At 38.5% G+C, this 72,089-nt stretch overlaps 1 protein-coding gene across 6 annotated transcripts; it reads left to right on the forward strand.

The window, feature by feature from the left end:
- Nucleotides 1-343: 343 nt before the first annotated feature.
- On the forward strand, nt 344-52,309 carry LOC133298421 (ubiquitin C-terminal hydrolase 12-like). Of its 6 annotated transcripts, none has more exons than XM_061497696.1 (32): nt 344-464; nt 704-776; nt 1,519-1,660; nt 1,771-1,928; nt 8,225-8,490; nt 8,569-8,787; nt 9,289-9,397; nt 9,490-9,605; nt 9,856-9,954; nt 13,348-13,457; nt 15,914-15,988; nt 23,406-23,484; nt 23,618-23,764; nt 23,853-23,933; nt 24,060-24,179; nt 30,811-30,933; nt 31,563-31,655; nt 31,772-31,860; nt 31,938-32,046; nt 32,133-32,201; nt 38,227-38,337; nt 41,300-41,355; nt 41,491-41,668; nt 41,821-41,922; nt 42,009-42,080; nt 42,443-42,508; nt 44,081-44,146; nt 49,386-49,472; nt 49,644-49,760; nt 50,804-50,878; nt 51,045-51,131; nt 51,768-52,309. In XM_061497696.1, the coding sequence occupies exons 1-32, from the start codon at nt 435-437 to the stop codon at nt 51,807-51,809; spliced, it is 3,366 nt and encodes a 1,121-aa protein (XP_061353680.1). In that variant the 5' UTR covers nt 344-434; the 3' UTR covers nt 51,810-52,309. The 6 variants fall into 6 exon arrangements, with proteins under 6 accessions (XP_061353680.1, XP_061353679.1, XP_061353682.1 ...); XM_061497695.1 differs by having other exon boundaries at nt 704-770; nt 31,563-31,640; XM_061497698.1 differs by having other exon boundaries at nt 352-370; nt 701-770; nt 31,563-31,640.
- Nucleotides 52,310-72,089: the final 19,780 nt, after the last annotated feature.

Consider the following 72,089-nt stretch of genomic DNA (forward strand, 5'->3'; position numbering starts at 1 on the left):
GAGGGTAACTGATAAAATTTTTTAGGGAGGGGATAAATGATTACGAAAAAAATGACAAGAGTTTTTTTTTTTTTTTTTTTGAAGTTTTCCAAAAAAAAAAAAATGGAGACAAGAATAATCATAGAAGGTAAGTAAAATTAGTCTATATTTAATAAAGAATGCACTAGTCTTTAATATTCGTATTAGTGAAAAATTAGCATGTACTCCCTTCTATTAAAACGTAAGTATTAGGCCAATCTTTTAACCAAATTCCCGAAACGTCCCTCTTCGGCACCCAAACAAATACTCTCACTGTTAACATCATCGGTTTCACTTCTTCACATGCCTCCTCACTCTCTCTCACTCTGAATTCGCTATCTTGTGCATTCGTGTAAGCTTGCTTTATCGCTGCTTCACCTTTTCTTCCTTCGATTCTTCAATTGGAACCTTCAACCATGACTCTCATGACTCCTCCGCCATTAAATGTAATCGCCAATTCTCTCTCTCTCTCTCTCTCTCTCTCTCTCTCTCTCTCTCTCTCTCTTCCTTTTCGTTCTGCTTCAATCCAATTCAATTCAACTTAATTGGAACCGCCAATACGATTTTTGGTTTTATTTCCCCGTTTTTGCAGTTGTTTTTTGCCTTTTTTTTTATTGGACGGTGACTAGGGTTTTTGATTTTCGGATCCATGTTTTCTGATGTTTGCTTTTTGTTTGTGCAGCAGCATCAGGAGGACGATGAGATGCTGGTTCCCAACTCCGACTTCCCTGAAGGCCCTAAACCCATGGAAGGTAATTGCTTTCAGTTTTTTTATTTTTATTTTGTTTTGTGTTTCTATACTGCCTGTTGTTCGAGAGCTCAGTGGATGGGTGTGTGGAATGGCATCGTAACACTAGTGTGTGTGTGTGTATATATATATATATATATATATATATATATATTATGCGGATGTAGTTTTTGTTTTGTTTTGTTTTTGTTTTCCGTTACATTGGTTTTAGCAGGTGTTGGGTAGGTTAGCGGGATAGGTGGAGGATTGAACCCTAATTTTAGAGACTAGGGTTAGTGCCGCTTGAGGTACAAGCTTGTTGTGTGAGGGAAAGTGTTTATGTTGACAAAGGTTAGTATGGGTATATAGGGCTGGGTTGAATGAATGCAATAGAAATTCAAGCCAGTGAATGGTGACATTCTTGTCGTTTTTGTTTTTTGCTTTTTATTTTTTGGTGGTCTTAATGCTGCATGTTGTCAAGAAGCATCAAAGTTGCTATGCTATTGGCGCTTAATGCTGCATGTACGTTCTTTTTTTTTGGTAAATTTTGATTGGGGAAGATGGGTAATTTGAATTTTGAGATTCTTTATTGCCGTGTCGAGTTGTTGTGGATTTTCCCGGGTTGGGGTGCAGGGTTGTTTTGAGTTTTTTTTTTTTGTTTTTTTTTGAAATTTATCATATTTAACTATGTTTCCATTTTTGATAACTGGCACAACTGAGTAATGGTTATACTTATTTTTATTGTTTTATTTCCTTTTCCTTTTTGTTGGTAGCCGAAGCAGAGAACATGAGTACAGTGGATGCTATGGCAGTGGATGATCCACCAACTGCAAGGTTCACATGGACCATAGACAATTTTTCAAGTCTTACAAAAAAAATCTATTCCGACACTTTCAGTGTTGGTGGCTACAAATGGTATGACCATTTTTGCTGCTGTACTTTAGTGTCTAGTTATTACTTGTATATATGGGTGCTAAAATATGTTTTGACTCTTGGTGCTGACTGAAATTAATTGAAATGAGCAGGCGGATACTTCTTTTTCCAAAGGGGAACAATGCCGACCATATGTCGATGTATGTAGATGTTGCAGATTCGGCAACCTTGCCTTATGGTTGGAGTAGATATGCCCAGTTCAGCTTGACTGTTGTTAATCAAATTCATTGTAAATATTCAATCAGAAAAGGTAATCTCTCTGCAACTGGTGTTCATTGGAAGATATTCTCTATATCACGTGGAATAAGTTACAGAGGAATAAATTTCTCTCTCTTTTGTTTGTGTAAATTCCATTATTCTCCTCTCTCTCTCTCTCTCTCGCATTCAAATGAACTCCCAACTAACAAGATGATCACTTTTCTAATCTTCAACCCCTAACCAAAGGAGGTCCCTCATGGTTAGGGGTTGAAGATTTGAAAAGAGATCATCTTGTTAGTTGGGAGTTGTGTGTAGACCTAACAATGAAAGGGGATTAGGTCTTGGCTATTTGACGTCTAAAAATATTGCTTTGGTGGATGCTTCATTTTGGCACCAGCTTATTTGGGGTTAAGTATTTTAGATTGGAATAGATGGGATGTCAATCCGGAGATGTTTTCTATTCATTGTGGCTTGTTCTGTTATAAATCACTCTTTTGGTCTCTCAAGTTCTCAAGTCCTTAATGGACAAAGGTTGCTTCTTGGCAAATTCCTTCCTGTAAGATTAAATCCTTTGTTTGGACATCAGTTCTGCTGCAGATTTTAGACCTCATGTCAAGGTTGTCAAGATCGAGATATTACTTAAGATTGAGAGGGGATAAAAAATCGTAAATCATAAGATCGACACGGATTGTAAGATCTTACCTTTTTAATTTTAATTATAAAAAATAATATATATATATTTATATATATATACACATATATAAAGTAAGTTTTAAGCAAAATTGGCCTAAAAAACAATGAGATTATTTCAATTTCAATGTAATCATATTAAAAATAAGAAAATATAGGAGCAATATGTAAATATATTATTTAATACAGTGGCACCATTTATTTTGTTTCTCTGCAAACATAGAAATATGTGTATTTTGTAAATATATTATTTAAAAAAATTAAGCAAACAAGACCATGAGGTCCATGACAGTTGACAGAAACGTGCAGAATAATAATCTAATATTCAAGCAAACTAAAAGATAGAAAGTGCACAGTGCAGACAACATTTTGAAGACTAAGAAATGTGTAAAGAACCTTGGGATACACCACCCCAAAAGCTAGCTTGAAGGGTGGGAGTGCCCAGGACCTTATAAACTCCACATTAGTTGCACATACAACCAATGTGGGACTATATATCTCAACATGCCCCCTCACACGAGAGCCCATTGGGCTTGAAGAGTGGACAATGCATCAGGCCCAATATACCTGTGCTAAGAAACGCCACAAGAGAAAGTGGGGGGCGGCGAGACTCTGATACCATGTAAAGAATCTTGGGATACACCACCCCAAAAGCTAGCTCAAAGGGTGGGAGTGCCCAAGGCCTTATAAAGGCTACATTAGTTGCACATACAACCAATGTGGGACTATATATTTCAACAAAATGCAATCATAGAAGCTAAATGCATAAGAGGACAAGGTGAGTCCCAAACCCAAACCTGTTGCAGTCAGAGAAGGAGATCAAGAGGTGAAGCCTTAAAGGCCGATTTGTGAGAGAGATTGTGGAGAAGGCAGTCGTGGGTTAGATTGATGTGAAAAATGGAGTTAGGGTTCATGAATTAGGATGCTTTGTGATTTAGGTCGTTGGTAATTTTTAGGATCTTGGGTTTCATTTCTGGATCTGGGCTTTTTTCATAATCGTTAGAACGGTGGGATCGAATCCTAAATCCTAAACCCTAAATGATCTCACCGATTTTTTTTTTTTTTATTGTTGATCTTGTACGATCTGAAAGCATTGCGATCTCATTTACGATCTGGCGCGTTGCGCGATCTTGATAACATTGCTCATATCACCCTTTCCCCTAAAATGTGTGTTATCTGCAAGCGAAGTTCAGAAATGACACAAAAATACAACTTTTTTTTGTGCTTTGCTAGGAGGCACCTTTTTCTTTGGAGTAACCTTTTTGTCATTTTCAAAGATAGGTAAATGTGACCATCTAAGTATAGTTATCAAATGCAAGTAGCGGCCTATAGTGGCCTACCAAAATGCTATAGCGGGTAGTGGTATAGCGCAACTGGGAAGTCTTATGCATGAACCTATTATGTACATATACTGCACTTATAAATGCTCAAAAATGAAGACATTCATTCATAAATATATTTTAACTATCAACATCAACATCAACAACACCTTTATTCCAAATTAATTGGGGTCGGTGGTAGATGAACCCACATGAAAGATACAAAACGGTTGAAAAAAAATAAAAATAAAAAATAAAAAATCCTGTCAATTAAAGTTAAAGGAACATAAAGGTAGCAAGAAAACTTTATTGAAGTCTTCTAAATACGGTCATTGTAAGGATCTAAATACTGTCAATTACAACATTCCATATTCAAATTCAAATTCTGAAAAGAAACTAATCAGAATCTTCACTTCCACCATCTCCAAAATCCTCTTCACCATTGCTTTCACTAGTAGAAACATTGTAGAGCTGTTCTAGGGTTATGTTTTGAGCTACTCTTTGGTGTTTTGTCTTTTGCTGTTTCAAGGGTGTAGCCATCCCCCTAGGGATTGGAAAGCCTGCTGTATTCCTAGTTTCCTCTTTAACTTTTGTTTTGTTCTAGTTTTTCCTTTCAGCACTTGAGGATATCTGATTGTCTCACTTATTGTCATCATGTAATATAATATCATTATCTTAAATGAATTTTACTAATTAAAATAACATTTATATTCTGAGACTTCGTTCTTCTTAGAACTACTCATTCAATAATCAATCCATCAAATTGGTGGCTTACAATTTCATTTTGAAAGCTTTTGGAAAGTGTCTTTTGTTTCGGGAATACTTCGTATGCCTCCTATTTAGGGACTATATATGTACTTCTAATATGATTAGAATTTGATTTGTATTTTCATTAATTTCTTAGTTTCCTTATTTTCTAATTTTGCTAATATTATAGATTGTAAATTCCTAGTTTCCTATTATTAGAGATTGTAAATCATGCATAAATAAAAGGTGCTATTGAGCATTTCCAAAAACTACTCGCAAATCCCTTTTGTACAAAAAGCAAACTGATGGACCAAGGGATTGTAAACAGGCAATCGGAATCATTTTTCTTTTATTTGTTACCGTAACATGAAGGTAAATTAATCTTTATTACACATTATAATTTATTTGCTTCACAGTTTGGTAGCTTTAGGGATGGTTTAACCATTCAATTATTGATACATGAAGTCAATGTTGAGTGGAATCAAATTTATTTTGTTCTTGGTGTATCTAGTATAATGCCGAAGCAGTAACCTATTGGCTAAACAGAAATAAGAACGAACATAAGGATTGCGAGAAAACACTTTTCTCTTTTCTCAATTTAGCCTCCTAACAATAGGGTTCTCCAAGTCTTAAATAGGAAAAATAGAAATAACAAAAAGTAAATAACTATAATCATGCGCAATCAAAGGAGATAAAGCACAATCAACGCACACTCTAACGTAATCTAAAATAACAAAAAGGGAAATAATTAACAATTATTGAAAAACCCTAAACTATTGAATAAATTATAGAAAAGCCCAATCCAAGTCAGCTCGGGTGCATCATTCTCTCCCACTTGGAAAAGATTCGCCCTCGAATTTGCTTCGTCTTCATTGATATGAACTTCTTCAGATGGTAACCCAGGTGACAACTCTTCTGGTACAATATCACCAAATTTCCTAATTAAGATTAGGACTTGTGAATGCAATTCTTTGATATGCTTGGTATATTCATTTTCTGTTGTGATCAATGATCGCATCTGTGATCCGTCATAGGAAAATTTCGTCTGATGTAACAACAATTCCCATTGCCCCTGACCTTGACGATCTCCAATTAAAATTTTACCAAAAGTTAAATCTTTATCTCGATGGAGCATGAGGTTGTTATGCCCGCTGTCCCCAAATTCATAATACTGCTTGCAAACTAAAGACTTCTCGAATGAAGGATCATTCCACATGATATCTTTGGGTAGAACTTCATCTTTGTCAGAGATATTAGAATTTCTAATAGCTGACTTTCCACCGAAATCACTATAAGAGATATCTTCCACCTCTGGATTCTCATCGTCTTGCTCCCAATCATACTTATCATAGATAGGGAACTCGTCATAAATTGGAGTATCCATAACAGGATTCTCATCATCTTGCTCTTCATCACATTCATCATAGATCTGGACCTTCTGGTCTTCTGTCAAGTCTCTGATGTCAAAGACCCTTTCGACGGTGTTGACCCGTCGATAAACTCATCTGGATGAGTGGTGCCCTCGAATTCTGGGATCTCAATCTTCACCCCAATATTAGCAAAAAAGGATTGACTTCGAGGTTGACTTTGTCCTCGTCGCTCCTGGTACCAGTTCCAGAATGGGTTTTCGCTCCTTTCCTCCTCATGAGATGATCTTTCAGATTCCCTTCCTTTATCTGACTCGTCCAACTGTGATTGGGCAAATAGTTGTTCGAGCTCCTGAATTCGCCTACTGTTCTGCCATTGTAGCAGCCATTGCTACAATTATGGTGTGTCGCATGTCAATGTGTGGTTGTTTGCCGTCGCCGTTAAGGGTGTTACAATGCCCTCTACCGCCGCCGTCGCCTCGACCCTGTCGTCCACGACCGCCATTGTTCTGTTCAGCCATTTATGTGACAACCAGAGCTCTGATACCAAATAATGTCGAAGCAGTAACCTATTGGCTAAACAGAAATAAGAACGAACACAAGGATTGCGAGAAAACACTTTTCTCTTTTCTTAATTTTATTTAACCAAAAACAACCTCCTAACAATAGGGTTCTCCAAGTCTTGAATAGGCAAAATAAAAATAACAAAAAGTAAATAACTATAATCATGTGCAATCAAAGGAGATAACGCACAATCAACGCACACTCAAACGTAATCTAAAATAACAAAAAGGGAAATAATTAACAAATATTGAAAAGCCCTAAACTATTGAATAAATTATAGAAAAGCTCAATCCAAGTCAGCTCGGGTGCATCATAGTATTAACATCAATATGTATCCATCGGCATCAATAAAGGAAAACCATAGTTTTCAATCTTGGATAGCGGAGCAGAGTGGTCGATTCCAAAAACATTATAGTGGGATAGTGGATCACATGGTGTCTGCTATACCAGAAGTAGCAATACCAGATAAATAATTTACACTACACATATTTTAATGCTCCAAACTAAAAAGATTACCCAAAATTGAAGACATTCATAATTAATAATAAAAAAATCATAGCCTAAACACACATTCATCATCAATCTAAGGCACAATTAACAAGTTAATAATATGAAAAGTCAGGCCGAATAAGAAAAAAAAGGAAGATGATGAAATTGATTGTAAAAAGCTAAACTCATTAGATCAAAATTAGAGGTTTGTGAAATGTGAAGTCTATAACACAAAAAACAAGAACAAATACCTGCGGCAGAGGGTGTGAATCAGAAGTCAGAACAATGTAGAACAGATCATAGGATCCTGCGATTTTTTTCACCATGGATGCGCTAACTAGGTTGCAGAATTGTGAATGAATAAGATCTCATAGGATTGTCGAGCAAAATAGTAAAAACAGTGGGATTGTGTGATCTTTTTGTTCCAGACGATTTTTGAAAATGTCCATCCGTCTGATAAAAGAGTGAATGTGAGCCAGAGAAAAGGAGGAGCTGAATGGAACCTGCTGTCAGAGGGGGAGCTCTGGCCTAATCGGAATGGCGCTGGTCATTGTCAAGAGTGGTGCCATTCTCACTTGTGATGCATCATGAGTTGACAGGGATGAAACAGTCATTGTCATTGACCAAATCGGCAGTGAAGAGGACAATCACTCATGATTGTTGCAAGATGTCGTATTCCTTTGGCTGCAAGTGAAGTTTGACCATTAAAGAAGAGAGAGAAAAAGAGAGAGAATAGTTTTTTTTTACTTCCAAATAACTCAGCATATTAATTTTTCTCGATTACTTCGAGTATCCTCTGCACATGTTTCTACTTCACTAATTTCTTTTTCTTTTTTCCGATTATTTAAATTTGTAGTTTTTGTTTTCAACTATTTTCATTTTTTCTATTATTTATATTTTCTGTTTAAAACTTGGTAAATTATCATTTATAATTTGAAGTTCGTAGTTAAATTTTAATAATGATTTAAATGTTAGTTTTTTGTTTATGTTAATTTCTATAGGTATATATATATATATATATATATGTATATTGTAAGTATAATTTTATATTTTAAGTAATATCTCTACTTTCTTTTGTACTCTTGTTTCTGTGTTTTGGACCTCCTCTTTCGGTTCTTTTCTTCTCTTTTCTTTTATTGAGAAAAGTAATTTGATTGCTTTTTCTTATGTAGAAACACAGCACCACTTCAATGCTCGTGAGAGTGATTGGGGTTTCACTAATTTCATGCCGCTTGCTGAATTGTATGATCCTAGTAGAGGTTATCTTGTGAACGGTACATGCATAGTTGAGGCTGATGTTGCTGTACGAAAAGTTCTTGATTACTGGTCACTTGACTCAAAAAAGGAAACTGGTTATGTCGGACTAAAAAACCAAGGAGCTACTTGTTACATGAATTCTCTTCTTCAGACATTGTACCACATTCCTTATTTCAGAAAGGTTAGCGAGTATCATATAACTTTTAAGCTCTTAGTTTTTCAAGAAGGAAGTGCCTCATGTATAATATTGTTTGTTCAGGCTGTGTACCATATGCCTACGACTGAAAATGATATGCCATCAGGGAGCATCCCTCTGGCATTACAGAGTTTGTTTTACAAGTTGCAGTATAGTGACACTAGTGTAGCAACGAAAGAGTTAACCAAGTCTTTTGGATGGGATACATATGATTCATTCATGCAGCATGATGTCCAAGAACTGAATAGAGTTCTTTGTGAAAAGCTAGAAGACAAAATGAAGGTATCAAATTTTTCATGGTAGCTTCTTATAGTTATTTTGTCTAAATAAAGTAGCTTCTAAACTAGATACTTGTGTATTTATGTGTTGAGATATATAGTCCCACATTGGTTGTATGTGCAACTAATGTGGAGTTTATAAGGCCTTGGACACTCCTACCCTTTGAGCTAGCTTTTGGGGTGGTGTATCCCAAGGTTCTTTACATGGTATCAGAGCCTCGCCGTCCTCCACTTTCTCTTGTGGCATTTCTTAGCACAGGTAGGCTGGGCCTGTTGCATTGTCCACTCTTCAAGCCCAATGGGCTCTCGTGTGAGGGGGCATGTTGAGATATATAGTCCCACATTGGTTGTATGTGCAACTAATGTAGAGTTTATAAGGCCTTGGACACTCCCACCCTTTGAGCTAGCTTTTGGGGTGGTGTATCCCAAGGTTCTTTACAATATGTATGTCTTGGAGATAATTTATTTGTATGTCATATGTCTTGGATTCTTGATGTTTCGCCAGGGAACTGTTGTGGAAGGCACTATACAGAAGTTGTTTGAAGGCCACGATATGAACTATATTGAATGCATCAACGTGGATTATAAATCTAGAAGAAAAGAATCATTTTATGGTATGCATTTTAGCCTTTAGGATGATGCCTTTGTTTACTATATCTTTGCATGTATACTTGGACCTTATGGAATTTCGGATGTTTGATTATAGATCTTCAGCTCGATGTCAAAGGCTGTAGGGATGTGTATGCTTCTTTCGATAAGTATGTGGAAGTGGAACGGCTTGAGGGTGATAACAAGTATCATGCAGAGCAGTATGGTTTACAGGTGAAACCTGGAACCATGTGTTTTGGTTTGGTTGTCAGGCCAAACTTCATTACTTGCATTATTTTATCTGTAGATACCCATTTATATTAATCTTCCTATATTTGTTTTTGTTTTTACTTGAATAATTACTAAATACTGTTTGATTTGTTTTTTACATTTTCCTTTTGTTATGGCTATTTTTTTTTTTTTTTCCTATTTTAGAATGATTATTTTCCTACATCATGATTGCGATTACTGATTACACTTTCAGGATGCTAAAAAGGGTGTATTGTTCATTGATTTTCCGCCTGTTCTTCAGCTTCAGTTAAAACGGTTTGAGTATGATTTTATGCGAGACACTATGGTAAAGGTTAGTATTATATAAAAAATAAATAAAAATTCCTTTGGTTTTTGTTATTCTTTTATTTGTTTTCCGCATGATTCACATTTCGTTGAGATAGGAAAGGGAGGTTTTGTTTACAAATTCTGTTTGGTCCTCCTGCTTTGCTAGATGAAGTTATTCTTTTTCTTCTCCTTCTGGTAAATGATGCAGTTAATATCATTTTGCATATTATTCAACATACATGGACTGCATTTAGTGTCCATTCTTTAAAATTCCAGGAGTAAATGCATAGTTATCAAACGTGGGCAGCGGCTTGTAATGGCTGACCCTCGAAAATGCTTTAGGGCTATAGCAGGTAGCAGTATAGCACAACAACAAAGTCTTATGCATGAACCTACTATATATATAGACTACACATATTAATACTAAAAAATAAAGTCATTAATTCATAAATATATTTTCACTATCTGATGGAACCTAATATTATTCATAAGAAATTGCAGAAATATAAATGGAGACAAGCTCCTTACAAGGATAAATTGCAGAAAATATAAAGGAAATACAGAAAATAAACACAAGACCTCACTCACTCAAAAGCCAAATACCTAGGCCAAAGAGATCCCAAGAGATCCTTTCCCAAAACCCCTCTCCAAATATTCTGAATACATGAATAATAGAAACATCACCCTAAACTTCTATATATACTACTTCTAAGATACTAATGGGCTTGGATCAGTTATTATAGGCCTATCAATACTCCCCTTTTAAAATCCACCTTGTCCTCAAGGTGAGGAAGAGAATAGGGGATGTAATTGAACATCCACCAGGATCCCATTGCTTGAAGCATATTGACCCAATTAGCAACTGCAACATTATCTGTTCTTGAATCATATTATCCAAAATCCACCCAGCTACAGCAAACATATATTCGAGACTTGCATCCTCCTCTGTCTCTTGGGAGAATAAACGAACACCAGCTGGGTACAAAATGCTCATTGTATGTAGCTGTACAAACAAATCTGATTTGGCCCTAATCTGAAGTATAATAGGTTGGGAAATACTAGTTTCGGGTCGTGGGTTATTTTGACCAATTGGGCTACTAACAAATCTGGCCACATAAGACAATTCTCCTTTAATTGGGCCTGTAATTCCAATCAGCCCAATTGACCACCATTTCATTCCATTTCCTCCTAACCCATTCATGTTGCGGTGGCCCATTTTGCTTGGCCCATTGCATTCTGAATTATAACCTAGAGTGGGTTGTGTCTGAAAGTGGGTGCTGGCCCCATTTGACCAAGCCACTAGCACGTGACCATCAACTTCAGTCCCATATTCATACTTGGCCCATATCTTCACCTTCTCTCTTTCTTCAACCTCTGTTCTTCTTTCTTCATCTCCATTTATATCTTTTTTTTTCTTCTTTTTCTGTTTCCTTGGCTTTCGATTTCTCTATTTCTGTTTTTGTTGTTTCTTCTATAATGTCATCTTCTTCAGAGCTCCGATCTGTCTCTCCTTCGATCTCTTCTCCTTCTTCTATATCTGGTCCAATTTCAGTAAACCCACTTCGGCCCACCGTGTTCATCGTCTTCCCCACGACAATCTGCTCTTCATCAGTTCTCTGCGTACGCGACATCTTCTCTTCCCTGCTTTCCACGCGATTTGCCCGGATCTCAACTCGTTCTTCTTTATTATTCTTCCCTTCTCGTTGTTTTGGATATGCTAAATGTGTAGTTTTCCTACTTGTTCCAGATCCGTTCGCGCGTCTTCTCTCTGTTCCAGATCAGACTTGTTCTTCTTCCTCTTGATCTCCTTCATCTTCTTCCTTTCTTTTTGCCACCTTCGTTGCTTTTTCTTTTTCTGTTGCGCTTTCCCTTTTTTGGACTTCTGTTTCTCTGATTCTTGCTTTTTGTTCTTCTGCAAAACACGGATCCATGCGCTCTATTAATGTCCACATTGTTTTCTTAAGTTGATGAATAGCATCTTCAACTCGATCCATGCCTTCTTCCACTCGATCCATGCTTGCTTCTAATCGATCCAAGCTCCTCTCCATTCTGTTGTTTTCCATTTTTTATTTTTTTTTGTAGATCTGGACCAGAAACACTCCCTAGATCGGAAATGCTCTGATACCAAATTGATGGAACCTAATATTATTCATAAGAAATTGCAGAAATATAAATGGAGACAAGCTCCTTACAAGGATAAATTGCAGAAAATATAAAGGAAATACAGAAAATAAACACAAGACCTCACTCACTCAAAAGCCAAATACCTAGGCCAAAGAGATCCCAAGAGATCCTTTCCCAAAACCCCTCTCCAAATATTCTGAATACATGAATAATAGAAACATCACCCTAAACTTCTATATATACTACTTCTAAGATACTAATGGGCTTGGATCAGTTATTATAGGCCCATCACTATCATTCAAGGAATATAAAGGAAACAACAAACTTCATTGAAGTCTTATAAATACTGTAATTGAAAGGTTCTAAATATTTGTCAATCACAATATTCCATATTTAAATTCAATTTCTCAAAAGGAACTAATCTGATTACCACAAGATTTTGGGGTTGTCTCTTACTTTGATCCAGATTCTTTGGCTCTCACAAGATTTCTATTCTTATTTTGGGGGTTGTCTCTCATATTGGTATCAGAATGTTTGTTTGAAACAAGATTTCTTCTCTTATTTTGGATATTGTCTCTCACTTTAATCCAGGAGTCTTTTTCTTGTATCCTGTTGTACTCTTTTGTTAGAATCTCAATTGACGTGATTTCAAATATCAATTACTTGAAATAAAACAATATGGTCATTTTTTGTCATGGCTATTGTCATGAAGCAATTATCTTAAAAGCTTAAGTTTTATGATCGGAAAGTCACGAGTTCGAGTTTGGAAAACAATCTCTTTGCATGTTAAGGCTGCGTACAATTAACCCTCATCCCTAACCTCACAATCTGGGAGCCTTGTGCATTGGGTTTTGACCATCTCTAACATATTTATATTATATCTACACACACCTCCAACGCCGTAGCTCTTTTTTGAATTGGGCTTGAATTGTGGATAATGCACCCGTCTTCTTCCTTGTGTTGGAATTCAACTTTTTTTTTTATGCAAAAAATGGGGACTACAAGGATCGAGCTCTAGACCACTTGGTTATAAGGCTCTAATACCATATCACAAATCAATTCTTCAAAAAGTTTAAGTTGTTGGGTGAACAAAAATGAAGGGTTTTATTATATCTCTAACATAGTAACATATTTATATTACATCAAACAAGTGTATATTAAATGGTGTCTTGCTTTGATTATTTTTTTGCTATTAGATATAATCTTTTTTTGGGTTTATCATCTCACTCTTAAAATTTTCTTTTACTTTTTGACACATGTAACTGGAATGACCCATTTACTTGATTGCCAACAGATCAATGACCGCTATGAGTTCCCTATGCAACTAGATCTTGATAGGGACAATGGCAAGTATCTATCTCCTGATGCAGACAGAAGTATTCGCAACCTATATACACTTCATGGGTATTGAAAATTTCACTTAATTGATCTTAAATAATGGAATCTTTTGTTTTGTTTGATGAAAACTTTCATGTATCTGCTGCTTCAACATTTTTCTATGCAATGCTTCGTGATTTGTTGCTTCATGAAATTAGTGTTATGATTGTCTGAATTGATGAAAAATGGGAAGATAGAATATTTGGAATGAAAAACCACTGCATACTCACTTACCACTTCCCATTAAACTCGACTAGCAAGGGTGGGGTGAGGGCAATCCTTGTACCCTTGCACAATTGCAAAAAGGCTATTTCTTAGATTCGAACTCATGACCTATCAGTCACAAAGGAGCAGTTTTACCACTGCTCCAAGCTTGCCCTCTTTCACGTCAAAAGGTTTTACCACTAGCACAACAAAAATGTGGAAGGTTGAAAGTCGAGTGCAACTCACTTACACTGTACCCGATATGGTTTTACCGTTAGTAGAATAGGAAAGTGTGCTGCAAGTGATTGTCCATACACTGTCAAGTAACAAACTATTCACCCTCTACCGAGAAACAGTGAAAATCAAAACTTTTCTTTCCTACATCTTCATTGCTTCCCTTCTTATTTTTTTACCGATTCAAACAAGTATAGCCTAAATCAAATTATTAGTAAGTAGTAGAGCTCACTTTCAGGCTTGAAAAGATTGTAGCTGGACTTCAACGTTCTGCATGAACATGGCGTCTCTTGAGAGTCTACTGAAGATTACAGAAAAAATGGTTATGAAAGCTACATCTAAAGATGCATGAAATGCCTGTGTTGATTAGTGAGGTTTCCTGTGTTTTTCCTGCTGTAAAGACATCTGCAGTGGCTGTTTTTTCCTCGTTTGCAGCACATGTTGGATGAGGTGAGGCCAGATCTAGGTAGAGAAGAGAAGGTCAAGTATTGCGCAGCAAGTGACGGTCTGAGATTTGCTGGACATACCTTTGTGCACAATGCAAGTGGTTGCCTGTGGATCTGACATGCAGAGAAGGGGAACCCGTGTGAGTGTGTTTGGGATGGTTGACGATGGTGGGACTCCAGGATTTTGATGGCCTAGATGATGGGCTTCAGATCTGGTTGGAAATTTTTTTGTTTGCCAGAAAACTTGACACATCGGTTGCCTCTGGTACATTGACGGCCTGGATGAGGAGCTTCAGATTTGGGGGTTTCACCTGGTCAGAAAAATTTCTAGTTGCTGTAAGGAGGCGTGATTGGACTGGCTTGCCGGTATTGAGGCACTCAGGCACATGAGAAACTAATGCTGTGCATAGGTGGCCTTAAGGATGACACGTGATAGAAACCAAAAACCAGAGTGGAATTCGGTTTTCGGAATAATTTTGTCACTGGTGGGCAGTATCAACTTGGCTCTGATACAATGTTGAATTTAATAGAAAGTCTGTCCGTGTGTCTTAACTTCACAAAGAAGAGGAGTTTATGAAACCAAGGAAGTAAAGAGGTGCAATGAACCTAGACACTATTATGAAACCAAACAAGTTTATACAATGAACCTTCAACAGCTTAGAGACCTTTACAAGTATACGCTAGGCATACTGGTATAGTAGTCAAGATACTAGAGTTCCTTCTTGTTCACCTTCATCTTCTTTAAATTCTTTACCTGAGGTCTTGCTACACTTTGTTGATCCTTCTCTTGATCTACCTATTGACTTAAGGATTGATAAGTGTACTTGTACTCAACAAAAGCATCCCATTCTAAATGATCTTACCTTTTTTTTTTTTTTGTTCATTTGTCTCCTTCATTTTGAGCTTTTGTCACATTGTTTTCTTTTATTACCCTGCCATCCTCTTATAATCTGACATTATCCTTTTGATTGGAAGAGTGCAATGGATCAGGAAATGAATGCATTTCTTAGTACCTGCATTTAGGATCTTGTGTGTCTTCCTTATGTAGTCCTGCGTAGATAGGGTTTTACTTTCAATTACAATCTTGATGGAGGTGTTGAAATACTAAAAGCTTGATGGGTTGCAAAGGGCTACATCCAAAACTTTGAAGTTGACTAAGGCAATAGTTATGCCGTCATGAAGGAAGTAATGGAAAGGTAGAAGGGGGAGTAAATATTAGGATAAAATAAATTAGTTGTTGGTGACGTGCCAATAAGCATCTTAACAGTGATGGTATGAACAAAATCTTGGATGTGGAAAGATGATATGCATTTGGTTGATGAAATATGGAGTTTGCTTCTAGTACCTGTTGAGCTTTGCTGACCTAATTGAAGCTTGAGGTGGGGTAGCCATGAACTGGGTAGAATTTGTTTAGGACAATCTATAATTGGCCTATATGTTGAAGACCATTATTGAATTTTACTTGTTAAAGAATATGAGTCGTGCAATATTTTACAAAATAAAATAAAATTGTGCAATTGCTTGCTGTGACTGTGACTAATAGTTTTGCTTCAAATTGCTAATCTGCATGTGTACCTTATCTGCATTATTTGTTTGCAGTGTTTTGGTTCACAGTGGTGGGGTTCATGGTGGACACTACTATGCTTACATTAGGCCAACTCTATCAAATCAGTGGTATGCGCCAGTTTCAGCAATCTTTTGAATCTTCATTATTTATTTATGTATTACTCTATTCATTTCACTGTATTCATTGTGCACTTGTTTATTTGTCATGAAACATGTAAAGTGACATAATTGATTATTCAGGACAATATTGATCACTATGGAAGAGGAAAAAATCTGGTGTCATATATTGTGCTACAGTGCTAATGGTGCTAGAACATCATGACTAGTTAATCACTCTGACTAACTCGTACAATTTTATTGTTATAAAATTTATTTATGATGATTTTATCATCTTTATTACATCAAACTGAAGAAGATTTAAAGGTACAGAGCATAAGGTTTTGACATTGATAAAATATCTATTGGATATTAATTGAGAAATTGTAATTGCGATTCCTATTTTATGGGAGCAGCCGTGATTGACTGATCCTGTTGATAGGTCCTTTTAGCTATACAGCTGTATTATTATGTTCCCTTTCTTGAAGGGATTAATTATATATCATATCCCTGATTAGTTGTAATCATTTAGGATGTTTCCTTTATTAGGGAGAGGACTTTAGTCCTTTCCATTTTAGGGTCCTAAACTAGTATACCAGTTTTCCTATTTATTTCAGCTTCTGTAATAATTTTAGAATTAAGGTGGAATGAAACACAATTTTCTTTCAAATTCTACATAGTTTGAGAGCACTATTCGAACCATGTTTAAATTGAAATAAAACCTTTGTTCCTCCATGGCCAGCACAAGAGAAAGCCGTCTCAGAGATAACATCCAGGTCGGGCTGTTATGTCCAACATCACCAGCTTGACCAAAGGAACTATTCTTCCTGTCACTGGCCACAAACTAAATGGCCAGAACTTAATCCATTGGGTCTGATCTGTAGGATTTTCCTCTAAGGAAAGGGAAAAGAGGAAGGATGGGAACCCAGCTAGAACTGAAATACGAATGGAATATAAAAGTTTATATTGAACTGTAATTCTGATATCAAATGGATTTTCATTTAATGTTTGTAGTTACAGAGATAAAAAAATGAAACATGGTCTAGAACATTGGAGAGGCCCTAGTGCCTCCCAAATCTTTTCTCCTTAATCTTCTGATCTCGTAGGCCCCCCCTCCTGTCTTAAAGCTAAACTATTGTAAATAACAACTTTTCTCTCTAAAATCTAGTCACACTTTTGTCAGCCTAAGATTCTAATCCTCTACCCGGTTTCCTACAATACACCCTAGTAATGGGTGGTTTCCCAAAAACCCTTACCCCAAAAGATTCACCTTGTCCTTAAGGTGAGGAGTAGCCTTTGAAAACCCTCCTTCGGGTTTCCACTGCTTGAAATATAGGGATCCACTTATGCAAGAAGCATGAGAACTTCCACCAGTATCCCATTGCACTTCTGCAACTCCCCCTTGCCGTCCATCTTCAAGTGCTACACCATGGAAGGAACCAATGGCCAGCACATCCTTAATATAAGTAGGAGGTGGAGGATATGAGCCAAAAAGTGTTGAAAGAATGTCTATCATAGACAGGCTATGTTATCTATTAGTACATCATCAATTGTTGCACGGAAGTCAGAGAACTCTTATCTCCTCTTAGAAAGAAGAGAAAAGTGGGGAGCCCATAGGTAAGTTCTAACAGTGCAAAAGTTGCCACTTCTCTGGAATTTTCTGGTCTGATTTAATGATTATTTCAAAAGTAGAAAACTATTTTGTACCTCTTTTGGGCTTCTTCTAGAATTGCAGCCTGCAATGTCTCTAATGAGATTAATCCACCTCTTATTATTAGATAGTTTCCTATCTCACAGTTACCAACACAATCACATAATGGCTCAATTGAATCACCTTTTATAGGCAAGCAATTTAGCCTAGCGCGGACATCTTGTGTTGCATTTATGCCATTGCAACTGAACTTGCTTATTTTTGCAGCAGCAAAACAACATTGTCTTATGGTGTTACAATATATGAAAGTAATGCATTTGGATGCCTAATTTTAGCCTCTAACCTTGAAAGTGCCTCCCATCCAAGGGGTTTCAGAAAGATCCTCCAAACTCAGCGTAAGCATCCTCCACTTCTCCTTTCAGTTGCTCTTGCTCTTGGGTCTTTGCCTATCCTTGAGAAACAATATACAACTTTTTTATCACCTAGAAAAATGGTTCTGATAGAGTTATATAAAAACATTAATGTAGCCTCACCCAAAAACTTAAGCTTTTGGGTTGAATTTGGTTCTTCACATGGTATTAGAGCCTCAGTGTCACAGGTTCGATTCTCATTGCCTTCCACTTTCTCTTGTGGAATTTCTTAGTACAGGTAGGTGCGCCTGTGCATTGTTCACCCTTCAAGCCCAATGGGCTCTCGTGTGAGGGGTTGTGTTAGAGTTATATAAAACCATTAATGAAGCCTCCATAGTTATCAAATGCGGATTGCGGCATGTCGCGGCCAACCCCGAAAAACACTATAGCGGGTTGCGGTTGCAGAAATAGCGGAATAGATATATGACAGAAATAATGATAAAAAGAAACATTTTTTAAAGGCAGAGATAGCAGAAGTGACAGAGAGACGCGGATAGACTAAAAAATCCTTAAATTTTTTCTGTTACACATTTAAATTTAGGAAAAATTTAGATTTTGCCTTATGACAGCAATATGACCGCAATTTGGCTGCAAATGCGATCGCAATGGCCACTATTGTGTTTCGGTGTGGCGCGACGCGGTTTCTTGCGGAGAGGCACCACAACGCCCATACGGCTCGGCTTGCGACGCTATTACGGCACAATTAACTACTATGGAAGCCTCACCCAAAAGTTTAAGCTTTTGGGTTGAATTGGTTCTTTACAGGTTCCAAAGTTTCATTTTATGGACAACACTTTGTAATTTACTTTGAATGTGACCTCTTTCTCGATGCAAAGAGACACTGGACTAGGATTGGCCAAAGCCTTGATGAGATTCACTATTTCTTTCCCAACAATAAATGAGGATTTCTCTTGCCATTGACACAGAGTACCCCGATGTGATGGTGTCTTGGTCAACTTGGTTTTGTGTGCCCTCAAAAGGAATTACGTTATCTTAGTTTGATGAATTGGAGCTAAGTGTCTTGGGTCTAATTAAGTTTAACCCAATCATGGGCTTACTAGCCTAAACATCACATTTAATAGAAAGGAAAGGGCCCATAAAGAGTGCTTTGGGCTTTGGTTCATTATGCTAGCGTCTTGGCCAAATTTTGTTAAGCTCCCCTATTACCTAGTTCGGTTTCTTCTCTTAAGAGGCGTTCGTAGCCGCCCTCCATGGTTGCGTAATGGAGACTTAACCTGGAATTAATTTGCTTTTTTTCCCATTTTTCCTTTTGTTCTCTATGTGTTCGTACATCGTAGCCACCTTCATCGTTCTTGGCTGTGCTATGAAGATTTTTCTTCTCTTGTATGAAGTTTGGTGGTTCCTGTAACGGAGGGGGGTCGTCCACCACCACTGAATCCAGTGCTACTGGTACTTGCGCACAGTGGGAAAATCCCTCAATCTCAGACTCCCCTTGTTTTCATTTGCAATTTCTTGTTGGCCTGAGTCTAGGAGCACTTTGCTTCGTAGTATGAACTTTGATTACGTGGGAACTTTACAAAATTTTTACCCTCTTTGTTTCATCTTCCTCTTTGTTACCTCTGTGCTTATTCTCACATGTTTCTAGGTGATCCCCAGTGATATTCGTTGCTTCCCCCCCTCTGTGGTCTCTTTCTTCTCTTACGATAAAGTTTATTTGCATCACCAGTTTTGAATTCGGCTGTCCAGACTCAAGCTGTTTATCCCCAAGATATAGATCTAGATCGTATTCTGATTGAAAGAGCTTGAGCAATGCCTTGGAGAAGTCCCACCATGTTGCATACTTGCATTTGGGTAGAAACAAATCCACCAATAATACCAAATTTGAGCGCGTCCTGTGACTACCTTTGCAGCTTCGGAAACCTTCTTTGTTGCACGTATTCCTTTATCTTTGACATGTTGCTTGATAAGACTGGATAAAAAATAGAGGAAATTAAAGAACACAAGCAAGTTTTTGGCCTTGATTAATATCTGGATTTTTTGTATATTGATGAATCAAATGGCTACAGTAATGGAAATTTGCAAAATAGGAAACTACTACAAAACAATGCTATCATAGAAAGAAATCTCTAATGACAGAAACTACATATCATCAGATTAGAGACTTGAAAGTAAGAATGAATAAAATTGTATTCAATTGTGTATTAACCTAATACAAGGAGTTACAATATATAGAGACCCTAATGGGCGTAAGTGAGAAGCCCAAAATATTAACAGATAGGAAGTAATCTATTTAAATCTAATCCAATCTAATCATATCCTATTCTAATATTTCTAACACTCCCCCTCAAGCTGGTGCGTATATATCATAAGCTCCCAGCTTGTTACATATATGATCTATTCGGGGACCTCTAAGAGCCTTGGTGAAAATATCTGCAAGTTGATCACTGGAATTAACAAATGCTGTCTCGATCTCTCCTGATTGAATCTTCTCTCTAACAAAGTGACAATCAATTTCTATATGTTTGGTCCTCTCATGAAAGACTGGGTTAGAGGATATATGCAATGCTGCTTGATTGTCACAGATGAGCTTCATGGGCTGCTGTTCACAGAGATGTAGCTCCTTAAGCAATTGTTTTAGCCAGATGAGCTCACAGGTTGCATTTTCCATTGCCCGATATTCTGCCTCTGCACTTGACCTTGCGACAACAGTTTGTTTCTTACTCTTCCAAGAGATCAAGTTTCATCCAAGGAGAACACAATACCCCGAGGTGGATCGTCTGTCTGAAGGAGAACCTGCCCAGTTAGCATCTGAATAGCTAGATACCTTAGCATTCCCTTTATTTGTGTATAATAAACCTCTTCCTGGTGCTCTTTTGATATATCGAAGAATCCTGACAACTGCATCCCAATGGGAGTCACAAGGAGAGTCAAGGAATTGACTTGCCACACTAACTGCAAAAGAGATGTCTGGTCTTGTCACAGTAAGATAGTTCAACTTTCCAACTAACCGGCGATAACGACCAGGGTCTATCAATGGCTCCCCCTTTCCGGGTAACAGCTTAACATTAGGATCCATAGGTGTATCAATAGGTTTACATCCCAAATACCAGTCTCATCTAGGATATATATAGTCCCACATTGGTTGTATGTGCAACTAATGTGGAGTTTATAAGGTCTTGGGCACTCCCACCCTTTGAGCTAGCTTTTGGGGTGGTGTATCCCAAGGTTCTTTACATGGTATTAGAGCCTCGCCGCCCCACACTTTCTCTTGTGGCGTTTCTTAGCACAGGTAGGCTGGGCCTGTTGCATTGTCCACTCTTCAAGCCCAATGGGCTCTCGTGTGAGGGGGCGTGTTGAGATATATAGTCCCAAATTGGTTGTATGTGCAACTAATGTGGAGTTTATAAGGTCTTGGGCACTCCCATCCTTTGAGCTAGCTTTTGGGGTGGTGTATCCCAAGGTTCTTTACATAGAGAGATGTTGAGCTCTCCAAGTCCCAAATCCTTATTCCAATTCCCAACTTACTTCCCTTTGCATGCCCAACTCACCATATAATCAACCTTCCTAACCAACTTAGCCAGCTCAGCACCTACTTAATAAAATTGCACACACTTAATTACATGTGCTATCATCCAGAATATTCCCATGGTTAATTATTCTCCTATGACGCCTCCTACCATACACCTTAACGTGTTGTATCATTCCTCCACTCCATAATCAAGTTGTCTAGAGTTTGATCCTTGCCATAGGCATTCATCCAATAGAATGTTGAATTTCAACATGAGGACTTTTGAGATTGTCAACCATTCCATTACTACTCTCGCCCAAGCACTCTTAGTTGTGGAACTCACCCCTAAAGGTCTTTGGACTTGCAGCCTTTCTTATTACTAGCAGCCTCGTTGCAACAAATTGGACATGAAATCCATGAAATGCATATTCATGTTACTTTCCAAACCAAGAGGGATCCTTTGTCGTGACCACCAGGCTTATCACAACCAATTGGACCTAGAATACATGAAATATGTTTTTAGGTTACTCTCCAAATCAAAAGGGCTACAAAAGCTACTCACCATAGTTGTTAATAATGCACGATACACGATACGTATCATGTGATACGGTACGATACAGAAGCTGAGTTATATGTGTCGGTTGCCTGTATCAAAATATTAGTCTTGTATCGGACCACAAATCGTTGTATTGTATGATTCAGTATCTAATCGGGTATCATATCACAATTTACGTACGATTCTAAAATCGTACCAATATTTGCAATTTTTAATTGAATTTTTTTTAAAAAAGTCATTAATTAGGGAAAGGAAATGGAGATATGATTTGTGATTCAAATTCAAAATTGAATCTAGAAAGTCACAATTGATTGGGGAAACAATCAAACAAATATTCAAATTAATACAAATCTCTTCAGTCTTAAAATAACTGATACTGATGATTACCAAAAAAAATAAAAGTAACTGATACTGAAAAAATAGAGACTTGCACACTAGAAACAAAGTCTCTTAGAGAAGTTTTCAAAGAACTATAGTACAGACAAAAGGAGAGAAATTGCAGGCTCAAAATACTATTTATATGACATTATATATTTTTAAATTATTTTTCATTATGTTTGTGAATCCTACTATTCGATACAATTCACGATATACGATACAAAAAAAATAGCCAAACGATATACGGTATGTATTGCGATGCAACAATCTTGCTACTCACCAACAGCCAATATATTTTATCACCCATAGATGTGACCTCGAGTTGTTATGGGACGTGGGTTCGTCCAATGTAAAACTGACCAAACTATATTAAGCGCTAATCAAATCAGAGAGAAAAGGTGAGAAGTAGAGGGAAAGGAAGAAAAATTTGATCTGAGCATTTCTAGCTTATATTTCTTACTGCTCTGAATATTAGCAGCAGTATTTATAGATTTACATGATGGCTTAAGCAAGCTTAATGAAACTGAACTTGTTGTAACTAAACTAAAACTGTTTACAACCAAAAGCTACCTAACTTGTCATATCAGCTAATCAACGACTGAAAGGCAGTTGCATTGATTACTCTAGGGCTGCACCTCTAGTGCTGTGCTAGCCTATTCAACTAGCGTAATACAAATAGCTTATTCAACCAAATTGACTCAGATCACAAGTTCCAAGATCTTTGTTATGGTTTCTGGATTTTATGCTGGGTAAAACTGGTCCTTGTAGCTCAACAAGTTGGTAAAAGTTTCATCATCGATGTTTATTTAATGTTTCTGGACATAATGTGTAAATCTGTCATGGTGGCTTGATCACACAGCTTGATTTATATCTCTAATTGTTGTGGTGCTCTTAAATCCTAATATACCTATCTTTGATTGTTTGTTGATGATTTCAAATTTGAAAAGAAAACATGCTTTTTTCAGGTTTAAATTTGATGATGAACGAGTAACGAAAGAAGATATAAAGAGGGCTTTAGAAGAACAATATGGTGGTGAAGAAGAGGTAATATTCTTTAAGCATTCGTTGGCTTCTCTCCAATATTTTTTATTGATATTTGTTGTCTTGGTGAATTATCTTTTTTCTTTTTTTTAATCATCTTCCCCTTTTTTGTTATCTTCATTTTTTTTGTCTACAGTTACCGCATACAAATCCTGGGTTCAACAACTCTCCTTTTAAATTTACAAAGTACTCAAATGCATATATGCTTGTTTATATACGTGAAAGCGACACAGAGAAGATAATTTGTAATGTGGATGAGAAGGACATTGCTGAACACCTTAAAGTAAGATATTAATTTAGTTCGCTGATGTCATGATTTTTATCTTGTATTTCAATTGAAAAAAAGCTTCCTTTTAAATTGTAATATTTAGATAAGATTAAAGAAAGAACAAGAAGAAAAACAGCAAAAGAGGAAGGAGAAGGCCGAGGCTCACTTGTACACCATCATAAAGGTTACAACTGTATTTTTTTTTTCCATATATTTTTTATCTTTGAATGCTTTGTATTGTATTGTATTGTATTGATATGCTTTGTTCATAAGGTGAGATTCAATGTTGTTGTTAATTCATTGGCCTCAGGTTGCCCGTGATGAAGATCTACATGAACAGATTGGGAAGGACATATTCTTTGATCTTGTAGATCATGATAAAGTGCGGAGTTTTCGCATTCAAAAACAAATGCCCTTTATCCTTTTCAAGGTATGAACATGGTTTTTTGTTTTTTGTTTTAATGTTATTAGCATATTATCTTTTTTTTTTTTTTGATAACAATTAGCATATTATCTTTAAGTTGTTTGCATATATACAAATTTCTATTCTTTTGGGTTAGCATTCCTACATTTTTCACTTATTGATAGATTAAGCAAATATGCACACATTCTTCCTCTTTGCCACCCATATACTGCCACCAAGGAAGTGGCTTAGTATTTCATCAAGGAAGTTGTCAGGCTCCATGGATCCCCATTGTTAGAAATATAAATATAAAAACTATTAAAATTCCTTTACGTAACAACTTAAGCTTTTAGGAGAGTTGATTCGTGACATGGTGTCAAAGCCTTCATGAGTCATTGCGCCTCCTATTCTTTTAATAAATATTGTGAAATTTGTTACCACAAGATAGATGAGATTGTGCATTGTCTACCTCTCAAGCCCAAATGGCTCGTGTGAGTGTGCATGTTAGAAAGATAAGTATAAAATCCTTTAATTTTCCTAAAACCTAATAGCTTAAGGAGAGTTGGACTTGAAAGAAGGAAATTGAATAATATTGATTATCACAGAAATATGTACATGGGTTACACTATTTATATAAACTAACAAACCTAATAACCCAAAGTGCATAAACTCAAAAACTAATAAAATAAAATACAATAATTTCAATTATTTACAACATTCCCCTGCTCCCGCTAAAGCTTAGAAATAGATATTTATCATTCCCAACGTGCTAGTTAGTTCTTGAAATATGTCAGTGGGAAGCCCATTAGTCAAGATGTCTGCTAATTCACAACTAGAAGGAATGAATGAAGTAGTAATCAATCCGCTGTCTAATTTCCCTTTGATGAAGAAGTGCCAATCAATCTCAATATGTTTTGTTCGATCGTGTTGGACACACAATTGTGAGCTATACAGATAATTGACCAATTATCTGACGGAACCTATTGCTAACTCACACAATCAATTACAATATTCAAAGAGAAAGAGTAGAAAGATGATGACAAGTATATTTCATTTATGGATAAAGCTACAGTTACACTGTAAAGCAAAGACACTAATGTAAAATAGAGACACTAATGGAATGCAGCAAGAGCCTAGCAGGTTCCTCATCCTAATTACAGACTTCAACAATAAACGATAATAGGAATTACAATGACAATGCAGAAAAGATAAACCAAAGTTCTCAACTCACCCTCAAAGCCAAAGACCTAGGCCTCAAGAGATCCCTAGATATCCTTTTCCCTCTTCCCAATTTCCATTTCACTCAATACATGCATACCTCACTACACACCCTCGCTCACCTTTTATCCCTTTCCCTCTTCCACAATGTCTGACTCCATGTTTTGGTGCTTTGTGTGTTGCTGCCCTGTATGCTGCCAATTGGGTCGTGAGTTTGTCCTTGAAGCCCATACACTTAAAACAACAATCGAGGTATTGGGCTCACTTTGGTTCAGACGAGGCCCAACATGTGTTCTCCCATCCAGCCCATTATTTGATTCCCCTCCAGCTGTTACTGTCAGATTAGTAGATTGGGCTGTAAGGGCAGCTCGATAATAATGGCCCACTCCTCCTCTATTGGACCTTGGCCAATTTCGACGCAAACCCATAATCATGTGCAGACGAGCAAGAGCAGCAGCTTCCCCTCGCTTTGTCTTCTGCGTTATCATCCCATGAAGAGTGCGCCAACAGATCTTAGCATGGGTACGGAAACGGATGGGACCAACAGAATCCTCGTCCGAGCCTGAGTTAGACAGATCCTCAAATTGGATATGAGCTGGTGAAGTCCAATAGTTATGAGGCTGGCTCACAGGTGTAAGAAGGTGAATGGCCTGGACAGTAGGCAGCGTTGCTGAGGATTGTGAGGGTACAATGAAGGAGTTGTCAAAATGCCACCAACACGTCGCAACCTGATGACCATTTTTGCGACAAAGTTGGTACTGTAAACCAGATCTGGTGCCATTCCTACCTCCGTGAGCTCTGCCATGACCTCCAGGCCAACCACCACGCGTGAAGTCTCCTGAATTTCCAGTCTTCTGTTCTGGATCACCTGAAACAAAGACAAACAGAGGAGAAGTGTTTGTCTGTGTTCTTCCGTTTTTTTCTGCTATTTTATTTTTTGTTTCAGCTTTCGTTCTTTCGATTTGTTTCGATCTGTTTTGGCTTCCCCAAATCTCGATATGTTTCGATCATCTTTATCTTCTTCTATATCTTCACTCTCTCTCCTACTGCAGTGACATCTTTGTCCGCTTCCTTTTCTTCTTTGTCTAATTTGTTTCTTTCTTCTCCTTTTGTTGCGTTTTTGCTCTTTTCTTCTTCAATTTCTTTGCTTCTTCTGTGATTATTTCTTCTCCTCCGTTTTTTTTCTTTTTTTATTTCTTCTCTCGTTTCTTTTCTGTTTACTTTTTTTTCCTCTTCGATTTTTTCCTCTTCTTCTACACCTTTTTTTTTTTTTCCTTTCCTTCCCTTTTTTCTGGGTTATTTGATAATTCAACCTCCCCTACCACACAGATCTCAGGTATATATCTCCCTATAAAGCTCTATCAAAGCTCCACCAGCGTAGATGGGAATTGAGCCCACTCCAAAGTTTGTACAGCTGAGAGCACGACCTCTTAACCCCTTCACAGTTTCATTCAGCATATCAGCTTCTTGAATTTGGTTTGCTAGAAAATGTTGTTCAAGACCAGTCAAACATCCCCAAGCTTTAACTCCATCTTCATCTCCATAAAATTCTGGAATCATCTTTTTTTTTTTTATAGATCTAGATCAACACTCCAAGGATCTGAAGCTTTGATACTAAATTGATGGAACCTATTGCTAATTCACACAGTCAATCACAGTATTCAAACAGAGATAAAGGAGAGAGATGATGACAAGTATATTTCATTCATGGATAAAGCTATGGTTACACTGTAAAGCAAAGACACTAATGTAAAACAGAGACACTAATGGAATGCAGCAAGAGCCTAACAAGTTCATCATCCTAATTATAGACTTCAACAATAAACGATAACAGGAATTACAATGACAATACAAAAAAGATAAACCAAAGGTCTCAACTCACCCTCAAAGCGCTTAAGAGATCCCTAGAGATCCTTTTCCACATTCCCAATTTCCATTTCACTCAATACATGCATACCTCACTACACATACTCATTCACCTTTTATCCTACTCATAGGATATTCTAGAAGCAATTCCTTAACTAACTAACTACCTAATTATTTAAGACCCATCACTAACTAATTATTTCAGGCCCATCATTATCACACAGTAGTTTCGTGGGTCCTTCATATTTTAATTTTAGATTATCCTAAATGATTTAGCCATAACAATTCGCAAATATTTTGGGCTATGTCTCGAAATTTGGCTTCTACACTTGTCCTAACAATCACATTGTTCTTTTTAATCCTCCATGTTACAAGGTTTCCACAAAGAAACATATAATTGCTTGAAGTAGATCGTCAATCAATCATAGACCCAGCATAATCAACATCAATATAAACTTCTAGGGATAGATTTCCCCTTCTCACGAATAACAATCCTCTGCCATGAGTGGCCTTAAGGTACTAGAGAAACTTGCCTACCGCGTGCATGTATTCTTCCTTGGGTTATGCATGAACTGACTAACAATGCTAACTGCAAAAGTTAGATAAGGTTTGGTATGAGCTATGTATATCAATCTTCCCACCAGTCGTTGGTATTGTCCTTTGTCAATTGAAAGATTCTCCTCTTCTTTTCGTTCCCATTTTAGTGACTTTGCTTAATAGTAGACTGGAAGGTTTACACTTAAGTTTTCCTACTTCTTTAAGGAGATCTAGGATATACTTTTGCTGATAGGTAAAAATACTTTCCTTTGAATGGGCTACTTTTATTATAAGAAAATATCTCAGCTATCCATGTTCTTTAACGTCAAATTCAATAGTCAATTTCTCATGTAGAGCACGTTTCTCAGCTACCATCCCCTGGGATAATAATCTTATCAACATGTGTAAATTACCTATACAAATATATTCTAACAGATATAAATGTGTAAATACTTTAAAGATCTATTCATAGAGAAGAAGGAAATGCCCTTCAATTGAAATATACAAGTTTATCTTGTAACACAAATAGAACAGTACACGGGACTAACAATATTGTGTTGTTAACTCTTTGACAACCACTGCGCAGGACTTGATAATTTTGTGATATCCATGGATAAAATAATGCAAAATTTATTGTTTCTTGCAAAATAAATAATGAAGGGATAGAGCTTATTGGTCTTTTTCTTTTTTTGTGCTGCGGACCAGAGTTTCTAGTTAGGATTCTGATTAGAGTATGTCTTAACTAGGGATTGGTCACATCAGTTGAGCAACTTAAGTAGCTACAGGCTCCTATTATTTGCTTAGATAGTCCCTAGTTGCTTACATGTTATTTGTAATGGTTTATTATTGTTACGATGCATTTTATAGGAATCAGACTTTGTTAGTTAGGTGGTTAGGTTGTTAGGAGTAATTAGCCCCTCGTCTATATAAGGGCAACATTCTTTCTATGAATTTCTTCGACTGCTTAAAGGCGTTCTTACTAAACCAATTGCTCCTAGTTTGTCGCCACTATCCACTGTATGCTCAACATCAACGACCCAAGTCCTTCGCTAATCATCGGGAGTGGGCTATGAAGACTTCTCAAGCGGAGTGTGAAAAATGTATGGTTGATCATAGTTGTCCTTCTCGCCTCTTTGGGTCTTTAGCAATAACACCATAGTTGCGCAAGCAGAGAAAAGCCAAAACTCATGGACGAAAGTAGTGTAGCGCAAGGGTTCCCCTTTAGGTGCTAATATGCGTTTCACCTTGGTTGTACCCAAGCCCTACCAAAACTGATATCCAGGCCCAAAAATTTTGTCATATTTTTGAACCGTTTTCTGTGATTCATAGTTGGAAACTGGGGATAGGCCCATGGGACTCTTGACCCACCCTTTTCCATTATCCTTGCTTAGACCCCTTTTCTTGACTATATCCAAGACTGGGTCCCGCGTTGACCCAATCTGCACCTTCTCTCGATCTCCTTCACCATGTATCTCTCGAACGCACACCCCTTGTTCTGCTGGAAATGACCAGCAGTTTGCTGTGTGAGTGCTTGGTTCCGGCAGCTGTGGTGGTGGTGGAGCCGTTGGTGGATTTCGTATCACATACATACCCACAACTCCAATTGCGGCCCTTTTCTTCTGCACTTCCTTCCTCTCTACCCTTTTCTCGAGCTTGAACACTTCTTGTATACAACTAAGAGAGAAAACCTCTCCCCTTGAGTCATACTTCAGTTCTTCCTCCATATCTCTCTGTCCTTGCAGTTTTCCGGTTAGATTTTTTTTTCTTATTTGCCTCTGATATATCTGGATTTGAACCACCCTCGTTGATGATTGAAAAGAACTTAAAAATCTTTTTGGGCCCATTTGACATTTGAACCACCGTCGTTGATGATTGAAAAGAACTTAAAAATCTTTTTGGGCCCATTTGACAAACCTTGAGACTCATCTTCGTCTTCACCCTTAATTTGCTTCATACCTGGTGCTGGATCCTCTCCTTTTATCTTATTTGACTTCCTGGTTCCTTCTTCCTTAGCGTCGTGCATCGTTTTTTCACCACCAACACCCATGTTGGAAGAAACCCCCTTCTCTGTTGAAGGTTGTGTCTTCATGATTTCAGAGACTGACTTCTCCTCTATAACATCAACTTCAATACATCCAACATTTTTGTTTCTTCTTTGTTGGTGCAACTCTTAGTTATTGCTCCAGAACCATCCATGGTTGAAGAGGCCTCAACAATTTTTTTGGGTACCTTAAACAAATCCTGAAATCCCCCTTCTTCTATCTCCATTTTCTGCATACCCATTTATGGCTTGGAAACTACAAGAATTCCATCAAAATCGCGATTCTTCATTTTGCATATTGGTGTCTCCCTTTTCTCCACCAACCTATCAAGAATCTTTAATTTTTTATGCATCTTTTCATTGAATTCTGAGACGGTAGAATCCCTGGTCGTCTTCTTGATATGATTTCCAGAATTCTTCAAAGCTCCTCCTATGGCGTTCACCCCTTGTTTGAATCTGGCAGTTCGGACCAATTGTTACGACCCTAGATTGTTACCAGGAAAGAATCACAGAAATGGGGGAGAGAGGAAGATGAAAAGGAAAGGAAATGAAGGAAAGAACAATTCTTTATTTGATTAATAGCAAAGAGTACAACGATAGAATTCAAGAGCAAGCTCTTCTCAAGGGGAACTCCCCTTCACACTGAGATACTCCTCAGTCAATTCTACAATACAATCCCAAAGATCATTATGACAGAAAGAATGTTGCCCTTATATACACGAGGGACTAATTACTCCTAACAACCTAACCACTTAACTATCAAAGTCTGACTCCTATAAAATGGGTCGTAACAATTATTATATCATTTCAATGCTCTACCCTTCTTTTCTAAATAAAGATCATTTCAATGCTTCTATGCAGGGTAGTATGATGTTCATTGTATTCTTTATCATCTAGTGATATTGGTGATTGACCTATTTGGTGTTTTATATTCTATAAAGCTTGTTATGATTTTGAATTTACTTCGTATCTTTCTGACAATGAAGCTTTTATCAGGAAGAAGTTGCCAGAGAGCTAGGTATACCTGTCCAGTACCTACGTTTTTGGTTGTGGGCAAAGCGCCAAAACCACACATATAGGCCTAATAGACCACTGACACCTCAGGATGAAACACAATCAGTAAGTACATCAAAGAACTTCCAATGCTCTCTGTTTCTTTAATAGCAGGGTGGCTGGCATCTGTTTGAGGTCATTATAAAGTTATTAAGCTCATTCTTAACGTTAATAGTATGTGGTTTTGAAGACTGATATGTCTACTTTCTTTGATCTATGGTTGCCTTTTTTGCACATGCTAATGAAAATGGGTCCTCAATGACAAGTCTAGTAGTGTTCACAAACACGAAATGTATATTAGTTTCTGATATCTGATAAAATAGAATTGGATACTCTTAACTTATTTTGACTGGTTCTGTAGTATAAAACTTATTTGATATGATGGAGCTTTTGACTAATGTTCTTGAGATGTCTATCATTGATGTATTTACATTGTGGGAAAGATTTGTTCATTCCTTATTTCTTTTGAACATGACATGATTATTGTGTACAATAACAGTAGGTAAAAAAATCGATTAATCATTTCTTGGAGTTTCATTGTAAATTCTAAAAAAAATAATAAGTAAATATAAAATTGGTTAAAAGAGAGCGTGAGACTTTGTTTTTCATTTTTTGAAATGCTATCTCCGTTGACAGGCATATCTTCCTCCTAGTCATGATTTGTGTACTGTGTTGTGGCACTTTGACCATTGTAGGTTGGACAATTAAGAGAAATATCTAATAAGGGAAATAATGCTGAGCTGAAGTTATTTTTGGAACTGGAAATGGGGCAGGTAATGTTTTTCTTGGTAGTTTCATCTTCCTGATAGTGTGGTAGTTACTATTATATAGTATATATTGTACTCTCCCTTTCCAATTGAGTCACAACTGACATGGATTTGTTTTTTATGCCTTAATGAATTAGGATTTGCGGCCTATTCCTCCTCCTTTGAAGCCTAAAGAGGAGTTGTTGCTATTCTTTAAACTTTATGAACCTTCAAATGAGAAGCTTCGGTATTTGCTCTACCTATTACTAAATAGAGATAAAACTTCATTTAATTAATAAAATGTATTTTCTTCTGTTTCCTCAGATATGTTGGGAGGCTTTTTGTGACGGGTAGTGGGAAGCCAGTAGATATATTGACAAAACTAAATGAAATGGCTGGATTTGCTCCTGATGTCGAAATTGAAATGTTTGAGGTTAGTCAATCTGCATCTCTTCTATGTTGCATGATTGCTATATCAGTGGATTGCAATTATGCTTACATTCTGTCGTGCTCTTTCAGGAAATAAAATTTGAACCTCATGTTATGTGTGAACATGTTAACAAGACATCTACTTTCCGTGAAAATCAGGTATAAATTATCAGTGACTGACTGTATATTGGGTTTCCAGTGCTTTCAAGTATGTTTTTGATGAAAAAGAAAGAGTGTTTTGCTGTATAACACTATTGATTGATTACATTGAGAGACCCAATAGGTCCTATTTATATTGAGTACAAAGAACAATGCTAATAAATAGCAACAGTAAACTAAGAGGCTTATTTACAATAACAAGAGACATTAATAAATAAGGGAATAGATAGCAAGGAATTAATAAATGATAATCTAGAATATTCTACACTCCCCCTCAAGTTGGGAGATATATATTGATCATTCCCAACTTGCTGATCAAATCCTCAAATGTCGGCTTAAGTAAACCTTTGGTGAGAATATCTGCCGTTTGTTCCTTGGTAGGTATATATGACAAGCATACACTACCGTCTTCTAATTTTTCTTTGATAAAGTGACGATTGACTTCCACATGTTTTGTTCTGTCATGATGGACAGGATTTTGAGCAATGCTGATAGCAGCTTTATTATCACAATATAATCTGATAGGTAGGGGATAAGAGATCTTCAACTCTTCCAGAAGCCTTCTTAACCAAATTCCTTCACAAATACTATGGGCTAAAGCCCGAAATTCCGCTTCTGCTCTGCTTCTTGCAACAACAGTTTGTTTCTTACTTCTCCAGGTCACAAGGTTTCCCCAGACATAAGTACAATATCCTGAAGTAGATCTTCGGTCCATTGCAGAGCCAGCCCAGTCTGCATCTCTATAAACTTCAATCATCCTTTTGTTCCCCTTTTTAAAGAGAATTCCTTGACCAGGGGTGTTTTTGAGGTACTTGAGAATTCTATAAACAACACTAAGGTGTTTTTCCTTAGGAGAATGCATGAATTGGCTAACCATGCTCACAACAAAAGCAATATCAGGACGAGTGTGAGACAAATAGATTAATTTCCCCACTAGTCTCTGGTACTGCTCCTTATCAACATCTTCCCCGTCCTCAACTCCCATCTTGATATTAGCTTCAATTGGAGTCTCTGCTGGCTTGCACCCAAGCATACCTGTTTCTTGCAACAGGTCTAGAATGTATTTTTTCTGAGTTAAGGAAATTCCTTCCTTACTTCGAGCAACTTCCATGCCAAGGAAGTATTTGAGAGATCCAAGATCTTTTAGTTCAAACTAATCAGCTAAACATTTTTTTAAAGAGGCTATCTCCTCGGTATCATTACCAGTGACAATTATGTCATCAACATAAACAATGAGGATAGCAATTCTACCTTTGTCAGAGTGTTTAAAGAATAAAGTGTGATCAGTCTGAGCTTGGGTGAACCCTCTTCCCTTAACAGCTTGAGTAAATTTCCCAAACCATTCTCTGGGAGATTGTTTAAGTCCATAGAGAGACTTCTGCAACTTGCACACAGAACCATCCCCTTTTTCAAAACCGGGAGGTGGATCCATGTAAACATCCTCATGTAGGTCACCATTCAAGAAGGCATTCTTGACATCTAACTGTTGCAATGGCCAATCAAGGTTGGCGGCAAGAGATAGCAGAACGCGGATAGTGTTAAGCTTGGCAACAGGAGCAAATGTCTCCTGATAATCAATCCCATGAGTCTGAGTAAATCCCTTAGCAACTAATCTGGCCTTATACCTGTTGATGCTGTTATCTGCATTAAATTTTATTGTGAACACCCACTTGCAACCAACAGTTTTCTTTCCTTTAGGTAATGTCACAAACTCCCATGTTCCATTTTTTATAAGTGCATCCATTTCTTCTAATACGGCGTTCCTCCATTTTGGGTCATCAAGTGCTTCTTGGATATTTTTGGGTATCCTGGTACTATCTAACATAGTGTTGAAAGCACGAAAACCTGGAGATAACTTCTCATATGAGATATAATGGGAAATAGGATGAGCAGTGCAAGATCTAGTACCTTTCCGAAGGGCGATGGGCATATCAATGTTGGCTGTGCTAGTGCATTCAAGTGGGTTGCTAGAGCAAGGACTCGAGTCAGGATCCTGGCAGTCTAGAGTCTCTTGATGTGTTTTGCGCCTGCTGTAGAATTTTCCCCATTTACCAGGAGGATCACAAGGACCGGGAGGATCATTAGACTCAGGTATAGTTGCTCCCCCTGTTTCCTTCCCAATAACTCCCCCTGTTTCCAAAGGCCAAGGTAAGACATCAGCTTCATTTGGTTTCCCAGGCTTATCTTCATCCATACCAGTAGACTCCCCCTGAAGAGAAGTCGGGGAAAAAAAAGATTGTGTCTCATAAAAGGTAACATCCATGGAAACAAAGACCTTACGGAGAGAAGGTGAGTAACACTTATAGCCTTTTTGATTAGGGGAATATCCTATGAAGACACATCTAATAGATTTAGGGTCAAGTTTGGACCTTTGATGTGGAGGAATATGTACAAAGACCACACAACCAAATATTTTGGGTGGAAGAGAAGAAAGAGCGCAGAAAGAAGAAAAAGATTTAGTAAGACAAGATAAAGGAGAATGAAAATTTAGTACCCGAGAAGGCATTCGATTAATGAGATAAGAAGCTGTCAAGATGGCTTCCCCCCACAGATATTTAGGGACATGCATCGTGAATAAGAGAGCTCGAGCAACTTCAATTAGATGTATATTTTTCCTTTCAGCCACCCCATTTTGTTGAGGGGTGTTAGGACAAGAACTTTGATGAATAATTTCATGCTGGTTTAGGTAATCTCCAAGAATAGAATTAAAATATTCAGTGCCATTGTCTGTTCGCAGAATTTTGATAGGAGTCTGGAATTGAGTTTGAATCATAGCATGAAAATTTTTAAAAGTGGATGCCGCATCAGACTTGTCTTTTAAGAGATATACCCAACATACCCTAGAATGATCATCAATGAAAGTAATAAACCAACGAGCACCCGAGACATTTTTTTCACAAGCAGGTCCCCAAATATCACTATGAATCAATGTAAAGGGAGAAGATTCATGATATTTCTTAGGAGAATAAGTGACACGAGAATGTTTTGCAAGCTGACAAATATCACAAAGAAAGGAACTTGGCTTTTTATTGATAAATAAGTTAGGGAATAACTTCTGAAGATAAACAAAATTTGGGTGCCCTAACCTACGATGCCATAACAAAACATCATTACAATCATCTGATAAACATAGAGAGTGGTTTGAAAAAATCCTCCTTTCACAAAGATCCTCCTCCAAATAGTATAGCCCTTCTTCCTCTCTAGCACTGCCAATCATCATCCCCGAGTCCTGCTCCTGAAAGATACAAGCATTTGCAGAAAACTTAGCAACACAATGCAACTCAGCAGTAAATTTGCTAATAGAGATGAGGTTACAAGTAAGGGAGGGAACATGAAGGACTGAGTTCAAAATAATATGTTCAGAAAGTTTAATGGATCCCTTGCCCGCAATAGTGGAAAAATTTCCATCAGCTGTTCTTATTCGTGACGGGTGATAGTAAGGGGTATAGGAGGAAAATATGGTTGCATTACCTGTCATGTGATCAGAGGCTCCTGAATCAAGGATCCAACGATTACTACGTTCAACATGGAATGCCATACCTTTTTGAGCAACATGACTAGTTGCCTCAGCAGATTGAGACATCAATTTCTGAAATTGCTCATACTGGGCCTTAGAGAGGAGAACACCATCGGGGTTTGAAGGGACATGAGACCCCTCCCCCTTATCTTCAGATGATACTTGATTAGCACGATTCTTGTTCTGTCCTTTTGGTTTCCAGTTTGGTGGTTTGCCATGAATTTCCCAACATTTTTCACGGGTGTGACCACCCTTATTGCAATGAGAACACCAACGGTCAGAACGTTTTGAGTCCCCAGAAGGACGAGCAGTATTCTTTGTTATAAGGGCTGACCCATCAGAGGACTTAGAGTCCTTATCACCCAACATTACCTTTCGGCGAAGCTCCTCCCTTCGTACCTCAGAAAAGGCAGTGGCAATGGGAGGTAATGGGTTTTGCCCCAAAATTCTTCCACGAACATCATCCAGATCAGAATTAAGGCCAGCAAGAAAATCATAGAGACGCCTTTTCTCTATATAATTTTTGAATATTGCATTAGCGTCTAAACCGTGAAGGTCTGCTTTATCATAAAGATCCAACTCTTGCCACAATGTTTTTAGAGCAAGGAAGTATTCAGTAACAGTCATCCCTCCTTGGCGTAAATCTTTCACTTTGGTGTTGAGTTCAAAAGCCTGAGAGGCATTGCCCAGGTCAGAGTAGTATTCTTTAACAGCTTCCCAAATTTCTTGAGCCGTATCAAGGAATAAATAAGTTTGACTGATATCCGGTTCCATACAATTAGTCAGCCATGTCATGACCAAAGCATTTTCAGTCACCCAAGCATCATAGCCAGGTTCATGTTCTGCTGGTTGAACCTTTTTTCCATCCAGATACCCCATCTTCCCTTTGGCATGGATAAACAACTTAACAGATTGACACCATTGCACATAGTTTCTACCGTTTAAACGGTGATTGGTGATCTGCATTGCTGGGTTGTCTCCAGAAGACGAAGAAATGGGAAGGGGTGAGGTTCCGGTCAAAACTCCAGATGAATTTTCAACATTTTCAGTGTCCATGGCTTCCTAACAACAATACCCAGAAAAAAAATTCCTCCAAATATGATTTTTACCCTCAAAACAGGAAGAGGGAAGGCAGACGATCAGAACGGGGTATGACCCGCCGGAAAAAAATGATGGGAGGGCGGCGCGTGGACCACACGCGCCGGCGAAGCTGAAGGATGTTGGTGGCGCGTGGCTGGGTTTCTGGCGACGGGTCTTTTGTTGGCTGGCTCGGAATTTTGTTCTGGACCTAATGGTGGCCTTGGTTTTGTGGTTGGAGGTGTCTAGGTGAGGGTTCTGGCCTTGACAGAGGCAAAAACGAAAAAAAGGAATGGAAGGAAGACTTAGGTAGTGTTTGGTTGAAGGTTTATTTTAGGATTGATGGGGAAGTGTAGGTGGATATTGGAAAATACCACGTTTGGTTCAGGTTTTTTCCAGAAATACCAGGCAAATCGTATAGATGGGAAAATGACTTTTGTGTGTATTTTTGGATGAAATTCACTGTTACAGAATACCACTTGAGATGTGGTATTTTGAGATGACTGGGGAAGTGAAAAAACAGGTGCAGAGTTTCTCCCGAACATAGATTTTACATATTTAAATAAATTTCCCTGGTAATATTTGTGTCAACCAAACAACTTTTTTTACATTTTCCTATCAAACTCACTTTCCAACCACTTTCCTATCAATTACATTTCCTTAGTAAAAAAAAATTTATCCCGAACCAAACACTACCTTAAAGAATTTAGAACAGGGAAGAGACTGGATTTTAACCAGCTCTGATACCATGATGAAAAAGAAAGAGTGTTTTGCTGTATAACACTATTGATTGATTACATTGAGAGACCCAATAGGTCCTATTTATATTGAGTACAAAGAACAATGCTAATAAATAGCAACAGTAAACTAAGAGGCTTATTTACAATAACAAGAGACATTAATAAATAAGGGAACAAATAGCAAGGAAGTAATAAATGATAATCTAGAATATTCTACATGTTGAGATATATAGTCCCACATTAGTTGTATGTGCAACTAATGTGGAGTTTATAAGGCCTTGGGCACTCCTACCTTTTGAGCTAGCTTTTGGGGTGGTGTATCCCAAGGTTCTTTACATGGTATCAGAGCCTCGCTACCCCCCACTTTCTCTTGTGGCGTTTCTTAGCACAGGTAGGTTGTACCTGTTGCATTGTCCACTCTTCAAGCCCAATGGGCTCTCGTGTGAGGGGGCGTGTTGAGATATATAGTCCCACATTAGTTGTATGTGCAACTAATGTGGAGTTTATAAGGCCTTGAGCACTCCCACCCTTTGAGCTAGCTTTTGGGGTGGTGTATCCCAAGGTTCTTTATAGTTTTAAGTATTTTATATTTCTTATTTTCACTTTAGGGTTTATTATTTTGTGTAAGGTTTATATCAGTCAATTTTTCCAACTAAGGTTTTAACTTTTGATTCCACTGTATTTTGAGCAGCTTGAGGATGGTGATATTATTTGCTTCCAGAAATCCCTCCATGTTGGAACTAGAGAACAATATCGTTATCCAGATGTTCCTTCATTCTTGGAATATGTGCATAATCGTCAGGCATGAACCTTTTAAATTTGCTTATCATTTTTGTTCTTTTAATATATTAATTCTAAATTGTTGTACCCTCTTGATATTCTCTGCTCTAAGAAGCATGTTGTTAGCAGGCCTCCAATTAAAAAGGGTGTATTTTAGGAAGAATAAGGTGATAATAGGGATTGGTGCCCAAGTCTGTTACTAACTGTACTAACTGTCTAATAGACAGTTAATAGCGAGACTTGTTATTAGGAATGAAAGGAGAAATGGGGAGTTAGTTAAGGGCAGTTATTGATTGAGACAAGGGAAGGGAGGGCCCAGGACTCTCCAATGTCCTGGAGGGAGAGAGTAACAGCATTTGTTGTTCTGCAGTGTCTTTGTATAATTGTCTCTGATCTACTATCCCATTGATACTGACCCTGAGAAATAGGAGTTCAGTCAATGAGCATTCTGTTTTACACTAAATTCTGGGGTGTTTTGGGGTCTGTGGAATGGAGGCAAGATTTGGTTCATTGGAGAATGGTTTTGACATATGGAGGAGAGAGATGGAAGCAGAAAGGCATCAATCTGTCAGGGAAGGTAAATTCAAGAATCATGAAGAGAACTTCAGGAAGCTCGATTAAATAAGATTGTAGATCTCTTGGAGAACCTAATGCAAAATACAGTAAGTGGTCTGATGAGCAGAGTAACTTCTGGGGCTTCGGAAAATAAAGAAGGAAGGAGCGGGTCTGTCGGGGGAACACCCAATGATTCGATTGAATACTGGTCGAGAAGTTTAGAGATTGGAGGATGATGCTTATGGATGGGTCAACTGATTGAAGCAATATTTCCAAATTAAAAGGGTATATGAAAGCTTGCAGGTGGTAATGATAGCTATGGAGGGGTTGATTCCAATGGCAAGAATCCAGCTTATTAAATCAATCTTGGGAAAGATTCAGAACTGCAGTATTCACCAGGTTCCAACCTTCTATGATGTAGAATCCTTAAGAAGCTTCCCTAAACATATTCAAGAGAAATGTGGTGAATCTTCACACTGCTCCAATCCTGATCTTGCCTCTGCGCCTCTTAGATATTTCTTGCACTCACAAATAGGATTCGCTGTCCAGTGTCCTGAACTACCTTAACTCCCTAAGTGGCATCCATTAATTATAGAGGGATTCTGGGTCGGATTTGTAAAAAGTCCATTCTAGAAGTTGCAAACTTCAGGCCTGGAGGAGGAGAGTCACAGCGTGGTTGGTCTTAAAGATCCCTAAGTTGTGGGGGTTGTAGGAAAAAGAAGGGTCATTGTGGTGATTAATGGAGCTTAACACAATCTTGGGTTTGTCCTATTACTGGAACCCTTTTTTGTTTGTTTGATAAACATATTTTGGTAAAAACTATGCTACTAGTTGGACTGGGATGGTCGTATCTTATGTCTCTTTGCTTTGAACTTGTTACAAGATAGAATTCTTTTTGGCTTCCCTTTCATGTTCAGTGATAAGCATCAAGGTCTTCGATTGGCATCCATTAATTCTGTTAGTATCAATTAGCATTGTATTTATTGGTTTTACCTTTTCAGTATTTCAAATCCTTGTTACAAAGGTTACAATGGCTGTATGGAAAATGCAAGCATTTAAGCCATGGTCTTCTAAAGTTTTCTTCTTCCAATCTTTCTCATGTTCTCCCCCCTCTCGCCTTTCTTTTCTGTCATTTATTTGCAATATTACCCATTCCAGAACCACCCTTAACATTCAGCTGATCGCTGTTTACGGTTTCTCTTTTGTGGTGTGCAATGTAGTTATTTGGTGTTTCTCTTTTGAGGGGGACTGTTAGAATATCTTAGGTGATATCATGTGTTGATTGTAGAATCAATTAGGATGCTATGACCCGGGATAGAACCATTGTTAATTAACACCAACACTAATATTTAGAGACCATGGGTGGACTGTTAGACATACAATTTCATCCTATCTTGTTTACTCTCTGTACTTCAAGTGGATTAATTAGTCTTCTTAGCATCTTTGTTGTGTACAGTCATTGAACTTCAGAGGGATTTCTTTGTTGGATATGAGCTTGCTTGGATTGTTTTGTTCTTTTTTTTTCTCCTTCGTTTTGCACTCTTTTAGGAGGATATACTGTCCTCTTTTCTTGTGCTGTTTTTTATTTCTTGACTCCCTCAAATTTTCTTATTGTATAAATTTAATAATAAAAATAAAAATAAAGAACATCACACAGTGTGAATAACATTTCTCACCAACAAAATACAACAAAATATCAAAATCTTGTTTATTGTCATGTTAAATTCTGTTTATTCTCTTTTTCCTTCTTTATTTTTTAGTAAGGAATTTCCTTAGAGGATGCATGAGTTTTAATTTAATTTGCACTACGATCTGCATTTTTTTTTCTTCAAATATTTGAGATTTGATGTATTTTAGATTGATCAAATCAGTTACAATGTTTGTTAACATTGTATTGTTAATGGTGCTACACTGCTATAATTTAGGGAGTGGTGTTGTGATAATTCATACTTTCTCTTTCTCTTCTGCTTCTTTGGCTATGTGCATTCTTTAGTTTATCTGTTTTGTATATGTTAAATAAAAATATAGTATGATGAAAAATTTGCATTTGTCACTTGTTTGATATATGATAGTTATTCATGTGGCTTTTTAGTGGTATTCAGCTTGTGGTTTATTTTGGGGAAGCCTGTGATGGCTATTCAGTGCACATTGGATAACTTTGTTGTTTTGAGTTTTGAATATTGGTCTTGATAGTATCTTTCTTCTATTACTATTTTGGTTAAAATAGGTGTTTTCGTCTTTCGTCAATATTTTTATTGAATATGAAAAACAGAAAAGCAAACAGATTCTTAATGTATTTGATTTCGTTAGGCTTTCACTTGCAAAGATTAAACATTAATGATAGTGAAAGAATCCTTGTTTTTAGAGACTAGTTCTGTATAGCCTAATTTCAAGTCCTTTTCAATCAGTTACTTTGCTTTGATATGCAGGTTGTTCGCTTTAGGTTTTTGGAGAAACCAAAAGAGGATGAATTCTCTCTTGAGTTGTGAGTTTTTTTTATACCTACAATTCCTTCTTTTTTTTTTTTTTTTTTTTTTTTTTTTAAATTATGAATTTTATTTATCATTATTTCATAATTGAAGTATATCTGGTGGTTCATATTTGTTTTATGATCATCCAGGTCAAAGCTCCACACCTATGACGATGTTGTTGAAAGAGTCGCTCAACATCATGGTTTAAATGATCCTTCTAAAATCAGGCTTACTTCTCATAACTGCTACTCCCAGCAACCTAAACCACAGCCTATTAAATACCGAGGAGTGGAACATTTGTCTGACATGCTGGTTCACTATAATCAGGTCATTAGTTACGAAGTGGAAGATTTTCTTAATATTTGTTGTTGCATTTTAAAATCCTTGCATAATGTTGCTTGGACTTCAAAATGGCAGTTTGGGTTTTTTTGAACTTCTGATAAGTAAATTATTCTCTTTGTTTTTTATTTTGTTTCCAGACTTCGGATATTCTATACTATGAAGTATTGGATATCCCTCTACCAGAATTGCAATGCCTAAAAACTCTGAAAATTGCTTTCCATCATGCCACCAAGGATGAAGTGAGTACTGTTTGTGGTTGTTTTAATTTTTTACACATTAATTTACTATTTTATGTTTTATACTTCTAACAGTTATCATTGCTCAGGTGGTGATTCATACCATTAGATTACCCAAACATAGTACTGTGGCAGATGTAATTAATGATCTTAAATCAAAGGTAAGGTGTTAAACCCATATAGTCAAAGTGGATACATACATGTATTATGTAAACCACATGGATTATAGACACATATACACGCTTGTAATTTGTAAACATAGTACTATATTAGTATATTGCTCGCTTTAGTTTTATATGACTATTGTTTTCTGTGTATTTGTTTTGGTTTTCTTTTCTGCTCTGAGGATTCCTTATCCTTCAATTTTTTGTGTTGTTTTCTCTTTCTAATTCTAATACTACTACTTCATTCATAACAAAAAGGATATAGTTTAGGATTGCATTTTTGTTAGTGTGTGCTAAACACCTGTGATTTCTGTATTATGGGAAATATTTAAAATAATATTTTTTGTTTCGTGAAACAGGTAGATTTATCACATCCTGGTGCAGAACTTAGATTGGTTGAAGTTTTCTATCACAAGATCTACAAGGTGCAGAGAATATACAGTTTTTGAATTTTACTCAGATACTAGAACTAGGCTATAAGCTGTAAACATGATACCTTGTGTTTGCTAGTTGATATTCATACGGTGTTCCCAATAGCCATACAGGCTCATCATTAATGTTATGCAGCCAGTTTGGAAAAAAAAGATTATAAATATGATTCAAAGAACCTAACATGGTTTTAAAAAGTGATGAAGTGCCAATATTTAAAAAAAATAAAATGATAGAAAGAGACATACAGAATGCTTAAAAACATTAGTGCACTCAACTAAATGCAAATTCAGTAACATGGTTGGCAATTACTGATTAAGGATTTGGGAGGGTGGTTATAGGTCTCTCGAATGACCCGTGGCATCTTTTCTTTTTCTGTTTTGAGGAATTCTAACTTGTAAGGTGCTAGTCTACATATTTTCTTAAAGAAATATAAGTTTCTATGAAAAATGTACTAATGCATAAAATAACATACGTAACAGTCATAATAGAATATAGAATACAAACTATGCCTCCGGCTGCTCATCCATCTTATCATTAATATGGCTTGTAGGCTTGAATTTCGGACCTTACCTTACAACAACTTCGATCGTATACTTGCAACTGGCTGAATGAGCTACATCAAGTAGAATCCTAGCTTGATTAAATTTTCTCTTTTTATATTAATGTGTTAAGAAGGATGTGGTTACAAAAAAAAAACATCACTAATCCCTATTTAAACTTAATATGTTACTGTAAAGAACCAATTCAACCCAAAAGCTTAAGCTATTGGGTGAGGCTACATTAATGGTTTTTATATATCTCAACACGTCCTCTCACACGAGAGCTCACTGGGCTTGAAGAGTGGACAATGCACAGACCCACTACCTGTGTGAGCAAAGAGATTCCACTTGAAAGAAAGTGAGGGGCGGCGAGGATCGAACCCGGGACACGAGGCTCTGATACCATGTAAAGAACCAATTCAACCCAAAAGCTTAAGCTATTGGGTGAGGCTACATTAATGGTTTTTATATATCTCAACAGTTACTCCTAAAATAAGGAAACAAATCATGAAATATAAAATAGTGAAACTAATCCTAAGAGATCCTCTAGGATACTCTAAACTATTATTTGAAATAAAATATAAACTATAAAACCATTCATTTTTCTTGACATTATAGGTTAGCTTTTGGGAGAGTTGGTTGTATGACATGGTCTTCTATTCTTGCCGCATCATTCTTCTAGTAATCTTCTAATAAATATTGCTTCTTAACACAATGTATATGAGGCTGGGAATTGTCCTTCTTTCAAACCTAAAGGGCTTTCGTGTGAAGGGGCTGTTAGAAATAAAATATAAAATATAAAGCCATTCATTTACCTTTACTGTATAACTTAAGCTTTTGGGAGAATTGGTTGCTTGACTATGATACAATCTTAATATTTTACGTTATCTAGATATTCTAATGCCTATTTCCATGATATTTCAGTTATATGTTATTGTTTTCGTCCTTTGTTAGCAATGTTTATGTAGCTAGATGCTACAAATTCTGGATAGTTTCCATCATGATCCTATGATCTATATTTTGTAGATTTTCCCAGTCAGTGAAAAGATTGAGAGTATTAATGATCAATATTGGACACTCCGAGCAGAGGAGGTAAATATTTGTATATATGCTGTTTCATAATAATAAATTGTTTAGTTTTCGGGACAAGTTGTTACTAATTAGTATTTGAATACTTGATCTTGAAATTTCAGATATCCCACCAGCTTTGTTGTTGTTAGAATGTATATATGAAATTGTTAGTTTGTTTAACATCATGTAAACAGGGTTCAAAGCCATGTATCTTATTATTATAAATATAATTCTTGTGCAATAGCCCGAGGTAGACCGTCGATCAATCACAGATCCAACATAATCGGCGTTAGTATAAACTTCCAAGGATAGTTTTCCACTTCTCTTGAATAATAGTCCTTTGTTTGGTCTGGCCTTGAGATATTGGAGAATTCTTTCTACTGCATACAGATGCTTTTCCGTTGGGTTTTGCATGAACTGACTGATAATGCTAACTGTATAAGATAGATTAGGTCTAGTATGACCTAGATATGTCAATTTTTTTACCAGCCGTTAATGTTGCCCTTTATCAACTAGAGGGCTTTCCTCTTCTTTTTCCAATTTATGATTCTGCTCACGTGGAGTATTAGAAGGTTTGCACCCAAGCTTTCTTCTTTCTTTAAGGAGATAAAAAATATACTTTTTTTGATTGATGAAGATTCCTTGCTTTGAATGGGCAGAAAATATCTCAATTTTTCAAAATCTTTAATTTCAAATTGAGCGGTTAGTCTTTCTTGAAAAACATGTTTCTCAATTGTATCATCCCCTGATATAATAATGTGATACGACTCCTATTAAAGTGTATGCTAGGCATCATTATAGTAGATTATGGCTGAATGATGACTTAGCTATTTAAAATATTCCGGAGAATGAGTTTGCTAGAAGAGAGAAGAAAGTTGGTTGCTGAAGTGGCTAAGTGGATTGAAGGAATAAAAGGGATGGGAAGGCATGAGCAAAGAGGAGGCTGGATTTGGAATTGGGCTTGGGAGAGAGCACATCTCTCGAAAGTGTTGCACCCTTTGCTGTTCATGTTCAACTTTTCTTACACAATTTGTAGCTATTTTCATTGTAGTAGTTTTCTCTTCTGTATTTCATTTTTGCCTCATTTCCTTACTGTAATTTGTTTCTTCAATATATATAAAAAAATTCAGATCGTTCTGGGTAAAAAATGTCTCTTGTTTGCTTTTGTTGTTTGATTATCTAATCGGGTCCTATCAATTTGGGTTGCGGAGCGTGGTGAAATGTTTGGACCCATTTGCAAGTTATAGGACTTGGAGTCTCACTTTGGTTGTATGGGCAACTAAGGTGAGGTTTATAAGGCCTTGGGCACTCTCATCCTTTGAGCTAGCTTTTGGGGTAATGCATCTCGAGGTTCTTATCATAATGTCATCAACTTAAATTAGGAGAATGATGACCTTACCTTTTTGAGAGTGTTTAAATAAAAGTGTGTGATCTCCTTGACTCTGCTGGTATCCCAATGATAACATGACCTTGGTTAAGTCTCCAAACCAAACACGTGGGGATTGCTTCAACCCATGCAAGGCCTTCTTTAACTTACACACTTTGTTATCTCCATCATTTATGGAGTCCACTCCCGGTGGAATCTCCATGTAAACTTCCACTTCTAACTCGCTATTGAGAAAGACATTCTTCACATTTTATCCACCGGAGCAATTGTATCCTCATAATCAATACCAAAAGTCTATGCGTAACCTTTGGCTACTAATCGAGCCTTATACCTGTCAAGAGTACTATCTGAATTATATTTCAAAGTATAAACGCTTCTACACCCCATTGCTTTCGTTCCACTTGGCCTATTAACAACTTCTCATGTTCTATTTTTCTCCAAGGTATTCATCACGTCATGCATGACTTGAACCCAATTATCATCTTTTATGCAGTTTCTTAGTAGAGGCGAAGTAAGAGATAGGTTGTTGTGTACAAGACTTTTTTCTTTCCTTAAAGGCAACGAGTAAGTCATCAGGATTTATAATATTAGGCTTAGGATTAGAAATAGTAGTACATTCAGTACTTACCGGTGGTTCAGGCTATTGCAATAGCTGATGGGGCAATGTGTGTTGTTTCTTCTCCTATACAATAATTGAGGTCTCCTATTTAGTAAATCATCAGGATTTATAATATTAGGCTCAGGATTAGAAATAGTAGTACATTAAGTACTTATCGATGGTTTAGGCCATTGCAGTAGCTGATGGGGCAGTGTGTGTTGTTTCTTCTCCTATACAATAATTGAGGTCTCCTATTCAGTAAGTCATCAGGATTTATAATATTAGGCTCAGGATTAGAAATAGAAGTACATTTAGTACTTACCGATGGTTTAGGCCATTGTAGTAGCTGATGGGGCAGTGTGTGTTGTTTCTTCTCTTATACAATAATTGAGGTTTCCCAGCCTTTTGTATGTTGTTAAGGGGAGGCATGTCAAATGAAATATCAGATGAACTACCATTAAGTCTTCCTGCTCATTATCCGCCTCGTCAACTAAGTCTTCGTGCTTATTATCGCATAGTGTAGTAACTGAGGCAAATTCAATAGAGTATGACTCAAAGAGGTTTAGGCAAAGGAGAGTGGGACTTAGACTCGAAGAAAATAGATGAAGCTTATGGATCACTCCCCCCCCCCCCCACCCCCCTCCCTCTGAAGATAAGGACGAGTGAAGGATTCATCTTCATGAAAATTGACATCCATAAAGACAAAGAAATTATGTCTTGGAGATGATAACATTTGTATGCCTTTTGTCGGGAGAATAATCAAGGAAGACACTTGAGAGCTCGGGGTTCCAATTTACTCCGGTGCTGTTTCTGAATATGGACAAAGACCACACACTCAAAGACTCGAGATTGAAGACTTTGCATAACTCGAATAGAAGAAAAGAAAGATATCATGGAATGAATATGATTGACATGGCCAAGCACACGAGAGGGTAAGCTATTGATCAAATAGGCTACAATTAACAGGGTTTCTCCCAAATAGGAGGTGCGAACAAATGTTTGAAAAAGTAATGCTCTGATTACTTCAAGCAAGTGACAACTTTTTCTTTTAACAACACCGTTTTGTTGAGGGGTGTCCATGCATGTGAGCTCATGTATCATTCCCTTATCTGAAATGAATTGTGACAGGTGCTGGTTGGCACACTCTGTACTGTTATTAGAAATACTTTTACCAAACTGTGTCTCGATCATGTGATAAAACTGAATAAACAATTCTGGTACTTCTAACTTCTCTTTCATCAAGAATATCCATGTAACCCAAGTACTTTCATCAATAATGGAAACAAACCACTTAGCACCCGAAATATTTTGCACCTTAGAAAGACCCCAAACGTTAGAATGAATGAGAATAAAGGGCATAATACTTTTTATTGAACTTGAAGGAAAAGGGTACACGATGGTGTTTTGCAAGCTCACAAACATGACAATGGAAGGAGTCAATTAATTGATGCAGAAACAAAGAAGGAAACATTGACTTAGGTAGGCTAAAAGACGGGTGCCCCATGCCTTGTGATGAAGCCAAATCTATGATATTGGATTAGATGAGTGACGAGTTACTAATAATTAATTCTTGGTATCACTTGTAGCATGCTTTGGATTGAGATAGTATAGCCCACCCTGCTCCTTAGCAACTCCAACCATCCTTCATGTGGTGAGGCCCTGAATAACACAATGAGTAGGAAAAAATGTGACGACATGATTCAAGTTGTAAGCTTATAAGTGGAGATAAGATTGGTGGAGAGTTGAGGAACATGAACATTTTTTTAGAATCAAGGAAGGTTGAATTTGAATATTACTAGAACCCACAATTGATTTATGAGATCAATCAGCTACAACTATTATGGATACCTCTAGTAGGGTGTTATGAAAGAAACGACTTAGCTAGACAAGTCATGTGACTAGTTGTTCCAGAATCCATAGTCCATAAGTTTTTGAAATCATTGCAGGAATCAAGAGGGGTATGGGTCTGATCTTATCAGACATGGCCAAAGAACACGTGTCAGGAAGCTTACTAAAAGTATTGACAGTGGCCATAAGTTGCTCCTATGCCCTCGTCAAATAGTCACATATTGGTATGCTTTACCAAGTTTCTCTAGAACCTGTTCCTTCCCATGAAGGTGAAAACACATATCTTTTGTGTGTTCAAACCCTTTACGGTGGATGCACCAACGTTCCATGGACAAAAAAAGAATGCCACACAAGAAAGTGAGTTGGTAATTACCCACAAAGTCTTCATAGATCCCAAACAGCATGGGAGGACCAGAACTACACAATGGAGGTCCAAGAGAGCCAACTGACTCGAATCTGGACCAAAAAAGGTGGGATCTTGGCCAAAAAATTGAATCTTTATATGTTAGATCACAAACCCGCAATCCAAACAGTCTTTGATCAATAAGATAACTACAGATTTGGAATGAGGAGAAAAGCTGGTCGAAGATGGACAGACGCCACATGCGTAGACAGAAAGGCGACATGTGAGTTCGCGCACAGAAGATCCTGGCTGCACATGAGAGTGTGACATTGCAAGTGGTGACGGGCTTTTGCGGAGTTGTTGATTTGGAGGTTGCGACATTGATTGCGTGGTTGCTGTAGCTATAATTGACTGGAAAGTATGCCAATTGGAGAGAAAAGGTACATCTGAAGTGTTTTGACGCATTTGGAGGGGCTGTTTGGATGTGAAATATTCCTAGAATAATAGATCTGGAGATTTTGAGTCTAAAAATGTCCTTTTTCGTCTGAAAAGGCTGTTAGAAATTTTTTCCCGTGGTGGCTGGTTACTGGAGATCACCAGGAAAGGAACTGGCTGTGAAGGCTCGACAGTTATGCGAGATAATCCGTACTAAAGGCAATGTCTTGTATGCACAAAAGGCGACTCAAGCCAGCAATAGAGGAAGCAAGAGGCTCCCATATTGAGAACTCTGATTTGAAAAGAAATTTGAAATATTATTGCTATTGCATAAAAGAGAGGTATAAATGGTTATTATCTTTATAGAGAAACTAACGGCCTAAAGAATTAAACCCAATTCCTAAGAAGTAAGGAAACATAATCTGGCTAATAAAGAAAAAAAATAATTACATAATCTGACTAATAAAGAAAACAAATAATAACAAATCTTCCATATTTATAACAATTTCCATTTTCCTAGGATATTTTGAGTTTGTCTTCGATGTTGTTTTTCTGTCATGATATGGTTTTATACTTCTTTCCCTGGCACATTATCCTTCTCCATTCTAGTCCATCAGGACAAGTTTATATTGATATCCTATTACTGCAGATTCCTGATCAAGAGAAAAACCTCGGCCCTCATGATCGGTTGATCCATGTTTATCATTTCTTGAAAGACAGTGCTCAAAATCAGGGGGTAAGATTAAATGATTTATATGTTTATACCTTTTTAATGCTTCTTTGGTCCAAATCCTTCTAAAATAAAATTTTATTTTTTGCAATTGAAGCATAATATACTACCTCTAAATTTTCTAATATTTTTACTTTATTTTTTTTTTTTGTATTGGTGGTGCTTTGCAATTAACAGCAAGTTCAGAACTTCGGAGATCCTTTTTTCTTGGTTATCCATGAGGGTGAGACATTAGCTGAAGTCAAATTGCGGGTGCAAAAAAAGTTGCAAGTTCCTGTTGAGGAGTTTTCAAAGGTAATACATTGGTAGTTTGATTCAATTATATGTTCCTGTTTTTGGTCATTCTGATGCAATTAGGCTCATTAGAAACAGAGAATTGGTTGAATAGAATTTCTGCGCCGGTGTATATCCGTATTTAAAAATATTCTTCCTAATAAAGGGAAGAATAATGGAGGAAAGTATCCTTCATGATAAAAACAGAAAATCCTGGGAGATAAGGCTTCCCGACTTTGCAAGAGTAGGGCCGAGAGTCGATCGTACGTAGCCTGACTTTTGCATTTTTGCAAAGAGGCATTTTTCCATACTCGAATGGGTGACCTTCCATTCACAAATGAGCAAGCTTATCACTGTTCCAAGCCTCTCCCTCATCTTTCCTAATAAAAGGGGAAAAAAACTGATCACTAAAATTTCTGAATCTGACTAAACATAATCAAATATTATGCATAAATAAATAGTATTCTGGACAATCTTTCAGCACGTATGGTGAACTTTCAAGTCAAATTCTTGGAAAATCTTTGGGGACCAGAGGATGTGCTTCCCTCTTCGAATTGGGGATTAGTCTCATCCTTCCTCCGGTAGCGAAGCTAAATGCACCTGCTGTTTCAATGAGGGGGTAGCCTTTAGGGCCTTACTCCGAGGATAAGGTGACCGGAGGAGGTTGAATGGGAATACCTTCAAGTTATATATATAAAAAAAAAGTATTAAATTTCTTCGAGTTTTGTCAAATGAACTTTCAAGCTTATGTAGTCAATTTCCTGTTTGATATTCAGGTTACTTACACTTTTGAACCTATTTCTGAATGCTATGATTGTATAATTTATATTTGCTAATAAATAATAAATTATAATGCGATCTTTGTGTACTTTTTATTGCTTCTATTCTCATAGTAGACATCAGGTTCGTGTAATTATTGTTACTGTCTAGTATTTAAATTTTAAACTATGAAAGATTGTTTCAATCTTGTATTTCAGTCATTCACCGATAACTTTCTAGGTGGAGTCATTTTAGCTTCTCAATGATGATTAATGTTTTTCCTCTCTCTTTTGTGGTCCTTTCAGTGGAAGTTTGCGTTTCTGTCACTTAGTCGTCCTGAGTACCTTCAAGATTCAGATGTTGTTTCTACTCGGTTTCAGGTTTGTCAATGTTCTCTCTCCTCTGATTTCACCTTTCGGATGTGTGCATGTTCTGAGTTTGAGAATGTCCATGGATTTCAGAGTCGAATTATTTCTTTCCTGTATTTTTTTTTTTTGGTTACAACTTTAATGTAAATTTAAGTTGTTGTATTGTTTGATTGTTTAGAAAAGGGATATATACGGTCCATGGGAGCAATATCTTGGACTGGAACACACTGACAATGCTCCAAAAAGGTCCTATGCAGCTAATCAGGTATAATATTATCGGGAGATTAGCTCCTTCTTCCTTTGAGGATTGGGCTGTAACCTGTAGGTGGGTTATTTGCACCTCATGGTGGAGTGGGCATGTGATGTGGAATGACCTAGGGCATGTTTGGTGCGACGTATAAGGCATGATAGTATAAGCTTATACTTTCAGTTGTTTGGTGTGATCATCGTATAGTATAAGCTTATACAACAAACTCTCTTGGACACACTGATCAATAAATTTTTGCAAAAATTAATATCATATGACATTTTTTGAAAAATTATATAAATTCTTTATTAAAGGATATTTTTATTAAAAATATTTATTTTTATCTTATACAATATATTATTTTATACAATACCGTGTCAAACGCTGGATAGTATTAAAATTCAATCAGGTTTTATACAATCAGACTTTATACTATCAAGTCTTATACTATCAGGCCTTATCCTATACTATGCATCAAACATGCCCCTAGTGAACATATACTGGAGGAAATTTGTTACAATAGGAACTTCAAATTTTAAATTAAAATAACCTTATTGAAAATAATAAAAAAGTTAAAGCTCATCTATACACATCCCCCCTCTCCCTTATTTGCGGTTTTCAAAAGCTTACAATGATTACTTCTCAATTTTGCAGAATCGTCACACATTTGAGAAGCCAGTAAAAATCTACAACTAGAAAAAATATTCATCATCTGGATCAGTAAATTTAATAGTACTATATGCTAGAAGCACTTGTAACATTTTGAAGGTAACAAGAAGCGTGGAGAAGCTGTCAATCTTCTTAAGTAGTCTGTTCAAATCCATAATTTTTTGTTTATTTTTTTTTAGCGGAGGGTTTGGGGATGACTATAGCCTTGAATAGTAATTTAAAATCTTGTCTCTTCGGCACTCATATTTTCGGTGGTTTGGAGGTTGAGTTTTAAATTCCTAGACCATTTGGTACATAAGATTTTGGGTTGGGTTGTGTATAGAAAGTATAGGTATACTTAATTGTTTTTTATGTCCTGGTTCTCCCATTGTGGATTTTTGTTTCAGAGATATTTCTGACAGGATGGGGAATGTGTATTATGTTTCTCTGCAGGGTTTAACATGTAAATTATCCTGTGCCTTCTTTCACCAAAAATTTTGTTGGAGGCGTACTGATTTGTGTTTAAAGGAAAACATTAATTTACCGTCTGTTTCTCATCTTCGAGTAGCTGATGTATTCTCGAAGTTGTTTTACACCAGTTAACTGGTTTTACTCTCCTTGTGTTAAATTTGTCACGGTACATTGCAATCACCCTCACTCACGATGATAGACTTCAAAATATTAATGAAAAATCATTGAATAATATTTCTTTTATTATTCTTATATGGGTTCATTACAATATATAAGCTCTTTGTTAAACAATTAATTTCCTAATATAATAATGACCAAACTATGGTAATAGTATATTTTACAATAATTGTAATGATTTTTAGAGAATATTATGGGGTGAAGTCTACCTAACATATGTGGGATAATCACAACCTTCTCTCAGTCATGATGAATAAATATTTATAATTCACATAGCCAATAAAATCCTAAAACTTTTCTAAGAAAATTTTAGTTAACAATGGGGAAGTAGAACCACAGAATAAACAAATTTTATTGAGTCTGGTATTCAGTCTCCTTTGTTTTTTTTTTGAAATGTTGATTTATCTTAATATATTTAGTTCTGTCATATTTCGGTTATATTTATCTCACAACATTAGATAATCCATCTTCCTATCACATATAACAAAGGTGGATTCTATATTTTTTTTTCTCCAATGATTTGTGGGGTCCTTATAATTTTTTTTCACTAACATAAGATAACTCATCTTAAATATTTTTCATCATATTTTACTAAATTATGAGTTATTATTATGAGTTTGCTTTTTCTGCAATTACTGCAGATAAGTTATCTGCAGTAAGCCCAATATGATGTCGTTTTTGGGCGAAAATTATGGTATTTTTGTAATTTTAATTTATTTTAGGGTTATTATAGTCTTTATAATTTAATTTTTTAATATTTCAAACTCAAAACAACGTCGTTTGGGAGTAAATGCAAATAACTTATCTCCAGTAACTGCAGAAATATTTTTCTGTATTATTATAGATAAATTGTTATCATACAATAACCTCATTGGAATATTATATTTTATTCTTATATATTGACACTTGTGTTACTAATCATATGACCTTTCATTCTTCATGTTTCCTATCTGATGATGTTTTGCTAGTTCACAAATATAAAAATGAAAAGGCTCAACAAACTCCAAAAATAAAAATGCAGAGTTTAATAGAGAAAAATGAGAGTGACCAAGATGCCTATGTTGAAGCAAGACTTGTAAAGTAGGGTCCTTGAATTTGGACTGATGACAAGAAACTAGCATCTTTTAATGGGGACTATCTAATTTCTATTAAGGAGATTAGGGGTGTGTATGGAGCGGTTCATAATCGAATTTGACAAAAACCAAACCGAACTAATTTTAAATGGTTTGGTTTTCAAATCGAACCGATTTTTTTTTTAAAATTGGTTTTTATTTATCCAAACCGGTTTGAAACCGGTTCCAAAATCGGTTTATGGTTCAAAATCGATTTTGATTTAAAATCAATCAAAATCGGTTCATGGTTTTCATTCAAAATCGATTTTAAATCAAAACCGGTTAAGAATCACAAACCGGTTATCAAGTTCAAAACTAATTTTATAACAACTTAAAATTGATTTTTAATGAGTTGTACTATTTTTCTTTTGAAATAAAATAAAAAATACTTTTATTATTTATTTATTTATTTTTTGCTAAAAATATCTAGGCAATTTTGATTAAAATAAGAAGTAAAAAAATGATGATAACACATAAAATCAACAAAGAAAAAAAAAACCAAAACGTGCATTGAGAGAAGAGAAGAGATATTTGGGAATATAAATGTTACGTTTCCAACAGTAAATATAGAAACACCATAAGAAGTTAGAGATGAAGTAGAGAAGAATGCCACTAATGTAGTTACGATGCCATGTATGCAAGAACCGAGGGAGTGGGACCCACACAGATGGCGGCAACAATGTTCCCAATACTATGCGGTTGTACCAGTCAGTGTCTTCCACGAAGAGTTCACGATACTCGTCCATGGAAGAAGGTTAAAAAGTTAGGATTCATATGCTTAGAGAGATTCAGAATATTGAAGTTAAGGTTAAAAAGTAAAAATAATGTTATCAAAAAAAAAAAAAAAGTAAAAATAAAAAACAATTAAAAAAATGGATATGGTTTGGTTATGATATCCAAACTGTTGTGAAAATGGATGACCGAACCTAAATAAAAAATTGGATTGATTTTTTAAACCGTTTTATAAAATTCGATTTTTGGAACTAGTGTGGTTCAGTTTATAGATTGGTTTGGATCATTTGATTTTTTTTGAACACTCCTAGAGGAGATGATACAAACAATATCCCAAAACAAATAGAGAATAGAAGATAGTTACTACGCAGTTTGTCATTGCTAATTTTATGAATTGGGATTCTTTTAGGATAGTTTGGAACGTTTAGTACAAATTTCAACTGTTGGGAAGGATGGATGTTGATAGTTAGTTGAGTAAAGTTTGTGATAAGAGGAACCCTTTTATTGAAGAACAAGAACAATTTTTATTCAAGATAATGAATCCTGTTACAAGCAGTGTATTTATATAAACATACCCTGAGCCTCTTTACAACTTCCTCATTAACTAACTAATAGAATTCGCAAATCATTGTACAGGCCTTAACTACATTACACACTAACAAGCCTGATAATCCACGGCTTAACTGGGAGCACTGGCCATTCTTTTGGGCCTAGCCAATCCAGCTCCTTTGGCCCCATTCGTATCAGTTTGATTTAATGCTTTCCCATTGTGTCATTGGTGAATTTTATTTATATTTTTATTTACGATGACTTTTCTGTTCTTCTTTTCCCCCCCTTTTCAATGCTTTTTTTTAATTACTACTAATATTTTATTTAAATGGGTCCAAGTTATCTTCCTTGCATGTTTGGGATTCCATTACCCATTTCTTCCGTAAACTCTCTCATATTTTAGCAAGAAATTTCCTTCATTTAGAGGCGGAATTTCATCCCATTTGTGGTAAGTGGAGCTTTTTGATATTGATTATTCTTTCAATTAATTTATTTTCTTTTCTTTTCTGGTGACACTTGCAGCACAATGCACTTGCTTTGACTGTATGTAGTAACTTAACTTACTAGTTGTTCCGGATGGCCCAACCATTGGCGGCCCAATGGTTCAGGCCCAACTTCAGCCTCCTGCCCACGTCAGCCCTAGGAGCTATCAAGGATCCCTCCCCAACGCCCAACACAACGACTCTCCCTAGGAGAAGCACCAAAACGTCCTGTCTTGGGACCTCAACCCCCAAGGGCGACCACCACAGTCACCACAAAGGGAAATTCCCTCTTTGTCCCACGCTGACACCGCCAGAGGCAGAGGGCGCAGCGCCGCTATCATAGCAGCGCCTGCCACGCCCAACACTGCCACCCGTAGTGAATCCCAAGAAGGGTTGACCCCCTCCTCACCAACTCACACCAGGTGCGCACCACCTTCCCCTATAAAGAGCCCCTTGGGCGCACCATGAAAAGCCTTATCTTATGTATCGTTATTATGCCCATTTATATTAAGTCACATATACTCATACTGAATCATCTATTGTTATCTTCTTGCCATCATACTTGGTACAGTGCTTTCTAGCTTGGTCTTTACCTCTGCTAGTGGCACCATCCATATAGTGATATCATCCCCAAAGGATAGATAGTGGGCTTATAGATTCCAACGGTACATTGGCGCCATCTGTGGGAAACTATAAACTTCCGTTCCCATTCTCCTACCAAAGATCTAAAGGAGGCATTTCACTTTCTGATAGCAAAACATGGCTATCACGACAAGAAGAGCAGAACAAACTAGAGCTGCTACCCCTGAAGGTCATGCACAAACAGTTCATTCTAACTCTCCACCATGCATGCATTCAGCCCCAGCTGAGCAAGTAGTCGGCGAGGCCCTTCCCCCGGTACTACAATATGTTGGCCCACAGTTAGCAGCAGCAGACGCTGAAGTAGCACAGTTGCATCGTCGCGTAGCCATACGCGAAATGCAAGGAGAGAACTTGATCCCAAATCAACCTCCACCGCCAGGAGTTCATTTTGAAATGCCACTCCCCATCCCGCCCGCATATCATCCCCCCAGCTTATCACCAACGACCAGCTAGAAGCCAACCCGTCGCTATGTACAACGACCACCGAGTTCTAGTGGCCGCCCCATATCCCCCTGGACCTTACACCCACAATGTTGCTGCCCCTTACTTCCCACCTTTCCCTACTGGCTTTCCAGTCCACGGTTACGCAATACCGCCCCATAATGCTATCATCCCACAACCCCAAGGATCAGGCATAAACCCAGGCCCGCCACAGTATGGCGCTCATCAAGCCCCAGCCCTCTCTTACTCTGTTGAGACCCCCCAAGCACCACAGCCACCACCAGACCTACATGCTCGTAACCCGAACTTAAGAGTAACACCTGCCAACACCTCAGGACGCAACAAACCCCTGACTTATAGTCTACGCTTAATGCCCATACCCCTCGGTTTCAAAGGGCCGTCAAATATCAAAACATATGTGGGCGACATTGATCCTTTGGAATGGATCCAGAATTTTGAGGCAGCAATGACCCTACATGGTGAGACAGACCTCCTTATGTGCAAAACTTTTCCTACAGTCCTAGGGGGTAGAGCTTTGACAGGGTACACCACTTTGCCAACAGGGAGTATAGCATCCTGGGATGATCCGGCCAGCAAATTCCAGACCCATTTTGCAACAAGCCGCCCAGTGCCTAAGTCTGTGCACGCCCTCGAAAAAATTCGACAGCAATCAGGGGAACCCCTCAGATCTTTCCTTGACCGCTTTGACAAAGACGCTCTTCAAGTGCAAGGCTTAGACCCTAAAGTGCAGGTGCACATACTCTTGTCAGGCCTGCGCCAAATGGCGTTCGCATACGAGTTCGCCCGCCACGAAATTACTAACCTTGAAGAAGTCAAGAAAAAGGCTCAGGAGTTCATGATGATTGAAGAATACAAGGGGAGTAGAGCTGAGGACTCTCATAACCGAGAGAAGAAAGCCAACAAAAAAGACCAACCGGATGAAGAGAGGAGAAGTCACAAATCCTCCAAGTATTCCAGCCGCCCAGTTGGGCGTGATACCCAAAGACGCCAATCACACAGCCTCCTATAAACTGAATACAAAGAACGCAAGAGCAACCCACAACCCCAACAACCAGACAGAGAGAACACTATGTATTGTAAATTCCACCGTAGCAACGGTAATAGCACTGAAGAGTGCAGATCTCTCTAGGATAAGATTGACGAGCTAATTAAGGGTGGAGCCCAAAGGAAGACGAGTAATTTCGGTCGTGATGTCGGTGCCGTCAGCGTAGCAGGTCACCAGAAAGGCGAAGAGCTGGCCAATATGACTACAGACCTCGCCGTGAATAGAACCACAGAGAAAACTCCCCAAGAAACCACAGGGTCCAAACCAGTCCAAACAATATTGAAGGGCGTGCAGAGCGTGACAAGGATCCAGCTGTCATCAAGCATGGAATTATAAACATGATTGTAGGAGGACTAAGTGGTGGCGGAGAAACGGAGAACGCCCAGAAGAAGCATTTGAAACAATGTTTGGCGGTGTCCGGTAAAATCATCAACAAAGCAAAAGCTAATACTGACCACACCAGGCCTAAAATCGTTTGGGACAACAGCAATTTAGGCGACGTCCTACCCAGACATGATGACCCCTTGGTCATCCAAGCAATAATAGCTAATTTTGGCGTTAACCGCGTGTTTGTTGATCATGTCAGCTCTGCCGATATTTTATTTTTACCTTGTTTCAAGGCATTAGGGTTTACGGTGAATGATTTAACCCCTGTTGTTGGTGAACTGTCAGGTTTCAATGCAACAGTAACCAAGCCCCTTGGCATGATTAATCTACGCTTGTCAATGGGCACGCCACCCACTTCCAGGTCTGCGGACATCCAGTTCCTAGTTCTCGACACCCCGTTAGCATACAACGCCATCCTCGTCAGAAGGATGTTTGCCGCATTCGAGGCGAGCGTGTCTCACCCATATTTGGCAATGAAGTTCATAGCACGAGATAACAAAGTCGCAATGGTTAAAGGAGACCAAATGGTAGCACACAACTGTTACAACATATCTTTGAAACCGGCGACCAGGGTTTCCTTCAAAAACCAACCTGCCCCCCGGTTGATAACAACCCAGGTAATTGAAGAAAACCCTAGCAGTAATAATAAGGATCTTGATCAATGCTTTCTTGTAGAATTCGATGCAAGGGATGACCACAGGATGGAGCACTCCAGGCCTACGCTAGATGGAGCTTTAGAGCATGTTGTCCTGGGTGATGCAGACCATCAGACAACCACCATCGGGGCGGTCGCCGATCCTGAAGTAAAAAGCAGGTTGATAGAACTGCTACGAAGTAATAGAGATTTATTTTCCTGGAAGCCGTCTGATATGCCAGGCATTGATCCTGAAGTGTGCTGCCATCGGTTGACCGTGGACCCCAAAGCAAAGCCCGTGGCACAGAAAAAGAGGAAGTTTGGCCCTGATCGCCAGAAAGTGATCGATGAGGAAGTAAAGAGGCTCCATGACGCTGGCTTCATTAAAAAAGTTAAATACACAACCTGGCTCTCCAACCCAGTGTTGGTTAAAAAGCCCAGCGGGGCGTGGAGGATGTGTGTGGATTATACTGACCTGAACAAGGTATGTCCTAAGGATGCTTATCCCTTTCCGAGCATTGACCTGCTGGTTGATAATGCATCAGGTTTCAAGATGCTCTCATTCATGGACGCATACTCAGGCTATAATCAAATTCTGTTACTTGAAGAAGACCAAATCAAGATGGCGTTCATCACCCAAAATGCCAATTATTGCTATACTATGATGCCCTTCGGACTAAAGAACACTGGTGCCACATACCAACGAATGATGAATAAAGTGTTCAAATACTTGATTGGCAACAACGTTGAGGTGTACATTGATGATATGATCGCCAAATCGCAAACGCCAGAGGAACACCTCTCACACCTTTAAGGCGTGTTCGATAGGTTGCGAAAGTACAACATGCGGCTGAATCCAAGCAAGTGCACCTTCGGCGTTCCCGTTGGAAAGTTTCTTGGCTTCATGCTGACAGAGAGAGGCAAAGAGGTCAACCCTGGCAAGTGCAAAGCTGTTATTGAGATGCGAAGCCCACAAATAATCAAAGAGGTGCAGCAGCTGACCGGGAGGCTAGTAGCCCTCACCTGTTTCTTGGCGAATTCTGCACATAAGTCACTCCCTTTGTTTGGCTTACTAAAAAAAGGTACGTCTTTTCAATGGTCTGATCAATGTGAGAAAGCTTTTCAGGAGTTCAAAAGAGCCCTATCCTGCCTGCCGGTCCTCACCAAGCCAGACAGTGGCGAAACTCTGTACTTATACCTCGCCGTGGGTGCTGGAGCCGTCAGCGCAGCTTTGGTCTAAGAACCTAAAGAAGGGCAGCTGCTAGTTTATTTCGTCTGCAACCAATCAGCCTATTCGCCAAATCTTGCACAAACCTGATCTCGCTGGAAGAATGATGTCCTGGGCGATTGAACTGTCGGAGTACCAGATCAGTTACGAACCCAGAACTACCATTAAAGCTCAAGCTCTCACAGATTTCATAGCTGAAATGACGCACACCTACGCAGTAGCTAGCCAAGCAACAGAAACCCCACGGTTGGCGATGTGGAAGCTATATGTCGATGGCTCTACTAACGCCAAAGGCTCCGGAGCCGGAATGATAATTGAAAATCAAGACGGGGTGGCGATGGAGCATTCATTATCTTTCAACTTTAATACCACTAACAACCAAGCTGAGTATGAGGCAATGATCGCCGGCCTGCTCCAAGCCAAAGAGCTGGGAGCGCAACATGTCAAGGTCTTCAGTGATTCTCAGTTAGTGACATTCCAAATTTCGGGTGAATATCAAGCTAAAGGGCCATTGATGTGCAAATACTTAGAGAAAGTTAAAAAGATCATTTTGACCTTCGAGACAGTTGAAATTGAGCACATTAGGCGATCAGAAAACACACATGCGGACATTCTCGCCAAACTAGCAAGCACCAAAAGTCCAGGTAATAATCGTTCCGTCATCCAGCATAACCTGCCTAATCCATGCATCATCATGAGTATTACGGACATCGCCGAAGGAGTCGCCAAAAATACCTGGATCACTCCCATCTCTAACTACCTATCAGAGGGTACCCTTCCAGCGGACCAGAAGGAAGCCAAGAGGATCAAGCGAAAATGCGCCCACTTTTGCATGATGCAGGGACATTTGTACAAAAGGGGCTTCTCAACCCCACTTTTCAAATGCTTGAACCCCAGCGATGTTGGGTACATTTTGGAAGAAATCCATGAAGGAATTAACAACCACCACATGGGCGGCCACTCTCTGGCAAAGAAAGCTCTTCGAGCAGGTTTTTATTGGCCGACCATGGAGCATGACGCCCATGAGCACGTCAAAGCATGTGATAAGTGCCAAAGATTTGCAGACATACACAAACCCCCACCAGAAGAACTTACTGTGATAACATCCCCTTGGCCTTTTTACAAATGGGGGATAGACCTCTTGGGCCCTTTCCCTGAGGCGACAGGCCGAGTTCAGTGGCTGATCGTCGCCATTGACTATTTCACCAAATGGGTTGAAGCTGAGCCAATTGCTACCATTACCTCTCAAAGGGTGAGGAAGTTCTTTTGGAGAAATATTGTTTACCGTTTCAGAATCCCAGGAGAAGTCTTAACGAACAATGTTACTCAGTTCACAAACGCCAAGTTCAAGGAGCTAATGAAGGACCTGCACATTCGACACCATTTCGCTGCCGTAGAACACCCACAATCAAACATGCTAGTAGAATCAGATAACAAAATGCTTGCCAAGGGAATTAAGAAGAAGATGGAATCTCATAAGGGGGCGTGGGTGGAAAATCTGGAGAACGTCCTATGAGGCTATCGGACAATCGCCCAGTCTAGTACCGGAGAAACCCCATTCAGACTGGCTTACGGCACGGAGGCAATGATTCCTGTTGAGATCGGAGAACCCTCTTAGAGGAACGACCATGTGACCGAAGTGACCAACAACCAAAATCTCAATGAAGCCCTAGACCTTCTGGATGAGCTCAGAGAGCGAGCAGCATAATCTAAGCGCCAAACCAAGGAAAAAGTAGCTGCTCGGTAAAATAAAAGAGTAATCAGGAGGAGATTTGAAGTAAAGGATTTAGTTCTTCGGCGAGCATACATCGGAAAGAAGAACGCCCGTGAAGGAAAGCTCACCCCAAACTGGGAAGGACCTTATCGAATAGCCAACAAATTAGGAAGAGGAGCGTATGCTTTGGAGACACTTGAGGAAAAGGCCATCCCAAGGGCGTGGAACGCGGACAAGCTCAGACGATACTATAGCTAAACCGCAATGTAACTTGTATGTTGCACTCTTTTCCTTCCTACGCTTTTGTCCCACTGGGCTTTTGCCTGGGAAGGTTTTTAATGAGGCAGGTTTTTCTTTTTGATCAATAAAATCACATTGGCAATCTTTTTGCTCTCTGTTAACATCAAGTTACGGGACGGTTCTCACCCCCGCCTTACGTTAGACTGGGATGGTTCTCACCCCCAGCCAGCATCCAAGTTACGGGACGGTTCTCACCCCCGTCTTACGTTGGACTGGGACGGTTCTCACCCCCAGCCAGCATCCAAGTTACGGGACGGTTTTCACCCCCGCCTAACGTTGGACTGAGATGGTCAGCATCCAAGTTACGGGACGGTTCTCACCCCAGCCTAACGTTGGACTGGGATGGTTCTCACCCCCAGCCAGCATCCAAGTTACGGGACGGTTCTCACCCCCCGCCTTACGTTGGACTGGGATGGTTCTCACCCCCAGCCAGCATCAAAGTTACGGGACGGTTCTCACCCCCGCCTTACGTTGGACTGGGATGGTTCTCACCTCCAGCCAGCATTCAAGTTACGGGACGATTCTCACCCCCGCCTAATGTTGGATTGGGATGGTTCTCACCCCCAGCCAGCATCCAAGTTACGGGATGGTTCTCACCCTCGCCTAACGTTGGACTGGGATGGTTCTCACCCCCAGCCAGCATCCAAGTTACGGGAGTTCTCACCCCCGCCTAACGATTGGCTGAAATGATGGGTGCTTACTGTTGATAAGCAAAGATGGCAATCATAAGACGAATCCGAACACTCGTTTGTAAGAAAAATTGATTAAACAAAGGCGCAACAAGAAGGAATTAAGCAAAGGCATTACAAAATTTATTAAGATGCCGCAAAGGCGTTACAAGTCTATGGTTGACATACCAACCATAGGAATAAAGACAAAGTCACTGGTTGACATACCAACCATTGGAAAGACAAAGTTACTGGCTGGCTGACAAGTTAAAACTGCCCAAGTCAAAGGGGTTGGTCTCCTGCGGGGGTCGCCTCCTCTGCAGTTTCCAGAGTCTATTCCGCCACGCCAGCAACGATAGCATTGCCACCTCCCCCCACCTCTGGGCCAGATAAGTTCACATCAGCAACCCCGGTTGACAAGTCACGCCCAACCTCATCCTCTTCAGGATTATCATCACCAGTGGCGTGGTTGGTTGGACAGGCTTCCGGCGAGCCTTCGTCTTCGTCGGTATCAGGACCCTCCTTAATTACCTTCACCCCACCACCTGCTAGGTGCTCAACTATCTTGTTGTCTTCCACCTCGTACTCTGGGCTGAAACCAGTCAGGTCAAGCTCAGGATGCCGAACGGAAACTTGCTGGAGTGCGTTGTTAAAAGAATCGTACAAGAGGCTCGCTAAGGCTTCCTCCAATTTCGTCACCTGCCTAGTTGCTTTTTTGAAGTCCTCCTGTGTTGCGTAGAGGTTCCCGTGCGCAGAAAATAAGTCAGCAGACAACTGGGCTTTTTCAGTTTGGAGACCTTCTTTCTCTTTCCTAGACTCTTCCAGAGACTTAGATATGTCATCTTTCTCGGAGGTTAGGCGTTTAACCTCTCTTTCCGTCTTCTTCAGTTGTGCGGAAATAGACTTGTTCGCAGCCTTTCTGTCGGCAATCTTTTTATCAAGACGCCCAACCTCAACAGTTAGATCATCTATCTTACACCCCATTTTGTCAAGGCGATCAACCTAGGAGGAGCAGCGACTGTTAATAGCAATGGCGACCTCTTGCATTCCCAAGATACGGCCAATGACCACTTGCGTGCAGTCAATGAATGCCTGGCGATCGATTCGCTCTGGCACCACCATCCTAGGACGCCCAATGTTAGGAAAAGCAGAGTTAAGGTCCCTCTCTGATAATATGAGGGCCCTGCCAACTGGGTCTCAGCAGGAGGAGGAGGAAGATCCTCTGCACCAGCTGATACACGAGGCTCTCCTCCGTCAAAAGCGCTGTTTTCCTTCATCCCACCATCGCCCGAGTCCTCAGGAATGCCACCTGAGACGTGGCAGTCGCCGTCAGCAAACTGCCTACACTCTGACTGATCAAGGCGCGGCATCTTGGAGCCCCTCGGCGGATTCAAGCTTTCTTCTCACCCCCGTTTCAGACTTGACCCCCCACGAGCAGGCGATCCGAGAGTTGATTCACTCGCTGACGAACCCCCCACCACATTCGTGGGCTCTTTAATTATAGGGCCAGTCGTCCTCTTCTCCAACTCACCAGCGGGAATACTACAGCTGACCGAATTTTCTTCTTTTTCTCGTGGACTTCTTTCTTCTTTCCTTTGTCCACATCTTTCTTCTTTGAGGAGGGGTTTGGGTTAACCTGAGGAACCATACCTTTGAGCTTGGCAGCCGCCCCACGTACAAGTCTCAGCATCTCCATCGACAAGCTTTCAACTGCAAGACAAGAAAAACAAGTATTAGTAAAGACAGTTAATACTCACCACAGTCGCAAATGGTACAAAACACCACCACACCTCCGTGACACAACACTCTCTTCGAAGGCCACCGGCCAAGGCCCCTATTCACCTCCACAAACCAATCCACTATCAATGCCTCTTCAGGAGACAAGGCTCCCCAACCAAACGAATACTGACTGGCGGGTGTCTCATAATGGGCTTTGGTCCAGTATAGCGGGAACCGACTATCCCCACTCGCCCGGTCAAGGAAAAAAGGTAATTCCCCCTCGCCAAGCACTGGTTCAATCTAGAAAAAGTATGCCTCTAGTTCTTATACGAGTTGGCGTACTGGTCAAATATCAATCCCTATTCGTTGCCCGCCTTTAACGAAACCTAACCAAGCTTCTTCAGGGACGGCGACACCTGGAAGCAGTAAAAGAACAACCGCACAGAGTACACCCATCCAAAATATCGACATATCTTCTAAAAAACCCGAACAAACGCCCAAGCATTTGGGTGAAATTTAGAAGGTGTGATCCGCAGGTGGGCTAACACTCCCATCTCGAACTCAGATAAAGGGAATCTCACTTTTTGATCCGTGAAGTGAGTCTTATACACCACGAACCGCCATCGAGATCTCGCCACACTATGAGGAGTGTCACAAACAAGGTGATCACGCCCAACCGCGATGGTCTGCCACATCGCCTCGCGTTCACCATTCTCAGTAATATCAAAACTAGCTTCTGTTTGGTAATCGCGGTTCAAAATATCCCCGTTAACATAAATCGATGACGAGGAAGCCACCATCGGGTCCACTGAACTCCTCGCCAAGAAACAATCATCTTCTTGAGCAGCCGCCATAATTTAAGAGAGTATCTTCAAATCCTACCTGGGAGCGACAAACACACAATCAATCGCCAAACACTTCAACCGACGCCAAGAAGATCTACAATGGGAGACAACTTCAAACCTCCATAACACTCAACTCCCACTACTGTGACCACCAACACCCCCCTTACCGACAACTAAATCAAAAATAGCTCAGGCACAAACAACTTACCATAAGAATCAGAGGTTTATGAAGATCTCGAAGAGTAAAAATATGAATAGCTTAGAGAAGAAGGCCACCACGCAGGCGGTATCTTATAAAGCCCCAGGTCTTCATATATGGCGTCCCACACGCCATACTTCACAAGTCGTCCATCCTCTGGGTGGTATCTACCTAGTCGATTTTCTGTAGATTCGTCATACTTACAGCGATGGAAGGACTGGGAAATATTGGGAATATGACCACGCGATGTACTCAAGGCGACGGAAGAGTCAACAGTCGGATGGGTTTTCCCTAAAGAGCGAGGCTTATAATAAAACTCTATGGGACGATTTTGTTGAAGTTGGTTAATGGAAGACAAAGGTCGAACAAGTCGCTCTCCTCCAAGAGCAGAGCGCCACGAAACATGGCGACGCGAACCTCTCCTCTGATCGCAAGAACGATTAGAAGACCTTGAATGACTACTTCGTGAAGGGCGAGGCCTAATCCCTTCACTAGAACCACCTGACCATCACCTTCCAGAACTAGCAGACTGACGCCTACCAGATCCAGAAGCGGTCCCACCATATGACATCTGGCGCTCACTACGAATACGAGAGCCAGACGCCTCACCCAAATATGGAAGCACAGGTCCTAAAGCCCTTTCCGGCAGGAGATTTTGAATCTCCTCTTCAGTAAAACCAAGAAGCTCAGGAATCCTACCATGGGGCAACGTCTCAACCCCAGGAACTAAAGAGCGATATGAGGGAAAGCTACTGCCTTCCCCACCACACTTAGCAAGATACTCCTGCATAGCAGGCCCTACTGTACAACCTTTGAGTGTGTCGAAGGCTTCATCAAATTCCCCTTCCTTAACTTCAACCTCTATCTTCGACAAGAACAACCCAGGCACATCCGTTATCTTAACCATCACCAGAAAAAGGAGAAGAGAAACAAGCTAAAAGAAGTACAAAAGAATATCAAAACTACAAGCCAGAAACACTGTACCTGAGATAATGCAGACAGTGAAGAAGTGAGGAACGACACGAACACTATCGCAAAGAAGGAAAAAACACAAATGAAGAAGGTTGGAACACGAAGAGCTTGAGGTAATGAGAAGAGGGTCCTCAGAAGGGTACGAACCTCCTTTAAAAAGGATCAATGAGATCAAGGTGGCGTACACGTGGAGGACCTCACCATTTCGACCGTAGGATGGCATAGCCGTCAGACAATAGGCGGGCATACACGTGTAGGACCTCACCATTTCGACCGTAGGATGGCATAACCGTCAGACAATAGGCGGTTGTGATGAGGGGCTTGATGGTAATTACGAGGGGGACAAGACACCCGTCATGTCGCATTAATGCGCCGTGCCTCGTGACGATTGAGTTCTGCAGTTATTTGCAATGATGGAAGAAACCATCATTACTACCCCTCGAAAACTGAAAAGGCACTTTGCGTGTCAGAAGGACGAAATACCCAAAATATCCCCTACAGGACTACGCAGCCGCCAAAGACAAAAATAGGATGGAACCCCGCCTCAAATAGGTGGAACCCCAAACACTAAGTCACTAAGATATCGGGCGCCACTCCTACACCACTCAGGTGACGTCCAAACACTTTACCTAGGCGTCAGCCACTCAGGCGTTTTGGTTAAGCGGCCATTGCCAACTGCTCGTATCGCCAAGAAGGAGACGCCAATGCCATGTCAACCTGGGAAACCACACTCGAAACCGTCATGCGCCAAATATTCGGCAAGTCATCAAGAGATCTCTATCCGAGCCTGTACCAACCGTTCAGATCGCCTAAGCCGTTTACCTTGGCACCAACCTACGCTTGCTCCCAAGCTGGGGGGGCTCCTGTTCCTGATGGCCCAACCATTGGCGGCGCAATGGTTCAGGCCCAACTTCAGCCTCCTGCCCACGTCAGCCCTAGGAGCTATCAATGATCCCTCCCCAACCCCCAACGCAACGACTCTCCCTAGGAGAAGCACCAAAACGTCCTGTCTTGGGACCCAAACCCCCAAGGGCGACCGCCACAGTCACCACAAAGGGAAACTGCCCCTTTGTCCCACGCTGACACCGCCAGACGCAGAGGGCGCAGCGCCGCTATCATAGCAGCGCCTGCCACGCCCAACACTGCCACCCGTAGTGAATCCCAAGGAGGATTGACCCCCTCCTCACCAACTCACACCAGGTGTGCACCACCTTCCCCTATAAAGAGCCCCTTGGGCACACCATGAAAAGCCTTATCTTATGTATCATTATTATGTCCATTTATATTAAGTCACATATACTCATACTGAATCATCCATTGTTATCTTCTTGCCATCATACTTGGTACAGTGCTCTCTAGCTTGGTCGTTACCTCTGTTAGTGGCACCATCCATACAGTGATATCATCCCCAAAAGGAACATAGTGGACTTATAGATTCCAACAGTACACTAGTAATTTTGTATGTGCTGTTTATTGGGACCAAATCTGAAAGTGTTTCACAACTCGGGGACTAATAAGTTCTAGGTCTTTTGTTTGGATTTTACCAGTTGAGAAGTGTGAACAACTCCTTCATTTAGAAACCCATGGAATGTTCTTTTTCTTTGTTGTGTTGACTAACGGCTAACCTTACTTCTATTTATTCTCCAATGTTTCTGTTACAAGGATATGCAGATTGCAGAATAAGAATATGAGAAACATGAATATTACAATAACAATCTGGCGCAGCTAGAGGTCATGGATTACTATTTTTCGGAAGGAAATCTTTATAAACATTTTTTTAACAAAAAAAAAGAAAAAAGAAAAAATAGAAATTGCATGTAATACTAATAATACAAGATTTTAAAATAATTTGAGGGGGCGGCATTGCCTCAGAAACAACACTATAAGGCATTAAGATATTTGAAATACTACTCCTACAAGTTGGTAAATTTTTAATCCAATAATATAATCAGAATCATGAGAACTCCCTGTCTTGTCAATCTATATTATTGTATTGGTCAGGATTTGAAGTACTAGTAGGCATAACTGAAGCGAACTCAAGTCAGGCTGCTTTTCATCTTCTCTGTAAATATGCTGCTATAATTTGTGACAAACTACCCATTTATTTTTGGTCCTTGGGATTCAATCTTGCACACAAAAAATTAACAAGCTACTTTCTCCATTACACTCTTTTGATTGAATATTACAACCTTCTTTCTGCATTATTTATATATTGTAAACCAACAGTGAAGCCAAACTCACCAAGTTGAAGCCTCATTTATTAGATTTCCATGACTCCATATCCAACAGTAATCAGTCCCATTGAATCCTTGGTTGCTTTGAGATATAGTCTTACATGACGATAAAAGGAACGTATCCTCTCATGTGACATAGAAAAGTGAGATGATCTTAGTCGTCTATATAAAACTTAATAGTTGTGGAGAGCGCATTAGGATAAAAAGTAAGAAAAGTATAACCGTTGATTTGACTATAAACAGTTGAGATTGTCTAACATAGGAAATTGATTCTCTCATGTGGAAAAAAACATGATAGAGTCATGTGAAAAGATCACAGCCATACAAAGGTAAATCAAAGGTTATGATTTCGTAACTACTTATTTTAATATTTTTTTTCTCTCCTCCTTTATTACCATTGATCCACCTTTGTATGATTATGATTCCTCACATGACATGGTCATGTGAATTTTCACATGAGAGGATCCAGATCCTCTGACATATGACTTTGAGAGGATCCAATTCCGGCGGGGGAAGAAGTTATTCTTGAGATCTTCTATTGTGTAATAAGGTTATGTGAAATCGTCTATGAACAAATCAACAGTTACGAACAACACATTAGGATAGAAAGTGAGAACCTTTGATTTGACTATAAGCAGTTGAGATCATTCGACATATGACATTTAGGAAAATTTCTTTAGTGGTACATGTAAAACTATCTGTGTCTCATGTGTAATGTGTGTCAATTGATTTAATTGATAATAAAAGAGGCTTTATGGTAATTGACGTTTTGCATTAATGGTAATTGACGTTTCGCATTAATGGTAATTGACGTTTTGACTATTAAGGGAAGTTTTATTAAGAAGTAACTGGTGACAGGTTCAGTTACGTTCAGAGAAAGAAGATTTTCTGATAAAAGGTGGTTTACAGAAACGCTCTCCATCATTGTCTACCCAGAAGAGTTGTATCAAATTCCTGTTAAAGAAGATACAAGAATAGTGAAGGGTTTATTAGAAAAAAAAAAGAATAGTGAAGGGTTAAGACTCTGAGAAAGGTTTTCACCATCAAAGTTCTTCCGCATTAATGGAGAAAGGTACACTCTTATGTGAAACTCATAAATTCTAAAGATCCTATATCATGTTCTTGCATGTAGAATATTGAACATGTATTACTGATTTACTTATGAAATTACTTACATGTGATATCAGAGCATGTGCTTAAGAATTTGTGTTTTTCCATAAATAATTATGAATGAATTTCTGATTCATGAAGAGTTAGGGTTTTGGATAAAGCATCATGAAAAGAGAAACTGATCGATAAAGCATTTTTTGAAATCAATATCAAATGGTTTTTGTTAACCGTGCATCATGAAAAGAATTTGTACTGCTAAAGAAATATTCAAAGTTGTTGTCGTAGGTCTCCTTGAATGTTCTCGGTTTTCGTGTTTCTTAATGGATGAAAATTTGCATTCGGTTTTAATGCCATTCGATTTTGATTTGAATTGACTTTGAAAAGCATTTTCAATTGTTTTGAATGGATTATGTTAACCGTGCATAATGGAGAACAAAGGTACTGTGTGAATTTTATTTTTTTATTTTTTTTATTTTTTTTTAACGTAAATTTTTCTCGATTTTCGTGACAAAGCCATTTATTTGTATTGATGGCTTTTCAATGTAAACAATTACGCCATTCAATTTTGGGATGCCATACGTCGGTTTTCCAATTCACTGTTTAGAAACTTATATTGATTTGAATGGCTTTTCGGTAAATGTGCATCGTTGTTGGATTTTATAACGGGCATCATTGTTTCATGAATTTGTTTCTCGGTTTCATAAATTATTGGAGAAACTGATATTGATTTGGACTGAAGGTTCCAGTAGCCATTTAATGCCATTTGTTTTTTTTTTTCATGCCATTCGATTTAATGGATAAAGCTACTGTATGATTATGTAATATTTACGATTTTAAATTGAATGATTATTTTAAATTGAATGATTATGTGATGTGGCTGGATTAAATTGAATGTGAAAATTTAATACTGTTATTGTTTATGAAATTTTTTAGTTTTGGAATTGAATTATGGTAGATTTGTTAGTCACCAAAGTGGCCAAATTTTGAAGAGTTATTTTAATTCCAAATATTATGAATTTTATTTCAATTACTATGACTGTGATGCTGTGAATAGTATGTTATAATTATTCAAGTTGTGGTATATTGAAGTTCATTATTATAGGACAGTTAGGGATCTACCCAAAGGTTGATTATTTGTTTTATAAAATGAACATGGATGTTGGTATTGTTGGCATATTTCCTCACATTTGGACATCCAAAGATGACAAATAATTATGATAGGGCTATGCATCATTGCCAAATTATGTGAAATTTTTATAGCGTCATTATAGTTAATGTTGTATGTTAATGGATCCCCAAAGGTGAACATTGATATGCATTTAAGTTAGAATGTTTGAATCTGTGAAGTATGTTAGTATGTGACATGTATGACTCAAAGCATTAATGTTTTAAATGTTATTCCTCGCAGTACCGGTTGCTACACATTCCATGTTCTCAACTATTGCAGTTTTTAATGGGCTAAACTTCTCTGAATGGAAAGAGGAAATCCAATTTTACCTTGGGGTAATGGATATGGATATGGCTCTTAGAGAAGAGGAACCTGGTGCTATTACTCCTGAAAGCACTTAGGATGAAAGGGACCATTTTAAGAACTGGGAAAGATCCAACATATTAAATTTGATGTACATGAAAATGAGCATAGCAAGCAACATTAAGTCAGCTCTTCCACAAACTGAAAGTGCCATCGAAATGATGAAACTTGTGGAAGAGCGCTCCCAAACCGCTGATAAGTCTCTTGCTGGGACACTTATGAGTACACTGACCACCATGAAGTTTGATGGTTCACGTACTATGCATGAGCATGTTATTGAAATGACAAGCATTGCAGCAAAATTAAAAGCATTGGGAATGGCGGTGGATGAGAACTTCCTGGTGCAGTTCGTATTGAACTCATTACCGTCTGAGTATGGTCTTTCCAAATGAACTATAATACCATGAAAGACAAATGGAATGTGCATGAATTGCACATTATGTTAGTTCAGGAGGAAACCAGACTTAAGAATCAGGGAGCTCATTCTGTCAATTATGTAAAAGCATCAAGAAGCTGAAAAGTATAAAGGTAAGACGCATGAGAAGAAAGGAGGAGGATGAGGACCCCTTAAAGTGAATGAGGCCTCTTCTTCTAAAATCCACAAGGCCAAATGAAAAGTTTGTCTTTATGGGCAATAGAGTGAAAGTTCCGGTGGAAGCTGTTGGGACGTACCGTTTAATTCTCGACAGTGGATTTCATTTGGATTTATGTGAAACTCTTTATGTACCTAGTATATCTAGGAATTTATTTTCAATTTCCAAACTTGATGTTGCTGGATACTCTTTTAAATTTGGTAGTGGTAGTTTCAGTTTGTACAAGCACAATCATTTGATTGGTAATGGTAATTTATGTGATGGATTATATAAATTATGTCTTGATAATCTTTATGCTGAAACACTTATGACTCTGCATCATAATGTTGGTACTAAATGTGCCTTAATTAATGAGTGTTCCGCTTACTTGTGGCACAAACGTTTGGGACATATTTCCAAAGAAAGGATGCAAAGATTGGTAAATAATGAAATCCTTCCGGATTTAGACTTTACTGATTTAAATGTTTGTGTGGATTGTATTAAAAGAAAACAAACAAAACACACAAAGAAAGGAGCCACAAG

Source organism: Gastrolobium bilobum, unplaced genomic scaffold (genome assembly GCF_033153095.1).
Source record: "Gastrolobium bilobum isolate Gb01-03AN ecotype WA unplaced genomic scaffold, APGP_CSIRO_Gbil_v1 utg111814, whole genome shotgun sequence".
Classification (NCBI taxonomy): Eukaryota; Viridiplantae; Streptophyta; class Magnoliopsida; order Fabales; family Fabaceae; genus Gastrolobium; species Gastrolobium bilobum.

What these genes read in the sequence shown, in the direction of transcription:
- LOC133298421 (XM_061497696.1), top strand. Translation starts at nt 435, where the DNA reads ATGACTCTCATGACTCCTCCGCCATTAAAT. An exon ending in AGCTAGAAGACAAAATGAAG is followed by an intron (nt 8,788 to 9,288) that starts GTATCAAATTTT and finishes ATGTTTCGCCAG; the next exon opens with GGAACTGTTGTGGAAGGCAC. An exon ending in ACTTGTACACCATCATAAAG is followed by an intron (nt 23,934 to 24,059) that starts GTTACAACTGTA and finishes CATTGGCCTCAG; the next exon opens with GTTGCCCGTGATGAAGATCT.